The 61,548-nt window shown below is 44.2% G+C and overlaps 1 protein-coding gene across 3 annotated transcripts; it reads left to right on the top strand.

Moving 5' to 3' along the window:
* The first annotated feature begins 16,737 nt into the window (after positions 1-16,737).
* LOC124785747 lies at positions 16,738-36,163 on the top strand. 3 transcript variants are annotated; one of them, XM_047254208.1, is made up of 5 exons: positions 16,738-16,894; positions 18,732-18,934; positions 19,348-19,556; positions 22,886-23,142; positions 33,338-36,163. In XM_047254208.1, the coding sequence occupies exons 2-5, from the start codon at positions 18,855-18,857 to the stop codon at positions 33,686-33,688; spliced, it is 897 nt and encodes a 298-aa protein (XP_047110164.1). In that variant the 5' UTR covers positions 16,738-16,894; positions 18,732-18,854; the 3' UTR covers positions 33,689-36,163. The 3 variants fall into 3 exon arrangements, with proteins under 3 accessions (XP_047110164.1, XP_047110162.1, XP_047110163.1); XM_047254206.1 differs by having other exon boundaries at positions 22,868-23,142; XM_047254207.1 differs by lacking the exon at positions 16,738-16,894 and adding an exon at positions 17,040-17,058 and having other exon boundaries at positions 22,868-23,142.
* The last annotated feature ends 25,385 nt before the right edge of the window (positions 36,164-61,548 follow it).

The following is a 61,548-nucleotide window of genomic DNA, read 5'->3' as shown; positions in this document are numbered from 1 at the left end:
AAAAAATTTGTACAAGCACAGAACATTTCTAATAATGCAATTGTATTAGTCCTTTCAAAATGTTTTTCATGTGTATATTTATGTTTTTATTTTTTTTATTACACCACACCTACTACCTTTCTTTGGCAGAAACACAGAGTTGAACAGACCCCCCTGTTTCATCCCGCACCATGCTGAGCACTATAATGAACCCTTCACCGAATGGAATTGATGCAGGCTCTTAGCTCTCCATGAGATACGGCCCCAGGCTCGGATTCCATCCACAACCAGATGACCCAATACTTGGATGTTCTCAAGGGGCAACATCTCCTCAGGTCTTCAACCGTATTTGGCTCATGGGTGCTTTTCCGTCACAATAGTGAGACAGTCTCTCGATGCTACCACCCAATTAGCCTGACAAATGTACTTTGTAAACTGCTCAAGAGGATGTTTAACTTCAGATTATGTTGAGTAGTCAAATTTCAGGGCATTTTTTACCTGTTTCAGTGTGGCTTCTGGGCAGGACAATCTCCAACTGACCATTTACTCCATTTGGAATTCAGCAATCTGGCAGGCTTTTACTCACCACCGTCACCTTGTTGTGGTCTTCTTTGACCTACGTAAGGCTTATGCCATGGCCTGGTGCCATCACATTTTAATTACCCTCGACAACTGGGGCTTCTGTGGTATTTTATTTATCTTTTTACAAGTCAAGTTCCGTAGGACCAAATTGAGGAGCAAATGTCCAAGGTCATGGAACTTGTCAGTACATGAAATTACAACATAAAAGTAATAACAGATAATAATAAAATGTTTAACTACCCCAAAAAAGTCAAGCTATAAGTTTAAGTAAATTAACAATATAACATATGAATCAGCTTAATTTTTCAGGGAACTCCTCAACAGAATAGAAGGAGTGATCCATGACGAAGCTCTTCAGTTTTTTTTTTTTTTTTTGAAAGTGCGTGGATCACTGCTAAGATTTTTGAGTGGAAGCTGCTTATTCTTGGGAATAAGCCGATACTGTTAACAAGAAAATACAATAAAGAATATATATATTGAGAGGCCAATGTCAAAATACCCAGATTAGTGAACAGGGGTTGACAAGAGGTTAGCAAACTTACACCACTTTTTGTCCAAACTGCCTGTTTCTGAGTCAAAAATATCCTTTTAGAATGGGAAGAGTTACCCCAAAATATAATACCATTTGACATAGAAAATGAGAATAAGCAAAGTAGACTAATTTTCATGTCGAGCAATCACTTACTTCAAATACCATTCTAATAGTAAAAATGGCAGCATGTCGAGCAATCACTTACTTCAGATACCGTTCGAATAGTAAAAATGGCAGCATTAAGTCTTTGAACAAGATCCTGAATGTGAGCTTTCCATGACAGTTTACTATCTATCTGACACCTAGAAATTTGAAATGTTCCATTTCACTAATCATATGTTCATTGTGTGAAACTAAAACATTGGGTTTTGTTGAAATGTGTGTTATAAATTGTAAAACTGAGTCTTACAGTGATTTAGTGTTAGTTTGTTTTCTACAAGCCATGAAATTATGTCATAAACTGCCCTATTTGAACTTGTGTCATGAACTACACTGTTTGAAACAGTGCCAGCAGTGGACATAACATCCTTTATTAGCAAGCTAGTGTCATCAGCAAACAGAAATATTTTAGATTACCCATAGTACTAGAGGGCATATAATTTATATAAATAAAGAATAGGAGTGGCCCCAACATTTATCCCTGGGGCACCCTCAATTTGACTGTACCCCACTCAGGCCCCATATCACAGCCATTCTCAACACTGTGAATAATGACCTTTTGCTGTCTGTTGTTAAAGTAAGAGGTGAACCAATAGTGAGTTACTCCCCATATTCCTAAACTTCTGGAGTAACATTTTGTGATCAACACAATCAAACACCTTAGGTAAATAAAAAAAATATGCCTAGCATTCAAAACCTTTTGTTTAACCCATCCAGTACCTCATAGAGAAAAGAGAATATAGCATTTTCAGTTGTTAAATGACTTCTAAAGCCAAATTGTACATTTGATAGCAAATTACACAATATAAAATGATGAATTATCCTTACACACACAGTCTTTTCAACAACTTTATCAAACACTGATGGCATAGAAATCGGTCTAAAATTGTGTACATTGTCCCTTTCTCCCTATTTATAAAGTGGCTTTACTGCTGAGTACTTCAGTCATTCAGGAAACTGACCATTCTTGAAGGAAAAATTACAAATATGGCTAAATACAGGGTTAACAAGTGCAGCACAGTACTTTAATATTCTGCTAGGCCTGCCATGATATCCAGAAGAGTCCTTAGACTTCACTGATTTAATTATTGACTCAGTCTTCCTCTTGTCTGTATCACAGAGGAGTATTTCAGACATCAACCTTGGAAAGGCATTTACCAAAGGAGTTATTTGATTCCCTGTAGAAACTAAATTTTTATTTAATTCACCAGCAATGCTCAGAAAATGATTATTAAATACTGTACATATATCTTACCCCATGAACCATGGACCTTGCCGTTGGTGGGGAGGCTTGCGTGCCTCAGCGATACAGATAGCCGTACCGTAGGTGCAACCACAACGGAGGGGTATCTGTTGAGAGGCCAGACAAACGTGTGGTTCCTGAAGAGGGGCAGCAGCCTTTTCAGTAGTTGCAAGGGCAACAGTCTGGATGATTGACTGATCTGGCCTTGTAACAATAACCAAAACGGCCTTGCTGTGCTGGTACTGCGAACGGCTGAAAGCAAGGGGAAACTACAGCCGTAATTTTTCCCGAGGGCATGCAGCTTTACTGTATGATTACAAGATGATGGCGTCCTCTTGGGTAAAATATTCCGGAGGTAAAATAGTCCCCCATTCGGATCTCCGGGCGGGGACTACTCAAGAGGATGTCGTTATCAGGAGAAAGAAAACTGGCGTTCTACGGATCGGAGCGTGGAATGTCAGATCCCTTAATCGGGCAGGTAGGTTAGAAAATTTAAAAAGGGAAATGGATAGGTTGAAGTTAGATACAGTGGGAATTAGTGAAGTTCGGTGGCAGGAGGAACAAGACTTCTGGTCAGGTGACTACAGGGTTATAAACACAAAATCAAATAGGGGTAATGCAGGAGTAGGTTTAATAATGAATAGGAAAATAGGAATGCGGGTAAGCTACTACAAACAGCATAGTGAACGCATTATTGTGGCCAAGATAGATACGAAGCCCACACCTACTACAGTAGTACAAGTTTATATGCCAACTAGCTCTGCAGATGACGAAGAAATTGAAGAAGTGTATGATGAAATAAAAGAAATTATTCAGATTGTGAAGGGAGGCGAAAATTTAATAGTCATGGGTGACTGGAATTCGAGTGTAGGAAAAGGGAGAGAAGGAAACATAGTAGGTGAATATGGATTGGGGGACAGAAATGAAAGAGGAAGCCGCCTGGTAGAATTTTGCACAGAGCACAACATAATCATAACTAACACTTGGTTTAAGAATCATGAAAGAAGGTTGTATACATGGAAGAACCCTGGAGATACTAAAAGGTATCAGATAGATTATATAATGGTAAGACAGAGATTTAGGAACCAGGTTTTAAATTGTAAGACATTTCCAGGGGCAGATGTGGACTCTGACCACAATCTATTGGTTATGACCTGTAGATTAAAACTGAAGAAACTGCAAAAAGGTGGGAATTTAAGGAGATGGGACCTGGATAAACTAAAAGAACCAGAGGTTGTACAGAGATTCAGGGAGAGCATAAGGGAGCAATTGACAGGAATGGGGGAAATAAATACAGTAGAAGAAGAATGGGTAGCTTTGAGGGATGAAGTAGTGAAGGCAGCAGAGGATCAAGTAGGTAAAAAGACGAGGGCTAGTAGAAATCCTTGGGTAACAGAAGAAATATTGAATTTAATTGATGAAAGGAGAAAATATAAAAATGCAGTATGTGAAACAGGCAAAAAGGAATACAAATGTCTCAAAAATGATATCGACAGGAAGTGCAAAATGGCTAACCAGGGATGGCTAGAGGACAAATGTAAGGATGTAGAGGCCTATCTCACTAGGGGTAAGATAGATACCGCCTACAGGAAAATTAAAGAGACCTTTGGAGATAAGAGAACGACTTGTATGAATATCAAGAGCTCAGATGGAAACCCAGTTCTAAGCAAAGAAGGGAAAGCAGAAAGGTGGAAGGAGTATATAGAGGGTCTATACAAGGGCGATGTACTTGAGGACAATATTATGGAAATGGAAGAGGATGTAGATGAAGATGAAATGGGAGATACGATACTGCGTGAAGAGTTTGACAAAGCACTGAAAGACCTGAGTCGAAACAAGGCCCCCGGAGTAGACAATATTCCATTGGAACTACTGACGGCCGTGGGAGAGCCAGTCCTGACAAAACTCTACCATCTGGTGAGCAAGATGTATGAAACAGGCGAAATACCCTCAGACTTCAAGAAGAATATAATAATTCCAATCCCAAAGAAAGCAGGTGTTGACAGATGTGAAAATTACCGAACTATCAGCTTAATAAGTCACAGCTGCAAAATACTAACACGAATTCTTTACAGACGAATGGAAAAACTAGTAGAAGCCAACCTCGGGGAAGATCAGTTTGGATTCCGTAGAAACACTGGAACACGTGAGGCAATACTGACCTTACGACTTATCTTAGAAGAAAGATTAAGGAAAGGCAAACCTACGTTTCTAGCATTTGTAGACTTAGAGAAAGCTTTTGACAATGTTGACTGGAATACTCTGTCTCAAATTCTAAAGGTGGCAGGGGTAAAATACAGGGAGCGAAAGGCTATTTCCAATTTGTACAGAAACCAGATGGCAGTTATAAGAGTCGAGGGACATGAAAGGGAAGCAGTGGTTGGGAAGGGAGTAAGACAGGGATGTAGCCTGTCCCCGATGTTGTTCAATCTGTATATTGAGCAAGCAGTAAAGGAAACAAAAGAAAAATTCGGAGTAGGTATTAAAATTCATGGAGAAGAAATAAAAACTTTGAGGTTCGCCGATGACATTGTAATTCTGTCAGAGACAGCAAAGGACTTGGAAGAGCAGTTGAATGGAATGGACAGTGTCTTGAAAGGAGGATATACGATGAACATCAACAAAAGCAAAACAAGGATAATGGAATGTAGTCTAATTAAGTCGGGTGATGCTGAGGGAATTAGATTAGGAAATGAGACACTTAAAGTAGTAAAGGAGTTTTGCTATTTGGGGAGCAAAATAACTGATGATGGTCGAAGTAGAGAGGATATAAAATGTAGGCTGGCAATGGCAAGGAAAGCGTTTCTGAAGAAGAGAAATTTGTTAACATCCAGTATCGATTTAAGTGTCAGGAAGTCATTTCTGAAAGTATTCGTATGGAGTGTAGCCATGTATGGAAGTGAAACATGGACGATAAATAGTTTGGACAAGAAGAGAATAGAAGCTTTCGAAATGTGGTGCTACAGAAGAATGCTGAAGATTAGATGGGTAGATCACATAACTAATGAGGAAGTATTGAATAGGATTGGGGAGAAGGGAAGTTTGTGGCACAACTTGACCAGAAGAAGGGATCGGTTGGTAGGACATGTTCTGAGGCATCAAGGGATCACCAATTTAGTATTGGACGGCAGCGTGGAGGATAAAAATCGTAGGGGGAGACCAAGAGATGAATACACTAAGCAGATTCAGAAGGATGTAGGTTGCAGTAGGTACTGGGAGATGAAAAAGCTTGCACAGGATAGAGTAGCATGGAGAGCTGCATCAAACCAGTCTCAGGACTGAAGACCACAACAACAACAACATCTGATTTACCAGCAACAGAAATATTTTTACTATGAACTGACTTTATATCGTCACCCTTGTGGTGCTGACCAAACACTTCACTCACAACTGACCATACGGTTTTAATTTTATGCTGTGAATTAGCTATTCTTTTTGTGTACCACATACTCTTCGACTTTCTAGAAACATTTTTAAGCACCTTACAATACTGTTTGTAATGGGCTTTTTGTAGCTCGATTGTGACTACTTCTAGCATTTTGATATAATGCCCGCTTTGTTCTACATGATATTCTTATAACACTAGTCAGCCACCCAGACTGCCTTTTACTGCTAGTACCCCATTTAGAACGTTCTAATGGAAAGCAACTCTCAAAGAGCATGATATATGTTTTAAGGAAAGCATTATATTTGTCATCTATGTTATTGGCAATATAAACACATGCTGCCACTCCTGTTCCTTGATGAGGTTTAAAAGACTCTCTATTGCCATTGGGTTAATTTTTCTACATAGTTTGTAATTATATGTGACATTTGTTTGAGTACAAAAGCCTCTTAGTGTTGAAATTTGTGCATCAGGGTCTGAAGGGCCATTCACCCTTTTACAAACATAATGCCCATCTAGTAATGAAGAATAAATAAAAATATTGTCCATGACTGTGCTACTGTTCCCCTGCACCCTAGTTGGAAAAAACACAGTCTGCATCAAATCATATGAATTTAGGAGATCTACCAACATCTTTTTTCTTGCACAATCGTATACAAAATTAATACTGAAATCATCACATATAACTAATTTTTGGCACTTCCTATAAAGTGAATCAAGAACCCTCTCTAATTTGAGCAAAAATGCTATGAAGTCAGAGTTAGGGGACCTATAAAGAACAAAAATTATAAGTTTAGTTTCACTAAATTCACCTGGCCCTGCACAACATTCAAATATCTGTTCAGTCAACGCTGTGATATGTCTACAGACTCAAATGGAATACTGTTTGAAACTTCCTGGCAGATTAAAACTGTGTGCCCGACCGAGACTCGAACTCGGGACCTTTGCCTTTCGCGGGCAAGTGCTCTACCATCTGAGCTACCGAAGCACGACTCACGACCGGTACTCACAACTTTACTTCTGCCAGTACCTCATCTCCTACCTTCCAAACTTTACAGAAGCTCTCCTGCGAACCTTGCAGAACTAGCACTCCTGAAAGGAAGGATACTGCGGAGACATGGCTTAGCCACAGCCTGGGGGATGTTTCCAGAATGAGATTTTCACTCTGCAGCGGAGTGTGCGCTGATATGAAACTTCCTGGCAGATTAAAACTGTGTGCCTGACCGAGACTCGAACTCGGGACCTTAGCCTTTCGTGGGCAAGTGCTCTACCATCTGAGCTACCGAAGCACGACTCACGACCGGTACTCACAACTTTAATCTGCCAGGAAGTTTCATATCAGCACACACTCCGCTGCAGAGTGAAAATCTCATTCTGGAAACATCCCCCAGGCTGTGGCTAAGCCATGTCTCCGCAATATCCTTCCTTTCAGGAGTGCTAGTTCTGCAAGGTTCGCAGGACAGCTTCTGTAAAGTTTGGAAGGTAGGAGACGAGGTACTGGCAGAAGTAAAGTTGTGAGTACCGGTCGTGAGTCGTGCTTTGGTAGCTCAGATGGTAGAGCACTTGCCCGCGAAAGGCAAAGGTCCCGAGTTCGAGTCTCGGTCGGGCACACAGTTTTAATCTGCCAGGAAGTGTCATATCAGCACACACTCCGCTGCAGAGTGAAAATCTCATTCTGGAATACTGTTTCTTATGCACATGGATACTCCCCCACACCACAAGGAACTCCTTGAAAAACAGCCAGCTAATCTGTATCCTGGTAAAGGAAGCCTCTGAATTGTCAAATTATTCAAGTGGTGCTCCGATATACCAATAATTTCAGAGTCAACATCTATAAGCAGTTCACTAACTTTAACTCTAATACCTATTATATTTTGATGAAATATGCTAATTTATTCGCCACTTGGAAACATGACATTCTCTGAAGGTGATTCCTTAGCTAGGAGTGACTTCCTTCAAGCAGGTATACCTATCAGCTGACTTCAATCTAAAAAAGGTGCATCTGTAACACCAACTACTACAGGAAATTTTCCATGAGTGATCCCACTACCACCCATTACACTGTCACCTATAAACTTTGCCAGCCTCCCCTTGCCATACCTAGTGAAACCCAATCTACTGATAGACTCAACTGGCACCACTCCCCTTGCGATTTTTATCTGCGAGTTTTTATCTCACCGGCTCTTCCGGGTTCAAGTTGGCACTTCACTCAGCACTCCACAGATTCAGGAGAACAGTATCCCACGGGGTTCTGTGCTAAGTGTCACACTCTTCCCCATTGCCATCAATGGGCTTGTGACCTCTGTTGGGCCTCTGGTTATCCCAGCATTGTACATTGACGATTTTTGCATCTGGTGCAGCTCCCACTCGGTAGCATCTGTTGAGCACCATCTCCATGGAGCCATCTGATGGGCCTCTACATGGGCCACCTCCGATGGCTTCCAGTTTTCTCCCTCCAAAACGAGCATTCTTGTCATCGACCCACAGTGTACCCCGATCCAGAACTTTATTTAGGCAACCAGCTCCTCGATATTGTAACACAGTCCTGTTTATTGGGCCTTATTTTTGATAACAAGCTGACAGGGCTGTCCCACATTTGCCACGTAAAGGCTACATGTATGCCGGAGCTTAATACTCTCTGCCTCCTGGCCCACACATCTTTGGGGGCAGACTGTTCCACTCTTCTCCGTATTTACCATGCTATGGTATTGTCCAGACTAGATTATGGTAGTCAGGATTATGGCTCAGCAGCTTCTTCCACTTTGAAACTGCTTGACCCAGTAAATCCACTGTGGGGTGCGTCTGGCTAGTGGCACCTTTCACACTAGTCCTGCTGATAGTTTTCTCACAGAAGCGGTGATTCCCCCTCTGCGCATATGACGGGCCTACTCTTGGTTTCTTATACAATGGCCATTTGCCAGTTTCCTGATCATCCCGTGAACTCTGTGCTTTTTGCCAATGAGGGATGTTTCCCTTCTGGCAACTGTCCATGGGTGGGATTTCCAGTTGGCATGTGTCTCGCTTTCCCCTCTCAGGATCTCCATCTCCACTCACTGGAATGCACTCCATGTCTTTCCTGCCATACCCCCCTCCCCCTCCCCCAGGATGGTGCCCAGACCATGAATTAGGACCGGTCTATTCCAGGGTCCTAAGATCTCTGTTGCTCCTATGGTTTTCCAGCATCTTGTATGTGCATCCTTGCAGAGTTCCAGGGTGCCACCATCTTTTACACTGATGGACTTAAGACAATCGATAAGGTGAGATATGCTTTCACATCTCCCACTGGCTTAGAACACCATTTATTGCTTGGATCATGTAGTATGTTCATAGCAGAGCTTCTAGCCATTCACAGAGTCCTCTGTTTTGTTTCTCTGGCCTCCTTTCACAGTGTTTTAATTTGTCAGACTCAGTGAACAGCCTGCAGGCTGTTGACCGATGCTATTCTTGTCACCTTCTCTCTGCCCTTGGCCATTCTGCCTGTTGTCTTTCTCTGGGTTCCAAGGCATGTGGGTATCTCAGGGAATGAACTGGCTGCGCATTAGATTAGATTAGATTAGATTAGATTAGATTAATACTAGTTCCATGGATCATGAATACGATATTTCGTAATGATGTGGAACGAGTCAAATTTTCCAATACATGACATAATTAGGTTAATTTAACAACATACTTAAGTTAATATAACAACTTTATTCTTTTGTGTTTTTTTATTTTTATTTTTTTATTTTTTTAATATTTTTTTTCTTAATTTATATCTAAAAATTCCTCTATGAAGTAGAAGGAGTTGTCATTCAGAAATTCTTTTAATTTCTTCTTAAATACTTGTTGGTTATCTGTCAGACTTTTGATACTATTTGGTAAGTGACCAAAGACTTTAGTGCCAGTATAATTCACCCCTTTCTGTGCCAAAGTTAGATTTAATCTTGAATAGTGAAGATCGTCCTTTCTCCTAGTATTGTAGTTATGCACACTGCTATTACTTTTGAATTGGGTTTGGTTGTTAATAACAAATTTCATAAGAGAGTATATATACTGAGAAGCTACTGTGAATATCCCTAGATCCTTAAATAAATGTCTGCAGGATGATCTTGGGTGGACTCCAGCTATTATTCTGATTACACGCTTCTGTGCAATAAATACTTTATTCCTCAGTGATGAATTACCCCAAAATATGATGCCATATGAAAGCAATGAGTGAAAATAGGCGTAGTAAGCTAATTTACTAAGATGTTTATCACCAAAATTTGCAATGACCCTTATTGCATAAGTAGCTGAACTCAAACGTTTCAGCAGATCATCAATGTGTTTCTTCCAATTTAATCTCTCATCAATGGACATACCTAAAAATTTGGAATATTCTACCTTAGCTATATGCTTCTGATTAAGGTCTATATTTATTAATGGCGTCATACCATTCACTGTACGGAACTGTATGTACTGTGTCTTATCAAAATTCAGTGAGAGTCCGTTTACAAGGAACCACTTAGTAATTTTGTGAAAGACAGTATTGACAATTTCATCAGTTAATTCTTGTTTCTCAGGTGTGATTACTATACTTGTATCATCAGCAAAGAGAACTAACTTTGCCTCTTCATGAATATAGAATGGCAAGTCATTAATATATAATAAGAACAACAAAGGACCCAAGACTGACCCTTGTGGAACCCCATTCTTGATAGTTCCCCAGTTTGAGGAATGTGCTGATCTTTGCATATTACGAGAACTACTTATTTCAACTTTCTGCACTCTTCCAGTTAGGTACGAATTAAACCATTTGTGCACTGTCCCACTCATGCCACAATACTTGAGCTTGTCTAGCAGAATTTCATGATTTACACAATCAAAAGCCTTTGAGAGATCACAAAAAATCCCAATGGGAGGTGTTCGGTTATTCAGATCATTCAAAATTTGACTGGTGAAAGCATATATGGCATTTTCTGTTGAAAAACCTTTCTGGAAACCAAACTGACATTTTGTTAGTACTTCATTTTTACAGATATGTGAAGCTACTCTTGAATACATTACTTTCTCAAAAATTTTGGATAAAGCTGTTAGAAGGGAGATTGGACGGTAATTGTTGACATCAGATCTATCCCCCTTTTTATGCAAAGGTATAACAATAGCATATTTCAGTCTATCAGGGAAAATGCCCTGTTCCAGAGAGCTATTACACAGGTGGCTGAGAATCTTACTTATCTGTTGAGAACAAGCTTTTAGTATTTTGCTGGAAATGCCATCAATTCCATGTGAGTTTTTGCTTTTAAGCAAGTTTATTATTTTCCTAATTTCAGAGGGAGAAGTGGGTGAGATTTCAATTGTATCAAATTGCATAGGTATGGCCTCTTCCATTAACAGCCTAGCATCTTCTAATGAACACCTGGATCCAACTATATCCACAACATTTAGAAAATGATTATTAAAAATATTTTCAACTTCTGACTTTTTGTTTGTAAAGTTTTCATTCAATTTGATGGTAATACTGTCTTCCTCTGCTCTTGGTTGAGCTGTTTCTCTTTTAATAATATTCCAAATTGTTTTAATTTTATTATCAGAGTTGCTGATTTCAGACATGATACACATACTCCTGGATTTTTTAATAAGTTTTCTTAATATAACACAGTAGTTTTTATAATTTTTGATAGTATCTGGATCACTACTCTTTCTTGCTGTCAGATACATTTCCCTTTTCCGGTTACAAGATATTTTTATACCCTTAGTAAGCCATGGTTTGTTACAAGGTTTCTTACGAGTATATTTAACTATTTTCTTGGGGAAGCAGTTTTCAAATGCATTTACAAAAATGTCATGAAATAAATTATATTTTAAATTGGCATTTGAATAGAGAAGCAGATACTTAACACCCCTCCCCCCCCCCCAATTTCCTTTCATGATTCCAGATGTTAATATGCAGATCTATGGCAAATCTGTCTTTGCTCAAAAATGGAAGGACATCTGGTGCACTACTCCTCACAGTAATAAACTCCGCACAATCAAGGAGTCTACTGCAGTTTGGCACTCTTCTTCCGCTCCTCTCAGAGGGAGTCCACTGTTTTATGACGTCTATGCATTGATTGTACCAGGCTCACCCATTGTTTCCTCCTATGTAATGGCCCACTCCCACAATGTTGTTGTGGAGCCAGACGGACGGTATCCCACATATTGGTGAAATGTCCCCTTCTTTTGGCCCTTCGTGCTAAGTATCGTCTTCCTGACTTCTTAAATTTAATATTAGCAGATGATTCATGGATGGTTGAACTGGTCCACAGTTTGCTCTGTGAAAGTGATTTTTATTTCCAAGTATAAGGTTCTACTTTAATCTTGGAGCAGGGGCAGGTTGGCTGTGGTTGGGACCTCTTTTCCGGTCTTCTCGGTCTGCGACCCTATGACCACCCATTTCTTCCAGTTTTTCGATTTGGTTTCAAATTTTATGTCTTTTATTGCGTGTGTTTAATGTTTATTATTTTATAATTTGACTCCCCTGGCTGGATCTGTCCACTTTTAGCAGACCCTCTTTCTTCTGATACTAACTACAGAATTGTGGGACTGATGACTTCGCCATTTGGTCCCATAACCCATCCCAATTAATCAATCACGCTCATGTGTTGACTTCTATATCTATCAACCTTTGTCAATGACCAGTCGGCATATATTGACAGTCTGCTTTTATATCTGTAGAAAGACATACAGTATTACCTTTCGTTGTAATTTCATTACACACCCCAATTTTAGTCTGCAGTCAGATGGAATTTGATCCTATCCACTGCACTGACTGAAATTTGTGGAAAGTTCCTTTTAATACAACATGTGACAATGCTCTTCAGAAATTTGACTTTGAAACAGAAAATCAATAAAGCTTGTCTCCTCTGTCAATAGTTCCTCTGTTGTTGTTGTTGTTGTTGTTGTGGTCTTCAGTCCTGAGACTGGTTTGATGCAGCTCTCCATGCTACTCTATCCTGTGCAAGCTTTTTCATCTCCCAGTACCTACTGCAACCTACATCCTTCTGAATCTGCTTAGTGTATTCATCTCTTGGTCTCCCTCTACGATTTTTACCCTCCACGCTGCCCTCCAATACTAAATTGGTGATCCCTTGATGCCTCAGAACATGTCCTACCAACCGATCCCTTCTTCTGGTCAAGTTGTGCCACAAACTTCTTTTCTCCCCAATCCTATTCAATACTTCTTCATTAGTTATGTGATCTACCCATCTAATCTTCAGCATTCTTCTGTAGCACCACATTTCGAAAGCTTCTAGTCTCTTCTTGTCCAAACTATTTATCGTCCATGTTTCACTTCCATACATGGCTACACTCCATACGAATACTTTCAGAAATGACTTCCTGACACTTAAATCAATACAGGATGTTAACAAATTTCTCTTCTTCAGAAACGCTTTCCTTGCCATTGCCAGCCTACATTTTATATCCTCTCTACTTCGACCATCATCAGTTATTTTGCTCCCCAAATAGCAAAACTCCTTTACTACTTTAAGTGCCTCATTTCCTAATCTAATTCCCTCAGCATCACCCGACTTAATTAGACTACATTTCATTATCCTTGTTTTGCTTTTGTTGATGTTCATCTTATATCCTCCTTTCAAGACACTGTCCATTCCATTCAACTGCTCTTCCAAGTCCTTTGCTGTCTCTGACAGAATTACAATGTCATCAGCGAACCTCAAAGTTTTTATTTCTTCTCCATGGATTTTAATACCTACTCCGAATTTTTCTTTTGTTTCCTTTACTGCTTGCTCAATATACAGATTGAACAACATCGGGGAGAGACTACAACCCTGTCTTACTCCCTTCCCAACCACTGCTTCCCTTTCATGTCCCTCGACTCTTATAACAGGATACAGAAATTCAGAAAAAAATAGGAAACATATTCCAAGAATATCTGGGATGTAGGGGAAAGCCAAGGATGTACATCTTATAATGTCAGTACAATATATGGGCTAATATTAAAAAAGATCATAGTATTATACTGAAATATTATTTACATTATAGCCTGATTTTAACGGTCCCTGTGAAGTGAAGTACAAGGAGTTGCCTAAAAGAAAACTCTTTAATTCACACTTATACTCTGTTATTCCTAGTACATACAGAGAAGGAATGAAAATTAGAGTTTAACATCACAGCCATTAGAGATGTAGCACAAGCTTATATTACTAAAAGATGTGGAAGGAGCTTGTCAGGCATTTGCCTGGAGCAATTTAGGGAAATCACAAAACACCCATATCTGGGTGCGGAATTGAACTGTCATCTTCCTGAATGTGAGTCCAGAGTGCTAACCACTACCACCACCTCACTCAGCACAATGGGGAAGAGTTACTTGGAATTTCTAGAACTGATTTCAACAATGTCATGATCTGAGAGATCATGGCGAGAATTTTCCGATATTTTGTGAAGAGCTGTGCCTTTGTTTTGGATGTAAAATGAGCTGGGAATGATCAGTTTTCCACCGATAAGTAAAGTACAAACGACTTGAAACCAGGAGAGTCAACAATTGTTTTAAGGGCTTTATTTTGAAATATCTTGAGCTTCTTAATATGTGTGAATTCGAGATACTGTGGCTTCACACCAGAGGATGTCCCTTCTGTCAAAACTAACTTGCCTGTAAAGTTATCACCTTAAGATTGTGTATATAACTGCCCAACATTTCTCTCGTTTGAGTTTATTTTCATAATCATGAATTGTATACGTCGCTATGCTGTCATTACAGTCAGTGGATATCCAATTTATGTTTATTATTTGTTCCTTAATAACTAATTTATTATTTTATCTCAGTGACCCAATAGTTAAACATCAGACTACAGCAAAAGGACCAAGATTGATCCACAATCAGCAAGAGAAATTTTAATCTGTCACTCATCACTTTTTCATATTTGCCATGTTATCAGCAAAAAAAATGGTTCAAATGGTTCTGAGCACTATGGGACTTAACTTCCGAGGTCATCAGCCCCCTAGAACTTAGAACTACTTAAACCTAACTAACCTAAGGACATCACACACATCCATGCCCAAGTCAGGATTCGAACCTGCGACCGTAGCAGTCGCGCGGTTCCAGACTGTAGCGCCTAAAACTGCTCAGCCACTCCGGCCGGCCTGTTATCAGCAAAGAGCATCAGTAAGCACATTATTCTTAACAATGAAGTTTTTTCTGTCAGTACACACACAAATTGTTTAATGGCTACACCAGTTTCAACTAACTAGTCATTATCAATAATTCATAAGCATTTCTCAGCTGAATGCACTGTTACAAAGCATGCTAGGAGTCAACATTCCGTGAAGCTCCTACTGCAGTGTTCATGGGCTATTCAGTTGAAACCTGTGTAGATATTAAGCCATTTATGTGAGCAATGACTTAACAATGAAGTTTTTTCTGTCAGTACACACACAAATTGTTTAATGGCTACACCAGTTTCAACTAACTAGTCATTATCAATAATTCATAAGCATTTCTCAGCTGAATGCACTGTTACAAAGCATGCTAGGAGTCAACATTCTGTGAAGCTCCTACTGCAGTGTTCATGGGCTATTCAGTTGAAACCTGTGTAGATATTAAGCCATTTATGTGAGCAATGACTGAAGTAAACTTTATACTTCTCACTTGTTTCATCTCTGGCAATAGTTGACAATGTGAAAAACCCAGGGTCGAGTCATAAAATTGTCTGAAGTCCATGTTAACCAGTAGGCTGTCTTATAACTGGCTAGATAAGTCAGTTTCACAATTGGAGGGAGGCAAGGGCATATCACCCCCAATTAGACCATCACTTGTACAGCGTTGTGGTATTCAAATGAAGTAAGGTTTAGGACTGCTTTATGTACATATTAAGTTATAACATTGACACAGGAGGCAACAGGAAGTGTTAGTTGATGTATCACACAACACTTATGCTGTTTTATTTGAGGTGTTTAATTTTCAATTTTGGAGAGCAGCTGTCATGACAATGTCAAGAGTTTTACTGTGAAATAAAAAACTACTAGGGTGCTATGGTGAGGAGTCAAAAAAATGCGCCTCTTTGTTCACAGTCTTAACCACTATAGACCTTATTTGCTGAGAATAGTAAAGATCAAAGTGCATTCTCAGTTCAACAAATATTGGCATTTGCTGAAGAACTACTAATCTCTTTTTAAAGTAATTTAACATTGCCACGGGAAATTTCTATATGGTAATATACACCAGACGATTTTAACTGTACATGATGTTCATTCTTACACTTGATGTATAAACTGTGTAACTTCGCCTAAACGAAAACGCAATTTATCAAACTGCCAATAAGCCGAAAAAAGATTTGCCCATTTTACATACCCCAAGTTTGCATCATTCTGTATGTTAATTTACACTGTTGAAATCATCTGTTGCGGGTAACATTCCTTACCGGTTATTTGAGAATATTAGTTATATATCTGTAATGTTCTCCACTAACAAAATTTGGTCGGCTGCGGCTGAAATAAAAAAGAATATACGGCAGTGAGAGTGGATAGGGAAGTGATGCTCTATTGTGTGCATTTGTTTGATGAACAGCTCTGAGCGGTTCTCTTTAACGCTATTTGCTCTTGCCTCCCTCCCTCCGCGAAATATTTGTTTAACGAACATATCAGCAACCTCTTTCACACAGCAAATAGTCAAATCAAATAGTCAAATACTAACAGACGCGATAGGCCTATGAAAAAGTATTGAAACTTTCTGGAACAAGTGTTGCCAACGATTTCTTGCGGCGCATGTATCACCTGAATATTTTGAAATATAGATTGAAGGAATAATCTAAATTCAATTTTAAGTGTGGCCAGAACTCAATTTAACGATAGCAATACTTCATTGTTCCCCCAGCCCCAGTTCACTACATTACAAAATATGTGTATTACTGTATTCAACTGTCTTTATGCGCTGCGTTGCCAAGACTTCCATACGTGGGACATGCAGAAACGACGCAGTGATGCAGTAGTCCAGTAGAACTTGGGAAAGAAGATGGGTCGTGCCACTTACAATGCTGTGACGGATAAACGTAGCAAAGTAAGATTTCAACGTTATACTTTTGTCATACGGAAGGCGTGATGTAGATGATATAGATTGAACTCTGTACCAATTATGTAAGCGAAGTTGCGTCGCTAATCTATGTAAACTTCAAGGTCAGTGCTTGGGAGACATTATGGCGCATACTGTATTTTCATACAAAAGTAATAAACTATTTGTGTTTAATAAGTGTTAGGGAGCATGACACGCAATGACAGTGAGAAATTTAGTTATGTACCCTTGACATGGAGTTCAGATGTTGCTCTGATGTAATTTTTTGTATACTTTGCTGTTTATTAACAAGGAGAACAGTCTGACAAACAAGAACTTGTTGGTTTGACAATTGTTGGATTCAGACCAGATCTCGTCAAATGATTGAAATTAACTGGTCTGGAATATGCCCTATGCTTTTAAAATGTTAGGAAGATAAAATCGGAAATATGAGTGGATGTCATACGTCTTAAAAATTTTGAGACCCGTCGTGTTTGATAACTACTTCACACTTTTATGTTGACATATATGTTAGTCAGGGTACTGGCGATTTGCGCGTAACTCACGTGGAAGTACTTGAAAAAAATTCATCTTCTGCATTGAGAGAAATACATGACTGCACACTTTTAATTCTCTATAATGTGTGTGATGAAAGATTTAATTTCTGATTCGGCAATAATATTCGTCTCAAACATTTTGTCTGTCTGTTCATATTTTAATCCCAGCAGTACCAATAATAGAGTACTTAACGGCCACCTTATGATAATATTGTAATGTAGTCGTGCACTTAATATTGTAAATTTTTGAAAAATGTTTTTCATGAATTCTTTGATTCCACAACTGTTTTTAAGTTTTTCGGTTGAACTTAACGCAAAAATTTAAGTTAGTTCTACTGTAGGTTGTGACGTTTCGCAATTAATGTAATATTCATATTTTCAGTTTTATTAAATGTACGCACAAACATCTCTCCTTAAAAGTATGTTCAGAATAAAAGTGAATAATACATTTTTCGTGGTCATGAAGTACACTCTGCCCCCTTTTGCAGTAAGTTATGAACACTGTTGATATTGATAGGGTTAGCCACTATTTACCTGTCATGTCTCCATAAGTTAAGACATTCATACTTGTTCAGCAGTTGGGCTGAGAACAAGTGCAGCAGTGAAAAATATCGAATACCTGAAGCGAATTTGCATCTGTAAGTGTATGCTTCATCCTCTATAGTCCTATATTTGATATGAGGAATCTTGTCCCAAATTGGCTTTTCTAGCCTTTGATACCAGTGGAGATTATCTATATACTGAAGTTTTGAAGTGTAGTTGAAAATGCTGAGCCTAATAACATTAAGTGTGCACAATAATTCTTTTTGGTTAGGCCTATTAGACTGTGTTTGTCATTCACGTGAGTGATAATGTAATGTTTAACATGTAATTAATTGAAAACTGTAATGGTTTACTGTTACTGAAACAAAATTTATGGGTGCTAGTTGCATTGGCTGATGACAAACAGCTTGTGCATGGCTTTTTTCCCCAGCCTTCTGTGTTTTGAAGGTTGGGCCTGGATGATTCATTTAAGATCTTGTTTTAATTATTGGTTGACCCCTGTGAAGACAACATGTAATTTGCTGACTAAGTAGATGTCTCTTAAATTTATATTGGATTATGTTTACTAAGGACGTAAAAAATCCTATAGCTTTCCTATGAGTGCTGTTTTAATCACAGTAGTGTAATGTTTGTTCATATGATTCCTTTAGCACAAAATACTGCTTTGCCTTGAAGTGCTTAATACAGACTGATTTGCTTCTGCAGCTTTGTGAAATTGCTTTTGTTAACCAAATTATGTTTCTCAGATTAACAGAATGTTGGAAGCATACTCCTAGTTTGGCACACAGCTGAAGTGCATATCTATTTGATCAAGTCTACTTCATACATCTGTACATGTTCATAAGGACTACAACAAATAACTGACCACCATGGGTTCTACAGATTCAGAACGCTCTATTTCTTCTGGCATTTCTATTCCACAGTGGATGAAATCAAAGATTGGTGATAGGTGAGATTTTTCATTCAAATATGTAAAACACACTTTGCGCAATTGTTGTATTCATAATGTGTTTCAAATTTTGTAATTAACTCTTTATTAGCATGATATGTTTTCAATAAATTTCAGTTAGTGTTATTAATCTGCTGTAATTTGCAGTATCAGATGTGTGTTTCATGTTTCCAGTACTCTTTAATTTAAGTGATGTAAAGAAATGTTTAAGTTTTTGGTATTTACATTTATTAAGGTAATGTGCCAGACTAGGTTGGGAATCCAGGTGAGGATCCCTGCCTATAACACTGTAACTTGTCAAGTCTTTCTCATTTCCGTTTTTGAATTTTGCTGAATGCACATTAAACTACTCACAGAATCAAATGTATAAAATTACTCACATTTAAATGTTTTGTTTTGTCGGTCGTTTATAGGTACGACATAGAGGAAACTTTTTCACCACCTACACACGATGACACATTCTTTTACATACGTTATCCAAAATCAAAGCCTGTAGCTCAACCAGAGAATGACAGTTATCGTCCAATCAGTGAAGTTTTGGAAGAGAAGCCTTTGAAACAGAGAGATTTCTCAAAACACACACAGCCTTGCAAAGAATTCATTCCTGAAGCAAATGGAAAAGGTATGGACTTTTAAAATATTTTTTTGAGTTTTCTTAAATCCATCAGATTTCTGCTGGCTGATTGTCTTTATAATTGCCGTGTGTGTGTGTGTGTGTGTGTGTGTGTGTGTGTGTGTGTAATACCAATTATAAAATCTTGTGAATTCTGATACAAACAAAAAGGACACTGCGAATTAAATAAGTTAGTTTTGTATAATTCAAATAATTAACTGCAAAACAAAAATCTTTTCAATGTGTTTTACCGTATTTTTGCAAATTTATAAAATTAGCTTTGTCTGCAGTGCATAGGACACCTTCCGTGTTTTCTTTCTTGTATTTATATTTGGATTCAATAACTTTTTGATTTGAAGTTGGTAACAGGAAGTCCTGGCAGAATGTAAATAATTTAAGAGCAAAGTTAATAACTCCCCATATAGAAATTTTGAATTGTTGACAGGCACATAAACAACTCAAAACTTGCTAGCTTTCAGACAAATCATTTTTTGACCTTTGCTCATGGAATAACTGTGCGATATAGGGACCGGCATAAGTCAGTTTGTGTTATGGGTGAGACGATAATGTGGATGTGGAGGAGTGTACTGGAAGGGGACTCAAGTCAAAGAAACAGGAGGCTTCAGGGAAGATGATGTGGGTGCAAGACAAGTGCAGTTGGGGTCCTAGAGCAGTGTGGGCATGGGCGTGGGGCAGGAGGCGGCAAGTGGAGGTAGTTGGGGGTGATTATGATGATAAAGGGTGTATTGCAAGAACAACTCCCATTAGCATTGTCCAAAAAAACTGGTGTTTGAGGAAAGGATCCAGATGGCGAGGGTTGTAACGTAGCTGTTGAAATAGAATTATCTGCTCAGCAGTTTCTGCCACTGGATGGTCTGCTGTGGAATTAGCCAGTTTGAAAAGACCATTCATTTGGACAGACAGTTAATTGCTGCTCACAAATACAAATAATGCAGTGTCGAAACAGCGTCCGAGGCGGTACGCCATGGCTGCTTTCTCAGGTTGCACTGCCTCTGATTGATGGTATGTCAGTAGTGGGACTAAAGTATTTAGACCATTCTGGGTCTTCAGGAATGTGTGGGTAGGATGTTCATTTCTGGAAACTAGTAGTAGTTAGTCCTGCTGAACAATACCACCATTCTACAAAATATCATGGTCCATCCACACTGCCACAAATTAGCAGATTTTAGTTGTAAGCAAGCATTCATCTCTTAAACAGAAGCACTGTGAATTAGTTCACATATACCTGTAATAACTAGATTTGTTTAAAGCACTTTCGCTTTCATAATCTTTTCTGAATGAAATTGGTTCTCATACTGTGGCAGGTGGAGGTTTATAATGAATGAAGTTTGCATGGTCATGGAAACTCAGTTACTATCTTTATAATGTTGCAAGAATAGGCTACTTTCCTGTGTTAACAAAAATATTTCGGATTGTTATTATTTGTTGATTGTAACATTTTAATAGCATTTGTGACAAATATTCTCACAAGATGTGTGTTATTTTAATCTAATTAAAACTTGAATATCGAGATCTGGTAATGTGATAGAAAACGCTGTTGTTTGTCGATACTCTGGTGACGTCAGACTAGGAGTAAGATGAAGCTTTACTGGTGTTGTAGGAGCATTAGCCGAAGTTCGGGTTTTACGTACTTTTACTGCAAACAGTATAGTGATTTAATGATGGAAAATGCAATTAAAACTTTTAAGGAACAATAGAAAGGAATTTTGTGAACACTGATCGTGGAAGCCTTGCGAAAGTTGAGCAGTTTATACTGCTCCCATTTAGAGTGGCGATGTGTGCAATGATGGACATCCTTTTCCCTGCTTCTTGCAAAACATCATTAAACCTGCTCAAAACTAAGGAACTGAAGAACTTCCGCAAATGTGTCTGTACATTATAACTAGATTGTCGACTATCAATCATAAACTATGACCCAAAGCATAATAGAATTATTTTTGGCAAAATTTGGTACTGATTTTCTGTGTAGAAGGCGGTACTGATTTTCTGTGTAGAAGGCGGTACTGATTTTCTGTGTAGAAGGCGGTACTGATTTTCTGTGTAGAAGGCGGTACTGATTTTCTGTGTAGAAGGCGGTACTGATTTTCTGTGTAGAAGGCGGTACTGATTTTCTGTGTAGAAGGCGGTACTGATTTTCTGTGTAGAAGGCGGTACTGATTTTCTGTGTAGAAGGCGGTACTGATTTTCTGTGTAGAAGGCGGTACTGATTTTCTGTGTAGAAGGCGGTACTGATTTTCTGTGTAGAAGGCGGTACTGATTTTCTGTGTAGAAGACAGAACAGAGATGCCTCATTCAGCAGGCGTTCCAAGTGCAGTAGATAGCACATTAAAGTTCAGAGAAAGAGGTCACATGCTTCAATCCTGGAAGGGTCATATATTTGAAAACTCTTACACGAAATACTAAAATAGTGGTGGCGAGAACTAATTGTAGTAGTGTGGTTTGGTTTTAATATGTGAGAGGACTGTAGAGTTGTTTCACAAATAAGTTAAAACTTTCTTTCGAGTTGGATTCGAACCAACCAGCGATCTATGGGTATCGTTATACAAAATTAGATGGCTTACCACTCCAAGAAATGAACTACCAAATAATTGAGATGTAATTAGGTGAAAGACAATTTTTACAAAGAGTTAGATTTCATTGAGTGACACAATCCTTCATTATAACAGTGGGAGATCATACCTCAGATGTAAGTTATGGACTTCATGCATTTGCCATTACAGTGCAACCACATATTATGCATCATCTCATTCTCTAGAACACGCGAATACAATGTTTCAGGAGTTTTTACAGATGTATTTGTACAGTAAAGTACTACACACCATTTGTAACCCATTTTCAGAAACACAAATTCCAAAACAAGACATTGCTGTGAATTAGCATTATGACAGTAGCAGCAGCAAGCTAGCCAGTGACTTCAGAGGCATCACACGATGTGAATGGAGTGTTTTAGAGGGCATTCAAATTATTTGAATTTCAGTTCCATTTTTATATAAGAGTACTGAAATTCAAAAGGAAAGAAAAGCATGTTAGAAGTATAAAATGATATTAGACAATTTCCAGAAAATGGTCAAAACCCTCTTAAGCACGTTGATTTAAAAGTTTAAGTGTTCAAAGGAGCTTTTTACTGTAACAAAAGTGTTCTGTGGTTTCAGATCTTCAGGCATAATGTTTTTCTCCTCTCTCTCTCTCTCTCTCTCTCTCTCTCTCTCTCTCTCTACCTCTCTACCCCCCCCCCCCCCCTTTCTGAACAATGCCAAATAGTTGCTTGCAGTATATTAGTTCAATGTGTTAATTTACAGAAAATACTTCCTCATTAGTAGGAGGTGCAACGCAGATGCAGTCAAGAGTCAACAAATCACAGGGAACAGACGATGGATATGTGGGAGAAGCTGCTGCATGTGGCAAATCAGTAGTGCAAGTTGCACAGCAAATGATTGCGGGTAACAGGTTGACATTGCGAGGAGCTGAACAAGCCATGCCACCAAAAGAACGTCACAGGCGCAACAGCAAATCTCTCCCAACAAGCCCGCTTGGCTCGCCAAGTGTATCCCCTAAACTGCAGAGAAAGAAACAGGTACAATTTTAGTGATAACATTGCTTTGTTACTATAGTTGTGAAAAATTTCACTTTCTCATTTCTAATGGTCATGTCCGTATACATGCTGTTAAATTTTAAGTCAATAGTGGCAGTCATAAACATTGCTCACACTGTGTGATTAGTTGTGGAAGTGTGAAAAAGGAAGGTAATAACATGTAAAGGCTGTATGGCTCGGGAAGGACATGATCAAATTTTTTGGGGGGGGGGGGGGGCATATTGTAGTAACAGTGTACTTGGAATAGCTTTTGGGCAATATTTCAATGGACAAGTTATGATTTTATGTGTAGATCAGTAATTTATAAACATCTCTTAAGAGTGCTAGCTATAAACCTGTAATTATCACATTGAGAAATTGAAATCATGTAATTTTATGTTTACGGGGATATGTCTGCAGTCCTGGTACACACTGAAATCCCATTGGTCTACAGTACCTTAGTGCACCGTTAAAGTACGGAAAAAAGGGAGGGGGTGGTTATGTGAAGCAGCCTTTCTATATACTGGAGATCGGATGTGCTGTTTTGTTCTAGCTCATTGTGTAGTTTGACATGGTATGATGTTAATTTGTCTGAACCAGCACTGATTACATATATCTACAGGCATACAAAATTATTTAAATTATATTTTTTTCAATGTAATGCTTCTTGTTCTGGACAGTGTTTGCCACAGTTTATGTAGTTGTAGTATTGTCAATGATTGCAATGTCTGATAGTGAACAGAAAGTTTTCGGTTTAGTTGCTGCATAAAATTGCAGCATTGTTATCATCAGGGAGTAACTCTTGCATGGAACTGGTGAGGCTCCAACTTCTATGCCCAAAATATGGTATGTGGTTGAGTGATCGCACAATATCATGGGAATGGTGCTTATTGAGATGTTGCTACCTGTCCATAGATAACATTTGCACACACAATCTGTAGTCACTTGTAAGCAATCACTTGCATCAGGCAGTAAACTAAGGGATGTGCTCTTCTATTATCAAGTACACACTTCCATGAATTGCTAACTGTGTACTGGTATCTGTATTGAGCTATTTGTCATAGTCTGATTTCCATGGCTTGTCTAATCACAGATACCAATAGTTTGAAGTGTGAGCCACAATGCTGGTTAATTCAAACTAAATCTTAGGTTTAACAGACTGTGCTATACCATTGCTAATTTTTCGAAATTACTGTATTCAGGGTGACGTGGATGCTTAACACAGGGATTGGCAACACTCTGTATAGACCGGCCCAAGTAACTTTTACCACACTCGCAAGAAATCTCTTTACTCTTGGGCTGAAATTACCTTTAATAGATAACAATGTTTCTTCTATTTTCGTGGATTTTGCTAGTTGTTGCACCACAGAATGGAAGCCGCGCCATAGGTTGGTCCTCCTGGCTTGGTTGAATAGTGTCGATTTGTGGTTTCCTCAGTGGCATTGTCCTAATATCACAGAATAACCATTCCCCATTAACGCCATTGTCAGATGGTTAATCTAGGAGCCGAGGTGGTCCTCGTCTGAAATAGTCCCGACTCTGTATACTGGTGTGTTGAGCATAAATCTCTTCTGAACTGAACTGGATTGTAAAAGGTACGTCCATTAATGGGTGATTAAGCGTGCACTTCTTCTTTCCTGCCCCGCCATACACAGGTGGGCTGAGTTGGAGAATGAGATGTGAAAGTATGTAGCAATGTGTGGAATTGTGCAGTTGATAAAGAAACAGCACAGAGGAAGACAGTCTTGTAGTTCTGTGGACAGAGATCTTGGCTACATGCCATTTCCGTGATACTATGGCGTAATCAAGTCACCACTTTCGTGGCAGTTAGTTAGCCTCTTGACAATGATGGCAGAGGCAATCTTAGAAAGCTTGAGATTTGATCCATATTTGACGCAGCAGCTAAACCGAGAACTGTTTATCCAAGGACTCTGCTTTGAAAAACTTTGTAGCTAATGTTTGATTGTATTGGTGAGTTAAAACTTGACAAATTTGCTTGGTACACCAGGCTCATCCAGTATTAGCTTTGTACTACTGATATGATTCCTTATTGTTAGTTCAATATCCATTATGGTATTGTGTATAGCATTTGCTCCTCATTTGGTTTTGTTTGGCAGAGGCAGCAGTATTCTTAAGTAACCACTACCATTGACATTAGTTACAAAGTGTGACTGGTCTATTGTGCTGTATACTTTTGTCTCAAAACTTTCACACCTGTTTGAACACATTGATGCAGTGCTACAATCTCCATCCAGTTGTCACTATTTACATAAAGACCATTACTAAAAAAAATTCATAGCAATTTTGCACATTTTCAGAAGTTCATTATATATGTCAAAAATCTGACAAAAATGCATGTTTTACACTTTATGGAAAATGCAGTTGTTTTAATTCAAATACCGTGGATTTAATATTAATTAGGTGATTTTGGTGCCACCAGTGTTTCACACAGATTGATGGTGCATTGTTTCACAAATTGGCCTCCTTATTTTAGAAGGGGATTCAAATCCCTGTCTGGTTATGCTGATTTAGATTTTCATTAATCATCCCTGTCGCTTCACTGGATGGATTCTTAAAGGCCATGGCGGGCTTTTCCTGTGCGTAACTGAGATGAACATCTTTGTCCAGATGTTTCTTTACTTAACCTTCCTTCATTGCCTCACTTGGGACAGACGAGCACAATCAAAGTTGGCAATGGCCTGAGCCTCATTCAAAGAGTAAGATCTGACTGCTTAAATTTAAATGTTGACATTTCATAATAAAGTAAAATTACTGCAGTGTCTCCCAATGATTTTTAGTGGCACAGAAATGATTGTTTTGAATCTATAGCTGTTAGACAATAGATGAAAGCAGACATGGGTTTCAAAAATTGTTGCTCCAGCCATTTGCAAAGTGCATGCTGTAATAAGTCTTTCATGTATAAAAGTATGTAAAATTACTCAAATTCATCAGTTGTGCCTAGATTATGGACATGCAGTGATAAATGAAGAAAAGGTTAGTAAGTGTGAAGGTTTTGCGTGGCTGTATAGATTTGCAAGGTGGAGATTTGAATGTCAAGACAGGTGAAATTGTGCACAAACAAACAAAAACCTACCATCTGATTGACAACCAGTTCTCTACCTGACTTTCCTCATGTTGGAAACACCACTGAGTACATGGTTGTCACGAAGGAAAAAGGTTGTAAATTGTGAGCAAATGTGGGTACCAAAAATGCCGATCAACCAATGCAAATTATGAAGAAAGTAAAGTAGACAAATGTTTTTGGATGCTGTCTGTAAGATGCAGGTGATTAGTTTTCACATTTGTATGATTGGTGCAATGTGGGATATCCTACAGCAAAGTGAAAACTAAGTAGTCAGTGTAGTGGCACCATTCAACTTCAGATAACATTCCGAGCAGTCAGTAAGTATTTAGTTCATCTTTATACTCCACTCCATCTTAGAATGCTAGTAGATGCATTTATATCACAAATATTTCTTGGCAAAGCAGATTGCGTTGTTTGTGAGTAAACATTTGTAGTGAATCGCTTGCACACAAGGAAGTCGTGTGTAGCTTTTATGAGCGGACTCCAGATACGTCTAACTTAAACTATATTCAACTTTTTTTGCTTTACTTATTCATCTGCAGCTGCCTCAGAAGAAAAGCTACATGCTCATATATCGATGTGTGCAGCCTCTAAGATCACTTGTCACACAGTGGAAAAATGCACAAAACGTTAGCACAGTTGATAACGTAGTTGTGTGTGCATTGAAAAATGTGGAAAGAACAACTTTATTTGGAAAAACAATTTGTAAACATGTACTGTTTTGAAAGGGAAAAACTGTTGTTGTAACACAAGAAAGAACAAAAGATATTTTTGTTGTGAGGAAATTAGGTGTAACTTTTTGTATGTGTTGAAATGACACTGATCGGCCAGAACATTATGACCACTAACCTGCTATTGATATAAACCCGTCCAGGTGATAGCAGTCACCTGGCGAGGGGTGAGGAATGACTGCTAGTCACACATGTATACTGAATGTAGTATCATTGAGTGTGCTGTACATGTGTATAATGGGAAAGGTGCACAATCTGAGTTTGACATAGGGCAGATTGTGATGGCCCAGAGACTTGGCATGAGGATTTTGGGAACTGCATGACTTGTTGGGTGTTCGAAAAGTGATGTGGTGTCTTCAACATATGTTGAAACCAAATCCAGACTTCGTGGGGTTGGGCGGCCACCTCTTTTACAGATGCTGGACGTCATAGGGTGGGCAGATAGGTGGTGAACTGTGGCAGATGTAACATCAAACTTTAATGCTGGCAGAGTAAAAGTGTCTGAGCTCAGTGCGCTGAAAACTCCTAATGATGGGGCTCTGCAGCCAATGACCCATGTGTATATCAACGTTAACACCCCATCATCGGTAAATAAAACTGAAATGGGTGCATGACCATTGGTAGTGGACTTTAGTGCAGTGGCAGAGCATTGCGTGGTTTGATGAATACAGATAACTGCTTCATGCCGATGGGAGGGCATGAGTCCATCTTCTTCCAGGAGAAAAAGTCCTTAATATCTGTACTGCAGAACGGAGAAAAGGTGGTGGTGGTGGTGGTGGTGGTGGTGGTGGTGGTGGTGGTTCCTTGATGCTCTGCAGAACATTCATGTAGGCATCCATGGGTCCAGCGAAGTTCGTGCAGGGCACCATGACAACCAAGGAGTATCACACACAGTTGCAGGCCACATACATCGCTTCACAACGATTCTGTTAGCTGACAGCAGTGCCATGTTAGAGGCAAGTGTGTGTTTTGAGTGGTTCGAGGATCACAGTGAAGAGGTCCATTTGTTTTGCTGGCCCTCCCCAACTCGCCAAATCTGAACCTGATTGAACACATCAGTGTGAGAGCTAATTGCCCTCCATTCCTGGAATTTACGGGAATTTGGTGACTTTGGGGTGTGCAAATGTGGTGTCAGCTCCCTCCAGTGACCTACCGAGGCCTCTTTGCTTCCATGGCATGACGCTTTGCCACTGTTATTCATGCCAAAGATGGCCATACCAGCTATCAGGTAGATGGTCATAATGTTCTGGCTTATCAGTGTACACTGCTCGAAACAATTACGGAAACAGGAGTTCAGGTGTCCGCCATACTTTATTGAGCAATAATTGAGGAGTGGGTATGTTACAAAATGATAGTCCTGTGTTTCACAAATTAAGTAGAAAACAAAACATAACATTACGTCCTTCATTGTTTAAATAAAAAGAAATGAAATGTGTAACAGAGTAGAAAAATCATTCGCATAGTCATTCTAGGTGCTTTTTATTAGACTTAGAGAGCTTCAGTAATGTGTGCCTTCTGTTGTTGTGGCTTCAGTCCTGAGACTGGTTTGATGCAGCTCTCCATGCTACTCTATCCTGTGCAAGCTTATTCATCTCCCAGTACCTACTGCAGCCTACATCCTTCTGAATCTGCTTAGTGTATTCATCTCTTGGTCTCCCTCTACGATTTTTACCCTCCACGCTGCCCTCCAGTACTAAATTGGTGATCTCTTGATGCCTCATAACATGTCCTACCAACCGATCCCTTCTTCTAGTCAAGTTGTGCCACAAACTCCTTTTCTCCCCAATTCTATTCAATACCTCCTCATTAGTTATGTGATCTACCCATCTAATCTTCAGTATTCTTCTGTAGCACCCCATTTCGAAATCTTCTATTCTCTTATTGTCTAAACTATTTATCGTCCATGTTTCACTTCCATACATGGCTACACTCCATACAAATACTTTCAGAAATGACTTCCTGACATTTAAATCTATACTCGATGTTAAAAATTGTTCTTCAGAAACGCTTTCCTTGCCATTACCAGTCTACATCTTATATCCTCTCTACTTCGCCCATCATCAGTTATTTTGCTCCCCAAATAGCAAAACTCCTTTACTGCCTTAAGTGTCTCATTTCCTAATCTAATTCCCTCAGCATCACCCGACTTAATTCGACTACATTCCATTATCCTCATTTTGCTTTTGTTAATGTTCATCTTATACCCTCCTTTCAAGACACTGTCAATTCCATTCAACTGCTCTTCCAAGTCCTTTGCTGTCTCTTGACAGAATTACAATGTCATCGGCGAACCTCAAAGTTTTTATTTCTTCTCCATAGATTTTAATTCCTACTCCGAACTTTTCTTTTGTTTCCTTTATTGCTTGCTCTATATACAGATGGAATAACATGAGGGATAGGCTACAACCCTGTCTCACTCCCTTCCCAACCACTGCTTCCCTTTCATGCGCCTCGACTCTTATAACTGCCATCTGGTTTCTGTACAAATTGTAAATAGCCTTTCGCTCCTTGTGTTTTACCCCTGCCACCTTCAGAAGTTGAAAGAGAGTATTCCAATCAACATTGTCAAAAGCTTTCTCTAAGTCTACAAATGCTAGAACCGTAGGTTTGCCTTTCCTTAATCTTTCTTCTAAGATAAGTCGTAAAGTCAGTATTGCTTCGCGTGTTCCAACATTTCTACGGAATCCAAACTGATCTTCCCCGAGGTCGGCTTCTATCAGTTCTTCCATTCGTCTTAAAGAATTAGCGTTAGTATTTTGCAGGTGTGACTTATTAAACTGATAGTTCGGTAATTTTCACATCTGTCAACACCTGCTTTCTTTGGGATTGGAATTATTGTATTCTTCTTGAAGTCTGAGGGTATTTCGCCTGTCTCATACATCTTGCTCACCAGATGGTAGAGTTTTGTCAGGATTGGCTCTCCCAAGGCTGTCAATAGTTCCAATGGAATGTTGTCTACTCCCGGGGCCTTTTTCAACTCGGGTCTTTCAGTGCTCTATCAAACTCTTCACACAGTATCATATCTCCCATTTCATCTTCATCTACCTCCTCTTCCATTTCCATAATATTGTCCTCAAGTACATCACCCTTGTATAGACCCTCTATATACTCCTTCCATCTTTCTGCTTTCCCTTCTTTGCTTAGAACTGGGTTTCCATCTGAGCTCTTGATATTCATAGAAGTGGTTCTCTTTTTTCTAAAGGTCTCTTTAATTTTCCTGTAGGCAGTATCTATCTTATCCCTAGTGAGATAAGCCTCTACATCCTTAAATTTGTCCTCTAGCCATCCCTGCTTAGCCATTTTGCACTGCCTATCGACATCATTTTTGAGATGTTTGTATTCCTTTTTGCCTGCTTCATTTACTGCATTTTTATATTTTCTCCTTTCATCAATTAAATTCAGTATTGCTTCTGTTACCCAAGGGTTTCTACTAGCCCTCGCCTTTTTACCCATTTGAACCTCTGCTGCCTTCACTATTTCATCCCTCAAAGCTACCCATTCTTCTTCTACTGTATTTCTTTCCCCCATGCCTGTCAATTGTTCCCTTATGCTCTCCCTGAAACTCTGTTCAACCTCTGGTTTAGTCAGTTTATCCAGGTCCCATCTCCTTAAATTCCCACCTGTTTGTGTGCCTTCACTGAGCAGTTAATCGCTGTGTGATACCTACATGGGATGCTCTGTATGAGTCTACAAGAGGTCATGCGGTGGTATCCATACCCATTCTGCAGTTAGAGCTGCCTAAAAGAGTTCTTGCAGAGTCTGTGGTGGAACAGGATGACCATCAACACATTTCTCTGAATGACCCACATATGTACGATGAGGTTTATCGGGACTTCCTGCCAACCACCCCATTACTTCAGTGTTGTTGCTTCACAAGACATCTTTGCTGATTCGTGCTACATAGGCCTGGCATTAGAAGGAATTCAGGGCCACAATCATGTGCAGGAGCTGTCATATTGTTCAACATGCTCTTTTCGATGTACTGCTTGATATGTAAGGCGACAGTGGACAATGAAAAGATCTGTAAGGACTGTTAACACTGAAGCTACCCTACATCATCACAGAAACTTGGAAATCTGTTGGTTTCTGGACAACATTTGCCCTTTACCAGTCATCACATATGATCACAGCCATCACCTTACATCCAAGGATATTTGGACTCGTCTGTGAATAACACGTTTTGCCAATGACGAAAGTTGCAGTTGACGTGTGAATGGCAAAACTGAAGGTGAGCTGCAAGATGTCAGGGGGCACTTGATGTCAGGATCATGACGTTCCTTCTTATAACTTGCTCATTTGTCTGATTGGACATGCTGCCCCACTGCAGAGACAGCTAGACATTGGTCTTCACATGGGATTATAATGTGGTGGTGACTTTGTCCACCTTGTCTCCCTGTAATGAGACCACAATCTGTGGATGACACGTGGCAACTGCAGCAACATAACTGTGCAAGTCCATCCGTTTTGGATCAGACAGCCACCCTTGCAACTTGCACTTGTCAGAAATTGCATTGCATGTGCTTGGTTCGAGATAGTGTCCACAAATGGCAACTACCATTTGAGCACCTCACTGGGAACACTAAGAGAGGTGGTGCAGTGGTTAGCACACTGGACTCTCATTCGGGAGGATCATATAATGAACAACGGAAAGGAATTTTTCTCGCAGAAGTTCAGGAAGCTGCTGAGGGTGTCCCCCCCCCCCCCCCTCCCCCCCTTTTCAGTGCTGTTGACATTTCAGCTCAAAGGACTTGCAACTTTTGCGATAGTGGGCTATTTTCTGAATACACAGCTGTTTCATTGTTGGTCTAGTTTTTCATTGAAATTGTATTCACTTCTGCAATTTAATGTTGGTTTGTGACAGTTTAAAGATATATTCATCTAGCTTGTTATTTTCAACTCCAAAATAAAGTGGCTGTCAGCATAGAGCTCAGGAAGAGATAATGCAAAGCTTAGTTATATTAGTGAGAACAAGTATTTAAATTTGGGAAAAAGACTAGAGTCAATCAGGTATATTAAACTTTGTTTAGTTTCTTAAAATCCTGTCAGGCAGCTCTTGGAATAATTCTCTTAACAGTGGTATTGCATAGATACCAGTTGAGATATACTTCAGTGTCTTCTTGATGATTAAAGAATTAACCATTTGCTACAGTCACATTGTAGAAATTGTGTGCTAGTGCATTTGCTGCCCATTTCCTCTTGCTCCCTCATTCCCTGCCTGAAAACTTTGGTTGTGGGAGTCATCTGTAGTGTATCTCAAGATGTAGGTTAGGTTGAACAGTGACAGTATGGCTGTTAGTTGAAGCCAACAAATAAGTGCAATATAAAGGCTGTGGTAACGGCGATCTGTAACATAGCCAAACATGTATATTTGATGCACATGTTAGTGTAAAAACCAAAACTACCAGTGAAATTCAGAAAAGTTGTTATGCAATAAAAAATCATAATGTTTAGATGCATATTAGTACATGTATTGCACATAAACTATGATGATGCAAGAGGCACTACGTAACTATTACCAGTGTGTGTAATGGCCTCTTTTTAAATGTGAGTTTTTCAGAACTTAGTCACTACTCTTTCAGATATACGATGTTCAGTGATTTTATTTCCAGCATTCAAGTTTTGATTCATCTATGTGAAGTTAGTTACTGGCAACACTTATGTCAGTCAGTCAGTTTTCTTACATTTGTAATTATAGGAGTTCTTACAGTTAATGATGAGGGTGCTGGTGCAATATAGTTGGAATATCATGAGTACCACCAAAGTTATTGTCAACTGTTGGATTTGGTGACTAAACACTAGTATGTTGGCAATGAGTTAATGTGTATAGCCTCAATTGTGCTTAATTGTTCCAATGATGGATTAGTATGAAATGCAATTCTTTAATAATTAATTGGTTCTTTTGATTTGGACTCTTCACCTCGCTTTCAAACAAGGGGTGGTAAATTTCTGAAACCATCATGACAGTGATGTTAATATAGGAATATTAGTGTAGGTACTGCAGATTTGTTACTTTTATAATAGTTAAATGTTGCATTTGCTTAAGATATTCTATCATTAAATTGTGTAACTATTAATGCTAGATTTTATTCTTCTTAATTGAAAATTTTAGAATGAAGTCTGCAAAATACTGTAACAAGTAATTCAATGTCACATATTGTAAAATAATTTTCTCAGAAGCCTCCACTAAATAAATTTTTTGTAAAGTATTCGCAGATTTGTCCACAGAATTGAGGCATGAGATACACACGTCCATTCATATTGTGATGAGCGTGGTGCAATTGTCCTTTGTACCCTTCATCAAGCATAATTTGAAATGGAAGCAATGTAAATAGAAAGCAGTAAATTAGGAGCAGTCCTGAGTAACATAAATGTTGTTTTACAGGGGGAACCACAGAACAGGTACTTCACAGGTGTATTTGGAGTCCCTACCCAGTACCCTGGAAGCTGGATTTTATCCGGAGTTTTGGGACAGAGAGATATTGCTGCACATCAAACAAATATTCAGGAGACAGCATCTCAGAAATCATCATTAGATGATGGAAAACAAAGTGATGTACGCAGGAATAAATCTTCATCATCACTTGTTCGAACATCTACGGAAGGTTCTAGAGATGAAGACCAGAGCTCATCTGATGGTGAGAGCTCACCAGGTCTTGTCAAGAAGGAAATGTTTTTCCGTGCAAAACCATCTGAGTTGAGAGAGATGAATTTCTTGTCTCCCACGTCAATGTAAAAACATGAAGTCTGTTACCGTAAAGTATTTTAGCTATTAGTACGTGTGAAGATACTGTTCTGATATTTGACATTGAATATTATTTCTGTTCAGAAGTCATTATTTTGTGCCTTTTTTGTTTTTGTTTTTTTTTTTTGTAAAAAAAAAGTAATATGATGAAGCTGTGTGTGTGTTTCAGAAGTTTCTTTGTTGACGTTGAAAATAGTCATGTGACATGCCATGTTGGCTCTGTGTGTTTCTGGTTTAAATCAATACATATAATCTATAAAGCAAATGTACTCGTATTGGATCTGTCCTTTAATAATAATTCCTTGGTGCTCAGTTATTTGTTAGAATCCATATTTTCATTACTTTTTAGCATTGCTTCTGGTAGCACTTCTTGCATAAGTTAGTTGGCATACTTTGGTTAATAGTTCTGTAGTATAGTGTAGCTTTCTCACCCATACTGCACTGAAGATTTTTATGAAACACAGTACAAATTTTAGATGGTTAGTCATTTTGCACTTGGTATTTTGAAGTTGTTTGTATAATGTTGAAAATTGTCTGCAAAAGAAAATGCATCATTCCTCAAACATTCAATTTGGTTGTCTAAATTTCAGTACTGTTATTGCTGACTATCAGTTGATCAATAATACTTCATTTTACTCAAGTCCACTGCCATCCACATTGTTAGGGAAAATTGATCTGTGCTGATACCAATACAGGAAATATGGGGTTTTGATTTCTATATTAGCCTAGAAATGAGCAAGGTAACTAGTAAAAAAAAAAGCCTGAGAACAGACAAGGATATATGGACATCTTTTGTGTAAAGATTTTGTAAGGTGGTTATCTTCTGTTTGGCATAGCTAGCTGTTGAACTTCAGTGACTTGTCAACCTGCTCATGTGTGAAGCTTTTTGCACGTGTAAGTGGCTTGGAGAACCCTGAAAATAGTTAATGTCTCTATACTAGGGTGTACCATTCATTGCTATGACTCTTCTAAAGTTACCAGATTCTTAATAGTTACTCAAAATTTGCCTCCTAGTAACCTGTCTGATTTGCATTCTAACTTGGCCTCCTATTCCCATACGTGTTTCATTGTAGTTTTCTTTCTTGCCTTTCTGTTCTTGCCTTGTTAAAAGAAATATTTGTTTTACGAAATATAAAAAATGCCTGGTGAATTTCTTTATACGCTATATTGGCAAAATACCAAAGCATTATTGGTGACAGGTTTTAACAAGAAATACAGGCAAAATTTTTTAAAAAACTCTGATGTTAATTTATTTCAATGAATGAGATTAAAATGGCACAAGCTACACTTTTTAATAATGCACACCAGGATCGGTTTATACTCAGAGCCATCAACATGCAGTTTCAGTCCTGGATCTTCCTTTATATGAAGACAAGATTTTTCAGTCTCTAATGGGTCTTCAAGAAACTGTAAGTTCACACCTTCCAATTCTTCTTTTGCATGTACATTGGACAGATAAAACAGGACCACTGAGGTGCCTTACCAGATTCCTCTTCTTTCATTCAGATAGTTCTCTCATAGTCCATGGCTGCCAATCTCCACCTTTGGAGAATTTCTGCAAAAACAAGATGGTTTTTGTGGAAATTTGTGTACTACTTTCTCCATGGGTGTAGAATGGCAGCTGTGGATCACAAGAAAACAATATGAATTAAAAAAGGGGGATTGATTTGAGGTATCAGGAAGCTCCATGGTCCTTGTTTATCCACCCAGTGTAAATATTAAAGAACTGGAGGAGGGGGTGAATAAAGAGTTTCTTTAAGATTCATTAAAGAGTGAACAGCCTAGTCTTAAAATAAAGCCAGTTCCAGAACTGAAACTGCATGTGGATGGCTGAGCATACTGTAGCAGTGGGATGATGACTTTTGGCTGCAACCAATCCCAGTACTTAAAACAAAAATGAATTTACAACCTGTGACTTAATTTTATTCCAAATTGTTACTACAGTTCCAGAACCTGAATCACCATGCTCAAAATGCTGGTCAAGGAACATTTCACTGAAGTTTTACATTAGGTGTTTGCCCTACCCCTTGCTATTATATTGTGCAAAAGTCTGCAAAAAAAAAAAAACTTCTCAGTACTGTTTTTCCTTATGTGATTAAAGTCCAGTAACAAAATACTCCAAAAAAAACAATGCTCATGACATTGTATTGCGATTTATATTTTCTCTTGAGTTTGGCATAGGTTTTTTAATCACAAAGATCATGTGTATTGTTGTTGATACTTGGTTCACTAATGTGATGTGCAGTGTATTCATACTTTAATATTTTCTCTTGAGTGATTTGTAATATGGAAAAAAATAATGAGAATACTCTGTGCAGTAGACTGATTTTTCACAATAGGTGTCATGGACCAAGAATGTCAATTAAAGTGATGTATTTTAACTGCATTTCTTACAGTGCAGAAACATTGTAATAGTTGATGTATTTGGTGCAACAAATTCTTAATAAAAGTTATGAGCTAAATTTATATTGTGAAAAGTGAATTATTAATTCAGTCTTCATACTTCATTATGTTATGCCAGAATTGTCTTTATTTGTTAATAAGGATGTGAATACAGAATCATATTCTGCTGGACTCGTGACATTAGGTACATTTAGAATTTCTGCTGTATAATGTTTTAGTTAACGCAAACTAAGTGTACCGAGAGTATAATTTGTTTAAAGGGAAAATTTTGTTTCAGGTTTTTTCCCCATTAGTTTGTAACAGTTCAATAGATTCTCTTTTTTACAGTATAGAAACAGTTCAAATTTTGTGGTATATGTTTTACCTGCATAAATGCAAAGGAAATATCAGCAGTCTCACGTTGTTCAGCCTCTGTTTCATAAACACTACAGAATAATCTAGACTAATGTTTTAGTTTTCCAATCACTCGAGTTATTTTTTAAAAATAGGAATGTGTTTATTCCTGCCAGTGAATTTTACTTGTTTAATTTGCCTTGTACAATGTGTTGCAGTAAATTCCAATTTTTTTTTTCCTTCCAATTACTGTATTACAGCGCAAGCATGAATCTGCCACACTGTTACAAAAACCTCGATATTGAGTAGGCTACTTTTTATCAGTGTTGAGCCAGGTAAATAAAACAAATAAGACATGAGTGTCAGTTGCAAAACATTTAATTATGGAAACAGAATCATAAAGATCTCTCTCGTTTTTAGGAAACATAGTTGTGTGGAGATAAGTGATTCAATTTACTTATAATCAGTTGTTCAGTATGACAGTCACAATCGCATTATTTATTTTGCCGCCAACAGGTTTCAACCCGCCATGGGGTCATAAGTTACCAACCGTGCACAGCCAGGGTGACAACTCCAGCGAGCAACCAAATGGTGTAAATTGCCCTGAGGATGACCCCATCATAAACATATTTGTATGATCTGCCAGAAAACAGTTAATATGGGAACAGTTTGTTTATAAAATGAAAATATGAAATGAAAATATTTTCTTTTGTATTAAATTTACCCAGGATTTATTTTAAACTTTGTTTCAAAATAATAGACATAGTTGAAAGGAAATATAAGCACTTTTTGCTAAATCGGGAAGACTAAATAGAGGGTGTACATAGTCGAGGAACACTTCCAATTATTTGTTGGATAAGAAGTAAACATTGTACAGATGTCATGTATATTGCATTTTTGAACAGAGAGAGTCTGAAAGTTTTTTTACAAACATTTGATATGCGATCCATGAGTGACCCGGCAGATGTCAATTCCATAATCGAATTCTTGCAATTCCCTTCCCAGCATGGCATAGTGGACTGTGGCAGTTGATTCCCGTATTTTCTCCTGGAGCTCTGCTACATCACGTGATAGATGCAGTACATACACCATATCTTTGAGTCCCTACAGAAAAACTCACACGGAGTGAGATCTGGTGATCGGGGAAGCCATTTCATGAAACAGCTGTCCCCTTCTGTAGCACGTCTGCTCCGTTGCTGTGGCAGCTTCGTGTTCAGGTACCCACGAACTTCACAATGGAAATGGGCTGGAGCCCTAGCCTGCTGAAACATGAACGGAGAGTCTGATAGCATTTGAGGCATCAGCCATTGCTGCAACAACTCTAAGTAGGAATAGCCAGTGACAGTGCTTTCAGCAAAGAATGATGGCCCGTACAGATTTTGAAGCGACAAGGCACAAAAAACATTCACCTTTGCGGAATAGCGCTCAAATTCGATGAGTTTTTGTGGATGCTTTGTACCCCAGACTAAACAATTATGCCTGTTCACTTTTCCAGTAAAGTGGAAAGTGTCTTTGGCGCTAAAAATTCGGCACCTGAACTCACCATGTGTGCAACTAGTGCTGACTGTCGGCAAATTACCAAACTACACTGAAGCATTATACATGGAAAAATCTTTCAGGGTTTCTCTTCAAAATGACATTTATGATAACTGTAAAATGTTTGGTTCTTGTGGAATTAAGTGTTCCCGGACTTTATGTACACCCTGTATAATAAATATGGGAATATAGCTTTATCATGTCTTAATGAAAACAGTAGTAGTGTAGTGTATCAGAGATGTTACTTAGTTCATTGATTTCCAGCTCTGCATCTGGCACATAACTTGCAAAAAGGAAGTACTACATAAAATTTACATACAAATTCTAATAATTCAGTACCCACTACCAGCAACAGATTAAAAGTATGTTGGTACTGGCTTTGTTTCTGTGGGTTTCTTGTAGGGTATATGAAAAACATTGTGCTATTCGTCTTGCAATCTCTTTGTTTGGAGATCACAGCCACTCTACCAGGGGGTTGCACATGCTTCCGCACTGTGTTAGCAGAAATGTTCTGCAAAGTCAAGGTGACACAGCATTGGCATAATGTGGCTTTAGTTGGAAGTGTACAGTACCTGCACTCAAATGCAGGTGGTGGTGCAAAAAGTGAAGAGAGGACACTTCGTATGACCCAAGTTGACTAAGTTTTTTGGCCTTCACATGAGTAGAAAGACCTCTACCTCTTTCAGTGCATTTTTAAAGATGCCTGTTGTAATTTCCCCTCTCCTTCCTTCTTCCATCTATTATACACATTAAACAATGCCCAGTTCAAGTAATTAATAAGCAAAGTCTTTTATGAAGATTTGAGAGAAGCAAAGATTACAATAATCTTTTCTTGTCATGTTGAGATGGCTCCCGTTCTTGTTTAGGGGTTTGATTCTGGAAGCTGAAAATCTGTCCAGTTCTTTGAACTTAATAAATTAAGATGGTTGTTGCAGAATTTTTTATGTAAATATATTTTCCACCGATTTTCTCACATTTCAGTATATCATACAGTATTTTGATGTTTCACATTAACAAAGCCAGAATTACATTGTGCGCACCAATTATACAAAAATATGTCTGATCACATCAGAGGCAAGCTTAAGACAGACTCTCTCTCTCTCTCTCTCTCTCTCTCTCTCTCTCTCTCTCTCTCTGCAGGAATAACAGTATCCCAAAGGGCTTACAATTTTTCTGAGCAAATGAAGTTTTTGTTACATTATTAATTTTGATTGTTATTTCATAAATGAATCCAGAAATAAACATAGTAAACAGTACAGGATTGTGCAATTAATAATACAAATTTAAAGTGTGCAAATAGTTATTAATTCCAAATGTTTCTAAAAAAGAAATTTAACTACATTCGTGACTAGTACTTACCGATTATAACATAGAAACTAAAATACCTTATAAAGTAATTCCTTTTTGTACATTATAGCTTGAAATATACTTTGTATAAAATTATACGAAAGTGTCCAGAGAAGCAACGGAGATGATATTGACCCGTTCAAAATTCAAAAACCAATACTGGTATAGACAACTACTGGAGAGGAAAAGTAATGCTAGAGGATGATGTCCCATTAAACAAACTGCAACTACAGGAATGGAACACATTGCAATATGAATGAGCTCCAAACCTCTTAGCCCCCCCCCCCCCGCCCCCGGGGGTTCACAACTCTCTTGTGGATACGTGCGTAGCGAGCACGGGACCTCGAGCTAATGTGGCCTTCCTTCCTTTCCGGGCTGTATACCTTACCTTTCCACATCCTTCCCCATCCCCCATCTTCACCCCCCCCCTCACCTCCGCCTCTTTCCTTCCCTTTCTCCCCCTCTGGGAGGATGTTTTGTGCCTACGTTCGGAGACGGACGCTCGAAACTGTAACAAATTCTTTGCTTTCTCCGCTTGCAAGTCTTCGTCCTTCCTTGTCCTTCTCTTTTCCTTACCTCTTCTCTTTGCCTTTTTCTCCACTGTGGCGTCTGAGACCTCTCTTCTTTCCTTTCCCTTTCTCTTTTTTCCTCCCTGTGCGTGTCTGAAGGCCGACCCACGCATTTCCATGCGTAGCCGGTGACGGGGTAACACGTAATTCCCCGCCCCAGGTAGAGAGGTAGGACATGTACGTACCCCCTGGTAACGGCCAGGCCCAGGAGGGGTGATTACCCGAGCTGATACCTTCCGCAAGTGCCGATTGGCTCCTCCGTCCGTTTGTCGGGTGGTGTGACCTGAGGTGTGAACAATCACCTAAGGCGGGAGTGCCCTCAGAGAGGGCCCCCACAAGGAAGGAGCGCATCATCGGAGATGCCGGTAATCATGGGGGATACTTTCGCAATGGTTTCCTCGTCTTCTACTGTGTCAGCTCACAAGCGTAAGTTCAGTGAGTCTCAGCCACAGACAGTCCTTCCATCGTTGCCACAGTTCCTTGTTTCTCGGTCTGACGAAGGTCACGACTTCTCCACGGTCAACCCTTTCATTATTCAGAAAGGTGTCTACGCAATTGCAGGTCCTGTAAAGTCTTGTTCCAGATTACGAAATGGCGCCTTGTTGTTAGAAACAGTCAGTGCCCTCCAGGCACAAAAATTGCTGCGTACTTCACTGCTACACACCTTCCCTGTCCGGGTGGAACCGCACCGTACTTTAAATTCATCACGTGGGGTCGTTTATACACGCTCCCTCGACGGATTGTCCGACGAGGAAATTCAACACTACCTGTCTGACCAGGGCGTAACGGCTGTTCATAGTCATGAAAAGGGTTGACACGAACATCATTCCAACCCGTACTGTCTTCTTGACATTTGACAAAGTTCAACTCCCATCGAAAATCAAAGCAGGGTATGAGATAATTTCCGTTCGCCCTTACATCCCAAACCGTACGCGTTGCTATCGGTGTCAGTGGTTCAGTCACACCAGCCATGTTCCAATCCAGCCAAATGTGTTACATGTGGCAAGGATGCCCATGAGGGTGCTTGTCCACCTCCATCCCCTCGTTGCATCAACTGTATGGGTGACCACGCTGCTTCCTCTTGAGATTGCCCCATTTTTAAAGACAAAAAGCTCATTCAGGAAATCAGAGTGAAGGAAAAGGTGTCTACCTTTGCTGCTCGAAAATTATTCGCCAGTCGACAGCCCACCGTGCCTCAGACAGGAAAATACAGCACTGTCCTTGCCTCTCCTCGGCCAACAAAGGAGGCGGCCATGCAGACTTGTGACCTTTCCTTCAGTGCCACGGTCGTCAGATCGGCCAGTGCAAAGATCGCCCGTTCAACCTCCCCACTTTCGCCTGCCCACTCGATGGCTCACCCTTCATCGGGTTCTGCTAAATCTCGAGCCCAAAAGTCAGACACCAAGACTTAGAAAAACAGCATACTCGTGAAGATTTTTTACATACCCCAACTTCACAACCATCGGCTCCTCCTTCATCTAAACATCATGTTTCCAAGAAGGCTAGTAAGAAACCCAGTTCATCTCCTTCTCTGCCAAGACATGTCTCATCTAAAGCACCACCTGGCGGGAATCGCCCTCGGCCGTCTTCGTGTCACCGAGGCGCATTGCTGGCGGCCGATCAACCGGCCGATCGCTGGTGGCAGGAGCTGCTCCTGAACAACCTATGGATCAGGATCTTCTGCCTTCGGCTGAATGCCATTCCATGCTCGGTCGCAAGCTCTGAGCAGTCGCTGAGTGTACGGCAACCTTGGTCACATTCCTCCATTTTCTGTTCACTTTATTTCCATTATCCACTGGAATATCTGCGGCCTTCGAGCCAATCGGGATGAATTGTCGATCCTCTTACGATCCTACTCGCTGGTCATCTTCTGTCTTCAGGAAACAAAGCTGCGTCCCCACGACCGCTTTGTTCTCCCCCATTTTCAGTCCGTCCGATTTGATCTCCCCTCTGTTGAAGGCACTCCAGCACATGGAGGACTCGTGATTCTTCTCCATGATACTCTCCATTATCCCCCAATCCCCTTAAACACTTCCTTCCAAGCTGTCACTGTCCGTCTTTCCCTTTCTGGATATACCTTTTTTCTTTGTACTGTATACATTCCATCGTCCACACCAATGGCACGAGCTGATCTTCTTGGTCAGCTTCCACCCCTCTATTTGCTGGTTGGGGACTTCAATGCCCACCAGCCGCTTTGGGGATCTCCACATCCTTGTCCGCGTGGCTCACTATTGATCAACATCTTCCACCAAGCGGATCTAGTTTGCCTCAACACTGGGGACCTTACATTTTTGTCTGCCTCCACGACAAATTTCTCTCATTTGGACATTTCGGTCGGTACTGCTCCGCTAGCTCGGCACTTCGAATGGTTCGCCCTTGATGATACACACTCGAGTGACCACTTTCCATGTGTCCTTAGACTGCAGCCTCAACTGCCATATATGCGCCCGCGACGCTGGAAGTTTGGCGAAGCCGATTGGACACTTTTCGTCTCTTGCGAAATTCGATGACCGTCACTTTCCTAGCGTCGACGATGAGGTCACACATATTACAGACGTTATTCTTACAGCTGCAGAACGTTCAATACCACGCACCTCCGCATTGCCCCGGCGCCCTCCAGTTCCTTGGTGGAATGCGGCATGCTGTGACGCAATACGTGAGCGGCGACGTGCTCTTAGAGTTTTCCGCCACCATCCTACTTTGGACAACTGTATCCGCTATAAGCAGTTCCGAGCGCGATGCCGTCGCGTTATCCGTGACAGCAAGAAGGAAAGCTGGAAATTCTTTACTAGCTCATTTAACACCTTCACTCCCTCCTCGGAAGTTTGGAGTCGGATTCGACGGTTCTCAGGCGCGCCTAGTTTCTCACCGATCTCTGGGCTCACTGTCACGCGTTATACATTAGTGGACCCCGTCACAATTTCTAACTCATTGGGTCAACACTTTGCTGAGATTTCGAGCTCTTCAAATTACCCGCCAGCGTTTCTCCCGAAGAAACGTGCAGCGGAAGTGTGACCTCTTGCTTTCTCCTCTCAAAATCGCGAAAGCTACAATACAGTTTTCTCCATGCAGGAACTCCAACATGCACTCTCTTCTTCTCGCTCCTCCGCCCCAGGACCGGAAGGTATCCACATCCAAATGTTGCTGCATTTATCAACCCATAGTCTGCGTTACCTCCTTCGCCTTTATAATCGAATTTGGACCGACAGTACTTTTCCCAGACAATGGCTGGAAGCTATCGTCGTCCCTGTTCCGAAACCTGGAAAGGACAAACGTCTCCCCTCTAGCTATCGCCCCATTTCTCTCACGAGTAGTGTATGTAAGGTTTTGGAGCGTATGGTGAATTGCCGTTTAGCTTGGTGGCTGGAGTCCCGCAGTCTTTTAACACCTGCCCAATGCGGTTTCCGAAAGCATTATTCTGCAGTTGACCATCTTGTTGCTCTCTCCACTTATATCATGAACAATTTTCTCCGGAAACGCCAAACAGTAGCAATATTTTTTGATCTGGAGAGAGCATACGATACGTGTTGGAGGACAGGCATTCTCTGCACACTGTTCTCTTGGGGTTTTCGAGGTTGGCTGCCCCTTTTTCTTCACGAATTTATGGCAGAGCGCACATTTAGAGTGCGGGTGAACACCACTCTCTCGCGTACCTTCTCCCAAGAAAACGGGGTACCCCAGGGCTCCATGCTGAGTGTTGTACTGTTTGCCATTGCCAAAAATCCGATTATGGATTGCCTCCTTCCTGATTTCTCGAGCTCCCTCTTTGTGGACGATTTTGCGATCTACTACAGCTCTCAACGGTTCAGCCTTCTTGAACGACGTCTTCAGGGATGTCTCGGATCACCTCCACTCTTGGAGCATCGAAACCGGCTTCCATTTTTCTCCCAGTAAGACCGTTTGTGTTAATTTTTGGCGACGTAAGGAGTTTCTTCCACCCTCCTTACACCTAGGACCTGTCAACCTTCCATTTTTGGACGTCGCTAAATTCTTGGGTCTTATGTTTGACAGAAAACTGTGCTGGTCCTCCCACGTTTCCTATCTTTCGGCTCGCTGTCTGCGATCCCTCAACACCCTCCGTGTCCTGAATGGTACCTCCTGGGGAGCGGACAGAGTGGTCCTTCTGCACCTCCATCGCGGCTTAGTGCGTTCGAAATTGGACTATGGAAGCAAAGTTTACTCCTCTGCTTGGCCGTCTATTCTTCGGCGTCTCGACTCAATCCACCACCATGGATTACCCCCCCCCTGCGGGTCCGGGGATTAGAATAGGCCCCGCCCGAGGTATTCCTGCCTGTCGTAAGAGGCGACTAAAAGGAGTCCCTCCCCCTCAAGGGGGTAGTTAGCACCTGCGTCCGGAGACGGACGGTTCCACGACCTCTATTTGCAGTCATTTTGCTTTTTCACTTCTCGTTTCTTCCTTCCTTTGGTTGGTTCCTTTCTTTGCTCTTTACCACCTTACTCTTTCCCTTGTCTTCTTCTCGTTGCCTTCGTCTCCTTGCCTTCTCGTTGCCTTCGTCTCCTTGCCTTCTCGTTGCCTTCGTCTCCTTGCCTTCTCGTTGCCTTCGTCTCCTTGCCTTCTCGTTGCCTTCGTCTCCTTGCCTTCTCGTTGCCTTCGTCTCCTTGCCTTCTCGTTGCCTTCGTCTCCTTGCCTTCTCGTTGCCTTCGTCTCCTTGCCTTCTCGTTGCCTTCGTCTCCTTGCCTTCTCGTTGCCTTCGTCTCCTTGCCTTCTCGTTGCCTTCGTCTCCTTGCCTTCTCGTTGCCTTCGTCTCCTTGCCTTCTCGTTGCCTTCGTCTCCTTGCCTTCTCGTTGCCTTCGTCTCCTTGCCTTCTCGTTGCCTTCGTCTCCTTGCCTTCTCGTTGCCTTCGTCTCCTTGCCTTCTCGTTGCCTTCGTCTCCTTGCCTTCTCGTTGCCTTCGTCTCCTTGCCTTCTCGTTGCCTTCGTCTCCTTGCCTTCTCGTTGCCTTCGTCTCCTTGCCTTCTCGTTGCCTTCGTCTCCTTGCCTTCTCGTTGCCTTCGTCTCCTTGCCTTCTCGTTGCCTTCGTCTCCTTGCCTTCTCGTTGCCTTCGTCTCCTTGCCTTCTCGTTGCCTTCGTCTCCTTGCCTTCTCGTTGCCTTCGTCTCCTTGCCTTCTCGTTGCCTTCGTCTCCTTGCCTTCTCGTTGCCTTCGTCTCCTTGCCTTCTCGTTGCCTTCGTCTCCTTGCCTTCTCGTTGCCTTCGTCTCCTTGCCTTCTCGTTGCCTTCGTCTCCTTGCCTTCTCGTTGCCTTCGTCTCCTTGCCTTCTCGTTGCCTTCGTCTCCTTGCCTTCTCGTTGCCTTCGTCTCCTTGCCTTCTCGTTGCCTTCGTCTCCTTGCCTTCTCGTTGCCTTCGTCTCCTTGCCTTCTCGTTGCCTTCGTCTCCTTGCCTTCTCGTTGCCTTCGTCTCCTTGCCTTCTCGTTGCCTTCGTCTCCTTGCCTTCTCGTTGCCTTCGTCTCCTTGCCTTCTCGTTGCCTTCGTCTCGTTGCCTTCTCGTTGCCTTCGTCTCGTTGCCTTCGTCTCGTTGCCTTCGTCTCGTTGCCTTCGTCTCGTTGCCTTCGTCTCGTTGCCTTCGTCTCGTTGCCTTCGTCTCGTTGCCTTCGTCTCGTTGCCTTCGTCTCGTTGCCTTCGTCTCGTTGCCTTCGTCTCGTTGCCTTCGTCTCGTTGCCTTCGTCTCGTTGCCTTCGTCTCGTTGCCTTCGTCTCGTTGCCTTCGTCTCGTTGCCTTCGTCTCGTTGCCTTCGTCTCGTTGCCTTCGTCTCGTTGCCTTCGTCTCGTTGCCTTCGTCTCGTTGCCTTCGTCTCGTTGCCTTCGTCTCGTTGCCTTCGTCTCGTTGCCTTCGTCTCGTTGCCTTCGTCTCGTTGCCTTCGTCTCGTTGCCTTCGTCTCGTTGCCTTCGTCTCGTTGCCTTCGTCTCGTTGCCTTCGTCTCGTTGCCTTCGTCTCGTTGCCTTCGTCTCGTTGCCTTCGTCTCGTTGCCTTCGTCTCGTTGCCTTCGTCTCGTTGCCTTCGTCTCGTTGCCTTCGTCTCGTTGCCTTCGTCTCGTTGCCTTCGTCTCGTTGCCTTCGTCTCGTTGCCTTCGTCTCGTTGCCTTCGTCTCGTTGCCTTCGTCTCGTTGCCTTCGTCTCGTTGCCTTCGTCTCGTTGCCTTCGTCTCGTTGCCTTCGTCTCGTTGCCTTCGTCTCGTTGCCTTCGTCTCGTTGCCTTCGTCTCGTTGCCTTCGTCTCGTTGCCTTCGTCTCGTTGCCTTCGTCTCGTTGCCTTCGTCTCGTTGCCTTCGTCTCGTTGCCTTCGTCTCGTTGCCTTCGTCTCGTTGCCTTCGTCTCGTTGCCTTCGTCTCGTTGCCTTCGTCTCGTTGCCTTCGTCTCGTTGCCTTCGTCTCGTTGCCTTCGTCTCGTTGCCTTCGTCTCGTTGCCTTCGTCTCGTTGCCTTCGTCTCGTTGCCTTCGTCTCGTTGCCTTCGTCTCGTTGCCTTCGTCTCGTTGCCTTCGTCTCGTTGCCTTCGTCTCGTTGCCTTCGTCTCGTTGCCTTCGTCTCGTTGCCTTCGTCTCGTTGCCTTCGTCTCGTTGCCTTCGTCTCGTTGCCTTCGTCTCGTTGCCTTCGTCTCGTTGCCTTCGTCTCGTTGCCTTCGTCTCGTTGCCTTCGTCTCGTTGCCTTCGTCTCGTTGCCTTCGTCTCGTTGCCTTCGTCTCGTTGCCTTCGTCTCGTTGCCTTCGTCTCGTTGCCTTCGTCTCGTTGCCTTCGTCTCGTTGCCTTCGTCTCGTTGCCTTCGTCTCGTTGCCTTCGTCTCGTTGCCTTCGTCTCGTTGCCTTCGTCTCGTTGCCTTCGTCTCGTTGCCTTCGTCTCGTTGCCTTCGTCTCGTTGCCTTCGTCTCGTTGCCTTCGTCTCGTTGCCTTCGTCTCGTTGCCTTCGTCTCGTTGCCTTCGTCTCGTTGCCTTCGTCTCGTTGCCTTCGTCTCGTTGCCTTCGTCTCGTTGCCTTCGTCTCGTTGCCTTCGTCTCGTTGCCTTCGTCTCGTTGCCTTCGTCTCGTTGCCTTCGTCTCGTTGCCTTCGTCTCGTTGCCTTCGTCTCGTTGCCTTCGTCTCGTTGCCTTCGTCTCGTTGCCTTCGTCTCGTTGCCTTCGTCTCGTTGCCTTCGTCTCGTTGCCTTCGTCTCGTTGCCTTCGTCTCGTTGCCTTCGTCTCGTTGCCTTCGTCTCGTTGCCTTCGTCTCGTTGCCTTCGTCTCGTTGCCTTCGTCTCGTTGCCTTCGTCTCGTTGCCTTCGTCTCGTTGCCTTCGTCTCGTTGCCTTCGTCTCGTTGCCTTCGTCTCGTTGCCTTCGTCTCGTTGCCTTCGTCTCGTTGCCTTCGTCTCGTTGCCTTCGTCTCGTTGCCTTCGTCTCGTTGCCTTCGTCTCGTTGCCTTCGTCTCGTTGCCTTCGTCTCGTTGCCTTCGTCTCGTTGCCTTCGTCTCGTTGCCTTCGTCTCGTTGCCTTCGTCTCGTTGCCTTCGTCTCGTTGCCTTCGTCTCGTTGCCTTCGTCTCGTTGCCTTCGTCTCGTTGCCTTCGTCTCGTTGCCTTCGTCTCGTTGCCTTCGTCTCGTTGCCTTCGTCTCGTTGCCTTCGTCTCGTTGCCTTCGTCTCGTTGCCTTCGTCTCGTTGCCTTCGTCTCGTTGCCTTCGTCTCGTTGCCTTCGTCTCGTTGCCTTCGTCTCGTTGCCTTCGTCTCGTTGCCTTCGTCTCGTTGCCTTCGTCTCGTTGCCTTCGTCTCGTTGCCTTCGTCTCGTTGCCTTCGTCTCGTTGCCTTCGTCTCGTTGCCTTCGTCTCGTTGCCTTCGTCTCGTTGCCTTCGTCTCGTTGCCTTCGTCTCGTTGCCTTCGTCTCGTTGCCTTCGTCTCGTTGCCTTCGTCTCGTTGCCTTCGTCTCGTTGCCTTCGTCTCGTTGCCTTCGTCTCGTTGCCTTCGTCTCGTTGCCTTCGTCTCGTTGCCTTCGTCTCGTTGCCTTCGTCTCGTTGCCTTCGTCTCGTTGCCTTCGTCTCGTTGCCTTCGTCTCGTTGCCTTCGTCTCGTTGCCTTCGTCTCGTTGCCTTCGTCTCGTTGCCTTCGTCTCGTTGCCTTCGTCTCGTTGCCTTCGTCTCGTTGCCTTCGTCTCGTTGCCTTCGTCTCGTTGCCTTCGTCTCGTTGCCTTCGTCTCGTTGCCTTCGTCTCGTTGCCTTCGCCTCGTTGCCTTCGCCTCGTTGCCTTCGCGTCGTTGCCTTCGCGTCGTTGCCTTCTCGTCGTTGCCTTCTCGTCGTTGCCTTCTCGTCGTTGCCTTCTCGTCGTTGCCTTCTCGTCGTTGCCTTCTCGTCGTTGCCTTCTCGTCGTTGCCTTCTCGTCGTTGCCTTCGTCGTCGTTGCCTTCTCGTCGTTGCCTTCGTCTCGTTGCCTTCTCGTCGTTGCCTTCGTCTCGTTGCCTTCTCGTCGTTGCCTTCGTCTCGTTGCCTTCTCGTCGTTGCCTTCGTCTCCTTGCCTTCTCGTCGTTGCCTTCGTCTCCTTGCCTTCTCGTCGTTGCCTTCGTCTCCTTGCCTTCTCGTCGTTGCCTTCGTCTCCTTGCCTTCTCGTCGTTGCCTTCGTCTCCTTGCCTTCTCGTCGTTGCCTTCGTCTCCTTGCCTTCTCGTCGTTGCCTTCGTCTCCTTGCCTTCTCGTCGTTGCCTTCGTCTCCTTGCCTTCTCGTCGTTGCCTTCGTCTCCTTGCCTTCTCGTCGTTGCCTTCGTCTCCTTGCCTTCTCGTCGTTGCCTTCGTCTCCTTGCCTTCTCGTCGTTGCCTTCGTCTCCTTGCCTTCTCGTCGTTGCCTTCGTCTCCTTGCCTTCTCGTCGTTGCCTTCGTCTCCTTGCCTTCTCGTCGTTGCCTTCGTCTCCTTGCCTTCTCGTCGTTGCCTTCGTCTCCTTGCCTTCTCGTCGTTGCCTTCGTCTCCTTGCCTTCTCGTCGTTGCCTTCGTCTCCTTGCCTTCTCGTCGTTGCCTTCGTCTCCTTGCCTTCTCGTCGTTGCCTTCGTCTCCTTGCCTTCTCGTCGTTGCCTTCGTCTCCTTGCCTTCTCGTCGTTGCCTTCGTCTCCTTGCCTTCTCGTCGTTGCCTTCGTCTCCTTGCCTTCTCGTCGTTGCCTTCGTCTCCTTGCCTTCTCGTCGTTGCCTTCGTCTCCTTGCCTTCTCGTCGTTGCCTTCGTCTCCTTGCCTTCTCGTCGTTGCCTTCGTCTCCTTGCCTTCTCGTCGTTGCCTTCGTCTCCTTGCCTTCTCGTCGTTGCCTTCGTCTCCTTGCCTTCTCGTCGTTGCCTTCGTCTCCTTGCCTTCTCGTCGTTGCCTTCGTCTCCTTGCCTTCTCGTCGTTGCCTTCGTCTCCTTGCCTTCTCGTCGTTGCCTTCGTCTCCTTGCCTTCTCGTCGTTGCCTTCGTCTCCTTGCCTTCTCGTCGTTGCCTTCGTCTCCTTGCCTTCTCGTCGTTGCCTTCGTCTCCTTGCCTTCTCGTCGTTGCCTTCGTCTCCTTGCCTTCTCGTCGTTGCCTTCGTCTCCTTGCCTTCTCGTCGTTGCCTTCGTCTCCTTGCCTTCTTCTCGTTGCCTTCGTCTCCTTGCCTTCTTCTCGTTGCCTTCGTCTCCTTGCCTTCTTCTCGTTGCCTTCGTCTCCTTGCCTTCTTCTCGTTGCCTTCGTCTCCTTGCCTTCTTCTCGTTGCCTTCGTCTCCTTGCCTTCTTCTCGTTGCCTTCGTCTCCTTGCCTTCTTCTCGTTGCCTTCGTCTCCTTGCCTTCTTCTCGTTGCCTTCGTCTCCTTGCCTTCTTCTCGTTGCCTTCGTCTCCTTGCCTTCTTCTCGTTGCCTTCGTCTCCTTGCCTTCTTCTCGTTGCCTTCGTCTCCTTGCCTTCTTCTCGTTGCCTTCGTCTCCTTGCCTTCTTCTCGTTGCCTTCGTCTCCTTGCCTTCTTCTCGTTGCCTTCGTCTCCTTGCCTTCTTCTCGTTGCCTTCGTCTCCTTGCCTTCGTCTCGTTGCCTTCGTCTCCTTGCCTTCTTCTCGTTGCCTTCGTCTCCTTGCCTTCGTCTCGTTGCCTTCGTCTCCTTGCCTTCGTCTCGTTGCCTTCGTCTCCTTGCCTTCTTCTCGTTGCCTTCGTCTCCTTGCCTTCGTCTCGTTGCCTTCGTCTCCTTGCCTTCGTCTCGTTGCCTTCGTCTCCTTGCCTTCGTCTCGTTGCCTTCGTCTCGTTGCCTTCGTCTCGTTGCCTTCGTCTCGTTGCCTTCGTCTCCTTGCCTTCGTCTCGTTGCCTTCGTCTCCTTGCCTTCGTCTCGTTGCCTTCGTCTCGTTGCCTTCGTCTCGTTGCCTTCTTCTCGTTGCCTTCGTCTCGTTGCCTTCTTCTCGTTGCCTTCGTCTCGTTGCCTTCTTCTCGTTGCCTTCGTCTCGTTGCCTTCGTCTCGTTGCCTTCTTCTCGTTGCCTTCGTCTCGTTGCCTTCTTCTCGTTGCCTTCTTCTCGTTGCCTTCGTCTCGTTGCCTTCTTCTCGTTGCCTTCTTCTCGTTGCCTTCGTCTCGTTGCCTTCTTCTCGTTGCCTTCGTCTCGTTGCCTTCTTCTCGTTGCCTTCGTCTCGTTGCCTTCTTCTCGTTGCCTTCGTCTCGTTGCCTTCTTCTCGTTGCCTTCGTCTCGTTGCCTTCTTCTCGTTGCCTTCGTCTCGTTGCCTTCTTCTCGTTGCCTTCGTCTCGTTGCCTTCTTCTCGTTGCCTTCGTCTCGTTGCCTTCTTCTCGTTGCCTTCGTCTCGTTGCCTTCTTCTCGTTGCCTTCGTCTCCTTGCCTTCTTCTCGTTGCCTTCGTCTCCTTGCCTTCTTCTCGTTGCCTTCGTCTCCTTGCCTTCTTCTCGTTGCCTTCGTCTCCTTGCCTTCTTCTCGTTGCCTTCGTCTCCTTGCCTTCTTCTTCTTCTCCGTTGCCTTCGTCTCCTTGCCTTCTTCTCGTTGCCTTCGTCTCCTTGCCTTCTTCTCGTTGCCTTCGTCTCCTTGCCTTCTTCTCGTTGCCTTCGTCTCCTTGCCTTCTTCTCGTTGCCTTCGTCTCCTTGCCTTCTTCTCGTTGCCTTCGTCTCCTTGCCTTCTTCTCGTTGCCTTCGTCTCCTTGCCTTCTTCTCGTTGCCTTCTTCTCGTTGCCTTCGTCTCGTTGCCTTCTTCTCGTTGCCTTCGTCTCGTTGCCTTCTTCTCGTTGCCTTCGTCTCGTTGCCTTCTTCTCGTTGCCTTCGTCTCCTTGCCTTCTTCTCGTTGCCTTCGTCTCCTTGCCTTCTTCTCGTTGCCTTCGTCTCCTTGCCTTCTTCTCGTTGCCTTCGTCTCCTTGCCTTCTTCTCGTTGCCTTCGTCTCCTTGCCTTCTTCTCGTTGCCTTCGCCTCCTTGCCTTCGTCTCCTTGCCTTCTTCTCGTTGCCTTCGTCTCGTTGCCTTCTTCTCCTTGCCTTCGTCTCGTTGCCTTCGTCTCGTTGCCTTCTTCTCGTTGCCTTCTTCTCCTTGCCTTCTTCTCCTTGCCTTCTTCTCCTTGCCTTCTTCTCCTTGCCTTCTTCTCCTTGCCTTCTTCTCCTTGCCTTCTTCTCCTTGCCTTCTTCTCCTTGCCTTCTTCTCCTTGCCTTCTTCTCCTTGCCTTCTTCTCCTTGCCTTCTTCTCCTTGCCTTCTTCTCGTTGCCTTCTTCTCGTTGCCTTCTTCTCGTTGCCTTCTTCTCGTTGCCTTCTTCTCGTTGCCTTCTTCTCGTTGCCTTCTTCTCGTTGCCTTCTTCTCGTTGCCTTCTTCTCGTTGCCTTCTTCTCGTTGCCTTCTTCTCGTTGCCTTCTTCTCGTTGCCTTCTTCTCGTTGCCTTCTTCTCGTTGCCTTCTTCTCGTTGCCTTCTTCTCGTTGCCTTCTTCTCGTTGCCTTCTTCTCGTTGCCTTCTTCTCGTTGCCTTCGTCTCGTTGCCTTCTTCTCGTTGCCTTCGTCTCGTTGCCTTCGTCTCGTTGCCTTCGTCTCGTTGCCTTCGTCTCGTTGCCTTCGTCTCGTTGCCTTCGTCTCGTTGCCTTCGTCTCGTTGCCTTCTTCTCGTTGCCTTCGTCTCGTTGCCTTCTTCTCGTTGCCTTCTTCTCGTTGCCTTCTTCTCGTTGCCTTCAGTCTCCTTGCCTTCTTCTCGTTGCCTTCGTCTCCTTGCCTTCTTCTCGTTGCCTTCGTCTCCTTGCCTTCTTCTCCTTGCCTTCTTCTCGTTGCCTTCGTCTCCTTGCCTTCTTCTCGTTGCCTTCGTCTCCTTGCCTTCTTCTCGTTGCCTTCGTCTCCTTGCCTTCTTCTCGTTGCCTTCGTCTCCTTGCCTTCTTCTCGTTGCCTTCGTCTCCTTGCCTTCTTCTCGTTGCCTTCGTCTCCTTGCCTTCGTCTCCTTGCCTTCTTCTCGTTGCCTTCGTCTCCTTGCCTTCTTCTCGTTGCCTTCGTCTCCTTGCCTTCGTCTCCTTGCCTTCGTCTCGTTGCCTTCGTCTCCTTGCCTTCGTCTCGTTGCCTTCGTCTCGTTGCCTTCGTCTCGTTGCCTTCGTCTCGTTGCCTTCGTCTCGTTGCCTTCGTCTCGTTGCCTTCGTCTCGTTGCCTTCGTCTCGTTGCCTTCGTCTCCGTTGCCTTCGTCTCGTTGCCTTCGTCTCGTTGCCTTCGTCTCGTTGCCTTCGTCTCGTTGCCTTCGTCTCGTTGCCTTCGTCTCGTTGCCTTCGTCTCCTTGCCTTCGTCTCCTTGCCTTCGTCTCCTTGCCTTCGTCTCCTTGCCTTCGTCTCCTTGCCTTCGTCTCCTTGCCTTCGTCTCCTTGCCTTCGTCTCCTTGCCTTCGTCTCCTTGCCTTCGTCTCCTTGCCTTCGTCTCCTTGCCTTCGTCTCCTTGCCTTCGTCTCCTTGCCTTCGTCTCCTTGCCTTCGTCTCCTTGCCTTCGTCTCCTTGCCTTCGTCTCCTTGCCTTCGTCTCCTTGCCTTCGTCTCCTTGCCTTCGTCTCCTTGCCTTCGTCTCCTTGCCTTCGTCTCCTTGCCTTCGTCTCCTTGCCTTCGTCTCCTTGCCTTCGTCTCCTTGCCTTCGTCTCCTTGCCTTCGTCTCCTTGCCTTCGTCTCCTTGCCTTCGTCTCCTTGCCTTCGTCTCCTTGCCTTCGTCTCCTTGCCTTCGTCTCCTTGCCTTCGTCTCCTTGCCTTCGTCTCCTTGCCTTCGTCTCCTTGCCTTCGTCTCCTTGCCTTCGTCTCCTTGCCTTCGTCTCCTTGCCTTCGTCTCCTTGCCTTCGTCTCCTTGCCTTCGTCTCCTTGCCTTCGTCTCCTTGCCTTCGTCTCCTTGCCTTCGTCTCCTTGCCTTCGTCTCCTTGCCTTCGTCTCCTTGCCTTCGTCTCCTTGCCTTCGTCTCCTTGCCTTCGTCTCCTTGCCTTCGTCTCCTTGCCTTCGTCTCCTTGCCTTCGTCTCCTTGCCTTCGTCTCCTTGCCTTCGTCTCCTTGCCTTCGTCTCCTTGCCTTCGTCTCCTTGCCTTCGTCTCCTTGCCTTCGTCTCCTTGCCTTCGTCTCCTTGCCTTCGTCTCCTTGCCTTCGTCTCCTTGCCTTCGTCTCCTTGCCTTCGTCTCCTTGCCTTCGTCTCCTTGCCTTCGTCTCCTTGCCTTCGTCTCCTTGCCTTCGTCTCCTTGCCTTCGTCTCCTTGCCTTCGTCTCCTTGCCTTCGTCTCCTTGCCTTCGTCTCCTTGCCTTCGTCTCCTTGCCTTCGTCTCCTTGCCTTCGTCTCCTTGCCTTCGTCTCCTTGCCTTCGTCTCCTTGCCTTCGTCTCCTTGCCTTCGTCTCCTTGCCTTCGTCTCCTTGCCTTCGTCTCCTTGCCTTCGTCTCCTTGCCTTCGTCTCCTTGCCTTCGTCTCCTTGCCTTCGTCTCCTTGCCTTCGTCTCCTTGCCTTCGTCTCCTTGCCTTCGTCTCCTTGCCTTCGTCTCCTTGCCTTCGTCTCCTTGCCTTCGTCTCCTTGCCTTCGTCTCCTTGCCTTCGTCTCCTTGCCTTCGTCTCCTTGCCTTCGTCTCCTTGCCTTCGTCTCCTTGCCTTCGTCTCCTTGCCTTCGTCTCCTTGCCTTCGTCTCCTTGCCTTCGTCTCCTTGCCTTCGTCTCCTTGCCTTCGTCTCCTTGCCTTCGTCTCCTTGCCTTCGTCTCCTTGCCTTCGTCTCCTTGCCTTCGTCTCCTTGCCTTCGTCTCCTTGCCTTCGTCTCCTTGCCTTCGTCTCCTTGCCTTCGTCTCCTTGCCTTCGTCTCCTTGCCTTCGTCTCCTTGCCTTCGTCTCCTTGCCTTCGTCTCCTTGCCTTCGTCTCCTTGCCTTCGTCTCCTTGCCTTCGTCTCCTTGCCTTCGTCTCCTTGCCTTCGTCTCCTTGCCTTCGTCTCCTTGCCTTCGTCTCCTTGCCTTCGTCTCGTTGCCTTCGTCTCGTTGCCTTCGTCTCGTTGCCTTCTTCTCGTTGCCTTCGTCTCCTTGCCTTCTTCTCGTTGCCTTCGTCTCCTTGCCTTCTTCTCGTTGCCTTCGTCTCCTTGCCTTCTTCTCGTTGCCTTCGTCTCCTTGCCTTCTTCTCGTTGCCTTCGTCTCCTTGCCTTCTTCTCGTTGCCTTCGTCTCCTTGCCTTCTTCTCGTTGCCTTCGTCTCCTTGCCTTCTTCTCGTTGCCTTCGTCTCCTTGCCTTCTTCTCGTTGCCTTCGTCTCCTTGCCTTCTTCTCGTTGCCTTCGTCTCGTTGCCTTCGTCTCGTTGCCTTCGTCTCGTTGCCTTCGTCTCGTTGCCTTCGTCTCGTTGCCTTCGTCTCGTTGCCTTCGTCTCGTTGCCTTCGTCTCGTTGCCTTCGTCTCGTTGCCTTCGTCTCGTTGCCTTCGTCTCGTTGCCTTCGTCTCGTTGCCTTCGTCTCGTTGCCTTCGTCTCGTTGCCTTCGTCTCGTTGCCTTCGTCTCGTTGCCTTCGTCTCGTTGCCTTCGTCTCGTTGCCTTCGTCTCGTTGCCTTCGTCTCGTTGCCTTCGTCTCGTTGCCTTCGTCTCGTTGCCTTCGTCTCGTTGCCTTCGTCTCGTTGCCTTCGTCTCGTTGCCTTCGTCTCGTTGCCTTCGTCTCGTTGCCTTCGTCTCGTTGCCTTCGTCTCGTTGCCTTCGTCTCGTTGCCTTCGTCTCGTTGCCTTCGTCTCGTTGCCTTCGTCTCGTTGCCTTCGTCTCGTTGCCTTCGTCTCGTTGCCTTCGTCTCGTTGCCTTCGTCTCGTTGCCTTCGTCTCGTTGCCTTCGTCTCGTTGCCTTCGTCTCGTTGCCTTCGTCTCGTTGCCTTCGTCTCGTTGCCTTCGTCTCGTTGCCTTCGTCTCGTTGCCTTCGTCTCGTTGCCTTCGTCTCGTTGCCTTCGTCTCGTTGCCTTCGTCTCGTTGCCTTCGTCTCGTTGCCTTCGTCTCGTTGCCTTCGTCTCGTTGCCTTCGTCTCGTTGCCTCGTTGCCTTCGTCTCGTTGCCTTCGTCTCGTTGCCTTCGTCTCGTTGCCTTCGTCTCGTTGCCTTCGTCTCGTTGCCTTCGTCTCGTTGCCTTCGTCTCGTTGCCTTCGTCTCGTTGCCTTCGTCTCGTTGCCTTCGTCTCGTTGCCTTCGTCTCGTTGCCTTCGTCTCGTTGCCTTCGTCTCGTTGCCTTCGTCTCGTTGCCTTCGTCTCGTTGCCTTCGTCTCGTTGCCTTCGTCTCGTTGCCTTCGTCTCGTTGCCTTCGTCTCGTTGCCTTCGTCTCGTTGCCTTCGTCTCGTTGCCTTCGTCTCGTTGCCTTCGTCTCGTTGCCTTCGTCTCGTTGCCTTCGTCTCGTTGCCTTCGTCTCGTTGCCTTCGTCTCGTTGCCTTCTTCTCGTTGCCTTCGTCTCGTTGCCTTCTTCTCGTTGCCTTCGTCTCGTTGCCTTCGTCTCGTTGCCTTCGTCTCCTTGCCTTCGTCTCGTTGCCTTCGTCTCCTTGCCTTCGTCTCGTTGCCTTCGTCTCCTTGCCTTCGTCTCGTTGCCTTCGTCTCCTTGCCTTCGTCTCGTTGCCTTCGTCTCCTTGCCTTCGTCTCGTTGCCTTCGTCTCCTTGCCTTCGTCTCGTTGCCTTCGTCTCGTTGCCTTCGTCTCGTTGCCTTCGTCTCGTTGCCTTCGTCTCGTTGCCTTCGTCTCGTTGCCTTCGTCTCGTTGCCTTCGTCTCGTTGCCTTCGTCTCCTTGCCTTCGTCTCGTTGCCTTCGTCTCCTTGCCTTCGTCTCGTTGCCTTCGTCTCCTTGCCTTCGTCTCGTTGCCTTCGTCTCGTTGCCTTCGTCTCGTTGCCTTCGTCTCCTTGCCTTCGTCTCGTTGCCTTCGTCTCGTTGCCTTCGTCTCGTTGCCTTCGTCTCGTTGCCTTCGTCTCGTTGCCTTCGTCTCGTTGCCTTCGTCTCGTTGCCTTCGTCTCGTTGCCTTCGTCTCGTTGCCTTCGTCTCGTTGCCTTCGTCTCGTTGCCTTCGTCTCGTTGCCTTCGTCTCGTTGCCTTCGTCTCGTTGCCTTCGTCTCGTTGCCTTCGTCTCGTTGCCTTCTCGTCGTTGCCTTCGTCTCGTTGCCTTCTCGTCGTTGCCTTCGTCTCGTTGCCTTCTCGTCGTTGCCTTCGTCTCGTTGCCTTCTCGTCGTTGCCTTCGTCTCGTTGCCTTCTCGTCGTTGCCTTCGTCTCGTTGCCTTCTCGTCGTTGCCTTCGTCTCGTTGCCTTCTCGTCGTTGCCTTCGTCTCGTTGCCTTCTCGTCGTTGCCTTCGTCTCGTTGCCTTCTCGTCGTTGCCTTCGTCTCGTTGCCTTCTCGTCGTTGCCTTCGTCTCGTTGCCTTCTCGTCGTTGCCTTCGTCTCGTTGCCTTCTCGTCGTTGCCTTCGTCTCGTTGCCTTCTCGTCGTTGCCTTCGTCTCGTTGCCTTCTCGTCGTTGCCTTCGTCTCCTTGCCTTCTCGTCGTTGCCTTCGTCTCCTTGCCTTCTCGTCGTTGCCTTCGTCTCCTTGCCTTCTCGTCGTTGCCTTCGTCTCCTTGCCTTCTCGTCGTTGCCTTCGTCTCGTTGCCTTCTCGTCGTTGCCTTCGTCTCGTTGCCTTCGTCTCGTTGCCTTCGTCTCGTTGCCTTCGTCTCGTTGCCTTCGTCTCGTTGCCTTCGTCTCGTTGCCTTCTTCTCGTTGCCTTCGTCTCGTTTCCTTCTCTGGTCTCCGCCTCGGCGTTTGAGACTGTCTGTCCTCTCTCTCCCTCTCTCTGTTCTTTTTCCTCTTCTTCCTTCCTCCCTGTGCGCGCCTGAAGGCCGACCCACGCGTTTGCACGCGTAGCCGGTGACGGGGTAACGCGTAATTCCCCGCCCTGGGTAGACATGTAAGGCACGCACGTACCCCCTGGTAAAGGCCAGGCCCAGGGAGGGGTGATTGCCTGAGCTGATACCTTCTGACCATGCCGATTGGTCCCTCCGTCTGTTTCTCGGGAGGTGTGACCTGAGGTGTAAACATTCACCTAAAGCGGGAGTGCCCTCTGAGAGGGTCCCCACAAGGAAGGAGCGTGCCATCGGAGACGCTGGCAATCATGGGGGATTCCTCCGCAATGGATTTCACTCCATCTCTCTCGACTTCTGCCCAAAAACGGAAACTTGACCAGCCACCAGTGACAAAAGTACTACCGCCTGCCCCACAGTTCCTCGTCGTATCACGCTCTGAGGACAGAAAGGATTTTTCCTCTGTCAACCCTTTCGTTATCCAGAAGGGCGTAGATGCCATAGCCGGATCTGTCAAATCTTGTACCAGGTTGCGTAACGGTACCTTATTACTAGAAACTGAGAGTGCCTTTCAGGCACAAAAACTGCTTCGGGCCACACTCCTGTACACGTTCCCTGTCCGGGTGGAGGCTCACCGAACTTTGAATTCGTCTCGTGGTGTAGTTTATACTAGATCCCTCGACGGATTGACTGACGAGGAGATTCAATCTTTCCTCGCTGAGCAGGGCGTGACGGCTGTCCATAGGGTCATGAAAAAGGTAAACAATGGCCTTGTACTGACCCGGACACTTTTCTTGACCTTTGATAGTGTTAAGCTGCCATCATGCATCAAGGCGGGCTACGAGGTTATTTCTGTTCGCCCCTCTGTCCCGACACCTACGCGCTGCTACCAGTGTCAGCGTTTCAATCACACACGACAGTCTTGTTCCAATGCGGCTAAATGTGTCACTTGTGGCAGGGATGCCCATGAGGATGACTGTCCACCTCCGTCTCCTCGTTGTGTGAACTGTCAGGGTGACCATGCCGCATCCTCCCGCGACTGTCCTGTCTATAAGGACGAACGCTGTATCCAAGAAATTCGGGTCAAAGAGAAAGTGTCCACCTCGGCTGCTCGCAAGCTATTGCCTAGTAGGAAGCCCACGCTGCTCCCAGCGGGGAAATACAGTACTGTCCTCACCTCTCCTCGGACTACCAGGGAGGTGGCAAGCCAGACATGCAATATGACCTTCAGCACCACGGTCGTCCGTTCGGCCAGTGCTAAGATCGCCGCGGTCGACGTCTCCTCTTCCTCCCATCACCCCACAGACACCAGCCCCTTCATCAGCTTCTGCCAAGACGAAGACCCAGAATTCAGATGCACGGGCCTTCAAGAAGGAACTGTCCCGTGCCGACTTCCTACGTACCTTGACCTCCCAGCCTTCGACCGGTACTTCCACCAAACGACCTTTCAAGAAGGCTCATAGGAAGCACAGTTCTCCTTCTCCGCCACGGCGCATTTCTTCTCCTGCGCCACCCAGCAGTTGCCGCCCCAGGCCGCCATCCGTTTCGCCTGGCCGCACCGCTGGTAGCCGAACATCTGGCCGTTCACCGGCGGAGGAAGCTCCCCTCCCGGCCATCTTACCAAGATGGCTGATGAACCTATAGACCCAATGGACGATGACTGTCCGCCTACTGATAGCAGCGGCAGTGCTCGCTCGAAGCCAGGCCCTCAGCGGCCTTCGAGGTGACCCCTTCTTTCATCTTTCTTTTCTTCTTACGATAGCACTTATTCACTGGAATATTCGCAGCATTCGCTCCAACCGAGAGGACTTGAAGTTTCTGCTCCGCTTGCACCGTCCGCTCGTCGTAGCCCTCCAGGAAACGAAGCTACGCCCATGCGAACAAATTGCCTTGGCACACTACACCTCTGTGCGTTTCGACCTACCCCCTGTGGTAGGTATTCCGGCTCATGGAGGGGTTATGTTGCTGGTCCGGGATGATATTTACTACGATCCCATCACGTTGCACACCGGCCTGCAGGCAGTTGCCATCCGCATTACTCTCCCCGCTTTTACATTTTCCATTTGTACCGTCTACACTCCATCGTCATCTGCCGTTACCAGGGCAGACATGATGCAGCTTATTGCTCAGCTACCTGCCCCATTTTTGTTAACTGAGACTTCAATGCCCACCATCCCCTTTGGGGCTCTCCGGTATCCTGGCCGAGGGGCTCCCTGTTAGCAGACTTTTTCAACCAGCTCAATCTTGTCTGCCTCAATACTGGCGCCCCTACTTTTCTTTCGGACACATCTCACACCTATTCCCATTTAGACCTCTCTATATGTACTACCCAACTTGCACGCCGGTTTGAGTGGTATGCACTTTCTGATACATATTCAAGCGACCACTTCCCGTGTGTTATCCATCTCCTGCAGCATACCCCCTCCCCGTGCTCATCTGGTTGGAACGTCTCCAAAGCAGACTGGGGGCCCTTCTCCTCCAGGGCGACCTTTCAGGATCAAACCTTCACAAGCTGCGATCGTCAGGTCGCCCACCTCACGGAAGTCATTCTCACTGCTGCTGAATATTCCATCCCTCACCCCTACTTCTTCTCCACGTCGTGTACCGGTCCCCTGGTGGACCGCAGCATGTAGAGACGCTTTACGTGCTCGTCGACGTGCTTTACACACCTTTAAACGCCACCCTACAGTGGCGAATTGTATCACTTATAAACGATTACGTGCACAGTGTCGTCGTATTATTAAAGAAAGCAAGAAAGCCAGCTGGGCTGCTTTCACAAGCACCTTCAACAGTTTTACTCCTCCTTCTGTTGTCTGGGGTAGCCTGCGCCGGCTATCTGGCACTAAGGTCCACTCACCAGTTTCTGGCTTGATGGTCGCGAATGACGTCCTTGTGGCCCCGGAGGGTGTCTCCAATGCCTTCGGCCGCTTTTTCGCAGAGGTTTCGAGCTCCGCTCATTACCACCCTGCCTTCCTCCCCCGCAAACAGGCAGAGGAGGCTAGGCCACCTAACTTCCGCTCTTCGAATCGTGAAAGTTATAATGCCCCCGTTCACCATGCGGGAACTCGAAAAAGCACTTGGCCGATCACGGTCCTCTGCTCCAGGGCCAGATTCTATTCATATTCAGATGCTGAAGAACCTTTCTCCTGCGGGTAAAGGTTTTCTTCTTCGTACTTACAATCGCATCTGGACTGAGGGACATGTTCCCGCATGCTGGCGCGAGTCTATTGTTGTCCCGATTCCTAAACCGGGGAAGGACAAGCACTTGCCTTCCAGTTATCAACCCATCTCGCTTACCAGCTGTGTCTGTAAAGTGATGGAGCGAATGGTTAACTCTCGTTTGGTTTGGCTGCTCGAGTCTCGACGCCTACTTACCAATGTACAATGTGGATTTCGTAGGCGCCGCTCTGCTGTTGACCAACTGGTTACCTTGTCGACCTTCATTATGAATAACTTCTTGCGGAAGCGCCCGACCGCGGCTGTGTTCTTTGATTTGGAGAAGGCTTACGACACCTGTTGGAGGGCGGGCATTCTCCGCACCATGCATACATGGGGTCTTCGCGGTTGCCTCCCTCTTTTTATTTGTTCCTTTTTAATGGATCGACAGTTCAGGGTATGTGTGGGTTCTGTTCTGTCACACCTTTCACCAGGAGAATGGGGTGCCACAGGGCTCAGTTTTGAGCGTCGCTCTCTTTCGCCATCGCGATCAATCCAATAATGGATTGCCTCCCAGCTGATGTATCAGGCTCCCTTTTCGTGGACGATTTTACCATCTATTGCAGCGCGCAGTGTACACGTGTCCTGGAGCGTTGTCTTCAGCATTCTCTTGACCGTCTTTACTCCTGGAGTGTCGCCAATGGCTTCCGTTTTTCTGCCGAGAAGACGGTCTGTATTAACTTCCGGCGCTACAAAGTTTCTCACACCGTCCTTACGACTCGGTCCCGTTGCTCTCCCAATCGTGGAGACAACAAAATTTTTAGGTCTTACATTTGACAGGAAACTTAGGTGGTCTCCACATGTGTCATATTTGGCTGCCCATTGTACCCGTTCTGTAAATGTCCTCCGTGTTCTCAGTGGTATGTCGTGGGGAGCGGATCGAACCGTCCTACTTCGTCTATATCGGTCGATCGTCCGCTCCAAGCTGGATTATGGGAGCTTCGTATACTCCTCCGCACGGCCATCCATCTTACGCCGCCTCAACTCCATACAACATCGGGGTTTACGACTTGCGATCGGAGCGTTTTATACTATTCCCGTAGAGTGTCTTCATGCTGATGCTGGTGAATTGCCACTCACCTACCGGCGCGATATACTGCTTTGTCGGTATGCCTGTCGGCTAATGTCAATGCCCGACCACCCGTCTTATCGTTCCTTTTTTGACGACTCTCTCGACCGTCAATACGGGTTGTATGTCTCTGCCCCGCTACGCCCTCGAGTTCACTTTCGTCACCTCCTTCAACACCTTAATTTTTCACTCCCTGCAACCTTTCGAGTGGGCGAGAGCCACACGCCACCTTGGCTCCAGGCTCAGGTCCGC

Source organism: Schistocerca piceifrons, chromosome 1 (assembly GCF_021461385.2).
Source record: "Schistocerca piceifrons isolate TAMUIC-IGC-003096 chromosome 1, iqSchPice1.1, whole genome shotgun sequence".
NCBI lineage: Eukaryota > Metazoa > Arthropoda > Insecta > Orthoptera > Acrididae > Schistocerca > Schistocerca piceifrons.
Note: the sequence above shows the minus strand (reverse complement) of the source record. Positions and strands in the feature narration are given on the sequence as shown.

Coding starts and splice junctions, on each gene's coding strand:
- LOC124785747 (XM_047254206.1), top strand. CDS start 18,855: ATGGGTTCTACAGATTCAGAACGCTCTATTTCTTCTGGCATTTCTATT. Junction 18,935..19,347: donor AAATCAAAGATTGGTGATAG/GTGAGATTTTTC, acceptor GGTCGTTTATAG/GTACGACATAGAGGAAACTT. Junction 19,557..22,867: donor TCCTGAAGCAAATGGAAAAG/GTATGGACTTTT, acceptor GTTAATTTACAG/AAAATACTTCCTCATTAGTA.